General features: G+C 42.7%; 1 protein-coding gene across 1 annotated transcript; it reads right to left on the reverse strand.

The window, feature by feature from the left end:
* Positions 1–35314: 35314 nt before the first annotated feature.
* On the reverse strand, positions 35315–39754 carry ARL4A (ARF like GTPase 4A). Its single transcript, XM_074945837.1, has 2 exons — positions 39657–39754; positions 35315–39492 (listed from the first exon to the last, which is right to left on the reverse strand). Exon 2 carries the CDS (start codon positions 39392–39394, stop codon positions 38792–38794), a length of 603 nt encoding a protein of 200 aa, XP_074801938.1. The 5' UTR covers positions 39395–39492; positions 39657–39754; the 3' UTR covers positions 35315–38791.
* Positions 39755–60948: the final 21194 nt, after the last annotated feature.

Genomic DNA, 60948 nt, shown 5'->3' on the forward strand with positions numbered 1-60948 from the left:
TTTCATTACCAATTAGAAAGTAGGAAAAGTATGAGAAGATCAGACTAGGTTATGATGAGGATTTTAAATATCAAATCCTACATAATAAGGAACTGGGGTGGGGATGTGGCGAAGATGCTGATGAGCAAAGCAAAGAATTAAAAGGATCAGGTCTAAAGCTGAAAATGAACAAAGGAAAAATCTGCTTTTGCACTTGGAAATATTTTACTTTAATTCATAAAAGAAAAATGTTACGTTGGTCAAGCAGAAGAATGTTTAGGAAGCTTTGCATTTGAGGTTATAGAAAATTCAACTTCTGTCTTAGAGTTTTCCCCACAGTAAAACTACTGTTATGGAAACAAGTTTAAGAAGCTTTAGCTTACTAGAGACATCTCAGGCAGTAGGTCAGGCAGAACTGACTAAAGTTCTGTTTACAATAAGGTTTTTCAAACCCTTAGTTCCCAGTTGTTCCGTGTGCCCCCCTGGGAACTATTTATGTACTTATCCCATTTGAGCCTTTTCTACACCACAGATCACTACTACTGCCACTGATGGAGTTTCCCAGGCTTCAGATTCAACTGAGTAGAAGTGTGCAAAAATGGAACTGGAATGTTTTTTCCTCAACCCCACTGCTTAATGGAGTGCTTCTAGCAAAAATAAACCCTCCAGGACACAAAACCTAGATCAGAAACAGTCCCAGGCAGTTTATTCTGCACCACCTAGGCTCCTTATCGCTACCTTTTATAATGGATCTCTAAAACTGGGCCACGTCCATTACCTTCTAAAATGAATTCTATTGTTTCACAGTTGCCGTAGCTCTGTTTCAAGGTAGTAATGAGGCTCATATGGCTTCCAGACTATATTTCAAGCTGTGGAATGTATTGGAAGCAGACAAACACAGGGTAACTAGTTGGTGCAGAATGGAGCACTGATGGTGAATTCTTGGCCTGGAACGTTGTGCGTGCACACAGCTTTGACAGGCTGACTCACTATCCTAATTTCACTCCCTTTGCTTGCTAGAGCTAGCCTGGAGTCTGCCATTTATGAAGGAATAGCAGAAATCCTGTGCCAAGTATTGTGAGAAGTTAGCTACTCACATAATTTTGTCATTGTACAAACTTGTATCAGTTCTAGCTCTCAGACTATGAATTCTGTAATATAGTGCCAATCTAGTTACTCACCGTCTTCTCCGATGGACTCAACATTTACTGTGGTTTAGGCTTCCCTATTCATGTGGGACATGAGCACCACAGGTAAAAATGTGAGTTGAGCCAGTGAAAGTAAAAGAAAGTAAGGCTGTAAGAGCTCCACAGGCTTGTTTGCAAAGGGTTTCACAACTCAGACTTGCAGCTTGATTTGCTCAGGCTGGAAGGTTTGCCCTCAAACCTCTATGGGGAAGCCCCTACACAAGCAGCTCATTGTTAACCTTCTCCAAACTACCCCTAGCTGTCCTGTTCCTTGCAACAAGCTCCCCTGCCTCCCAGCCCATCCCTCTCCTTACTGTAGATATCTTCAGGGAAGCCCAGATGCCTGTTCTTTCTCCTGGAGTCAGGTGGCCCCATTCCCTGGCCTCCCTAGCAAACACTAGATACTACTTCTCTCACCTGGCTTTAAGGGGGTTATCAGGTATGAGCTACTGACCTGTAACCCTAAATGATCTCCCACAAGAATAGGATGCACCCACAGAGCAAGGGAAGAAGGGAAAAAAATCACAATCATTGCAGTAGCTCAGACACCTCCCAAGCTGTTTACAAGAATTGTTTTGTGGAAACAAACATCCTTCCCTCCCTACAAACCCCAGGACTCTTGATATACTGTTTATGCCTTCTGTGGAGAGGAGAACTGACAGTAAGCCAAGGGTCCTGGAGCTTAGCATGCTAAGGATTATGGAATGCCTCTCGGACTCAGCTGGCTGGCAATTGGAATTGGCATGTGTTCCCTAATCCAAATGCTTAAATGAGGTGCTGCTCACTGAACTCCCCCAGGGTCCCTCATGCACAGAAGATCTTTCAACTGGCAGCTGATCTGGAGGGCTTCCATCTGGTTTAAGAAGGGAATAGAAAAGGCCACTCCACCTCAGGTGAAAGTAGGGAGAGGCAACAGATGATATCTAAGGTAAAAAGAGATCCCAGGTCTTGCTAGGCAGAGAGATGGATCCTGAGGCTGAGTGAAGGTGCCCAGTTAGATAGAGGGAGAGGCGAGCATGGCAGGTGAGGACAAAAAGAAAAAAGAAAATCTATTGTGTTTTGTAAAAATACTGGTTTTCTAAAAATAAGATGAAGATCATCAGTTCATGGGGAGGAATGGCATGGTCCCTGCCATGAATGCCACTTTCTAATGACACAGAACTTCCTATTTCTAGAGAAAGAAGCATTCACATGAATTGTTCTCTATTTTGGTAACATTTCTATCCAGTATGATTGATTTTGAGAATGTATTTCATCGTTCCCACCCTCTTCATACATTTGTCTTAAATCTTTGATTTAAAAGTCCCTTAGAGGGTTTTTTTACTGCTCTTTCGGACCATATATTATTATTATATAAAAAAATCACATCTAATCAACCAAAGTGTCAAATTAGTCAATAGCTTGACAATTAACACCAGAAAGTCAAGGAAATTCAATGATTTCTGTCGAGCAAGCTTATAATCAAATGTGAACAGTTATTTACAAAATGTAAATGGGTATCAATTTGAAGTCTAGGCAATTAAAAAAAATCGATTAGAAGTATGCCTCCTGCCCGATAGTCCCGCCTCAAATTTTACGGTCACATTTTTCTATTTTATTATAGCTTTCCTCCCATGCTGCCCCTCTCACTTAGGAGAAGTTTCCTGTAAACATCTGCAAAGCTAACTTATGATCCTCCTTCAAATCCCTCCTTAGAGCTCTCCTTTGCTGCGATGCCTACAAAAACTTGACCATAGTACTTAGGCTGCAGGGGATCGCCGCCTACCATGCTGAGCAATATTGTCTCATTTTCCCCTTCTACTCCTCTGTCTTGCTGTCTGTTTTCATCTTTTATCTGGTGACTTCAATTGTAAGTGCTTTGGAGCACAGGCCTTTTTGTTCTGTTTGTACAGTGCCTAGCACAACTGGGTCCTGGTCCTATGGCTCATAGGCCCTATGGTAATAAATAATAATTCAAGCATATTTTATTATTTTCTTACCTGATGCTGTGCAAAAGACCCACAAACAAAAAGGAAGACTAATTTATTATACAGCAGGAAGTTAAGCACATAGAACTGTCAAATGCCCAAAGCAAAGAAACTGCAAATATTTTTCCCTAATCTTTCCATTGCAATAAACTTAGCTACAAAGTTCAGTGATGAAATTGACTCTCTCTAAGGAACAAAATATTTTTCAACCAAATTTACACTGATTGAAGGACATGAATGGAAAGTTTGTCTGTTACTATGAAGACAGGAATCACTCTGCAGCACCTGGAACGCATTCTGCGACTCACCTGCAGCATCTCTCATCCAGTGAGCTGGCTAGAGATAATAATATTTATAAAATGCAAAGAATGCACATGGCTGCTCTCCTGGATCCTTGCCAGTTAGTATATTAGTGATTCAGAGGGTGAATACCTTTGTGTTTGAACACTGCATGAATCAGAAAATCATTTCAGAACAGTTCAGAGATGTCATGGTCAGTCATGTCACCATGCATCACCTTGACATTTTACAGGATATGAATCATTGGGATCACAGCCTTGGGGCCATATATTTTCTTCACGATAAGTTATTTATGATAATGGCTGTTACAACCACAGTGCATAGTCCTAACACCTCTTTCTCCTATATACACTCACAAAACAAAGCACTGAGACTACTGTGCAGCTCCCCAGTCTAATATACTGACTGTGACACTCCAGATCCACGCAGGAAGTCATAGGTTGGGTCCCACGTCCAGTCCCTTGCTTTCTAGGCCAGCAAAGGATTTGAATGCTGCACAGACTCCGATCACCACCACCATATGATCATAAATTTCTAATTATACATTGGTTATTTCTGTTAAGTAGCTAATGGTGCCTCTAATTCCTAACCAGGACTTAAACTGAGTAGTCGCTTACATTGATTAACCCCTATAGTGAATATAGCTACATTACATTAGTCAGCTTCTGTGGGGGAGCAATCCTTGCTCTGCTCTCAAGTTACTGCATCCAGCCAAACAAGGAGTAGTGTTAACTGAGCCTAGATGTAGCCGCACTGGGTACATCCGTGCGGCGAGCAGCTGTCCACGGCAGCGAGTCTCAGACCCCAGGTCTGCAGACTCAGGCTCGCATCACGGCAGTAAAAATAGCTGTGTAGACTTTGAGGCTCGGGCGCTGAAGCCCCCCCACCCCAGGCTTTAGCACCCGAGCCCAAATGTCTACACAGTCATGGACACCGGGTATAATAGGCCAGCGGAAGCTCAGCCTCCCCTGATGCTGTCATGGCCGCTGGACCCCCAGGTGCAGGGTTTTGGGGTGGGGGGGGGAGTTTTTAATTTATCATGCCCATGCAGATCCAAGGCGACGGTATGTGCTGCCCCAGAACCTGCAGAGGGCATAGCAAAAGCTTCTTCTGGAGAAGAGAAACATATGTTTTTCTATGGGTGGCTTAGGGAGGAGAGGCGCGGCGCGGATGCAGCTGGCCCAGGACTCCGGGCAGTGGAGCTTGGGGCTTCAGTTGGCTGGGGGCCCTTCCGGCCAGGTGGGGGTCTCAGGGCTCTGGCCGAAGGTGCGGGGGGGGTGCACCATAGGTGGAAGGGGTGGAGCCAGGACTAGCCTCCCCAAAGGCTCCACCCGCCATCCATGTACATAGCTCTTTTTAGCGCTATACTGTGAGCTTGCATTTGAGACTTGCTGCCATTCACTCTGTAGATGCGCACTGAGGCCCCTCTTCAGGGAGAGAGGAACCACTGCAGGACCTGGGGTGGGCAGACTCGGTAGGAGAAATCCCACCAAAGAGATTTTGTTTAGGTTTTCAAGCGACAAAGGGGGCAGAAATACTCAGCTGTAGAAATGTCCATTCTCCGTATTCTTAGTGGATACAGAAAATCTCTTCAATATGTTATGAGCAACAGTTCCTTCTTCACTGGAAATCCTTCAGCATCTGTTTAAAGTGATCTGTGCTGTCAGAACATTTAATAGCTTCTAATCTAATATAGTGATCTCCTGAGCAATTGGCTGTGAGAATCCATGCCACTGTACTCATACACAGTTCGCATGTCAAAGGACAAAAATGACAATAGCGCCACTTTGAAAATGCCTCGTCCTGGCCAAAGTACAGAATTCATAAGCAGACAAAGTGGTCTATTTATCTTACACCAGGGTGTGGTCCGTGTGTGTTGTAAAACTCCAGATACAAAGGCCATTCACGTCCATCAGGAACTCCCCTGCACTGCACTGACTCAGCGGAAAGTGGTGGGAAAGGAAATGTGTTCTTACATTTCAAAACCCCACCAAAGCAACACACTCCCTAGTCAATGTTGTCATAGTGCAAGAGGAAAGGGGCTCCACCAGTTGAAAAAAGAAAAGAAAAAAAATTAGGAAGAGATTAAAGAGGGGAAAATAAGTCCATGGGAAAAACAATATACTGTACAATTGTTGAGAGTTTTCAGGCTCTATTTTTGACCTCTGCTTGCCCCTGGAACCGATTGTGATCTCACTTAAACTAGGGTAGTTCCATTGACTTCTGCCGAGTTAAGTGCCAATCATCCTCAGGCCTTGTCTATATGGGAAAATTCTCATTCTCCCTCCCACATGGTAATGAAACAGCTTTAACTAAACAGAAAGAGTATCCACACTGCTTTGTCTGAAGGAGCTTTAGTTATTTTTCTTGAGAATCATAGCATCGACCCAGAACCGTGCTTTTTGAAAATAAGCACACAGCATTCTGGGTAGGTATCCCAGGGTACAATATTCCACCACTAAGGTCAATGCATTATAGACTGTTTATCATAGTAGATTTCAGGATACCTACCAGAATTCTAGGACTAATGGTCAAACTTCCCCAATTCCTTCCATGCTATGCCATAATTGTCTGGTTTTTGCTAGCAGTGCTATTTCACTCTTTCAGTTTCAAACAAGTTTTGAAACTGCTGCCAGGCAGCACGGAAAAAGCACTGCTGAGCACCATCAGTAGTATAAGCAGGGTGCTCCAGCTGTATTGTCAATTAGGCAGGTGGGTGACTTTGGAAGAGATGGAAGATCACCATCAATAGCCACCATGCAGATGCTACTAGAAGAGGATAATGATACCAGCCACCCACGCCTTTTTTGCCTGCATCTGTTCCACTAGCAGATCTTGGCTTGCCAGTAATTAGTGGGAAGAGGATGCTGAATGGCTCCCCAGAGGGCAACAGAGTCCAGATCCCCCATTGTGACCGTGCAGAAAAACAGGTTTCAGAGTAGCAGCCGTGTTAGTCTGTATTCGCAAAAAGAAAAGGAGGACTTGTGGCACCTTAGAGACTAACCAATTTATCTGAGCATAAGCTTTCGTGAGCTACAGCTCACTTCATCAAATAAATTGGTTAGTCTCTAAGGTGCCACAAGTACTCCTTTTCTTTATGCAGAAACACAGGGTCTGGTGTCCAAAATGAACTCCGGGTCGGAGAACTTGCCATGAGCTGGGTGCAACTAGATTTGCTAAGGGTATGTGACATTTAAATTGGTCGGGGGGGGGGGGAAGAAGAGAGAAAAAATTTCTGGTGAAGATGGGCTTAGAAAGCAAACAGACACCCAGATCCTCCCACGCAGGCCACCCACCATCCTGTAAGAATTGGCTCAGAGCTGGGCCAGCAGAAAGAGACATGGCAGGGAGCAGAGGCAGCACCCCCAGCATAGATTCCAGACTATGCCCCTTAAGAGATCTTCTGACCCCTCTGGCTGTCACTGCACCCCTTGCCCCAGAAACACACCCTGCTGTCACTCTACCCAGCCCCAGGGAAACATCCCTCACCTCCACTGTCACTTCACCCCATCCCATCCCCAGAGAGTTCACCCCCACAAACCTCTGCTGTCATTTTGTCCCAGCGTCATCTCCCAACTCCATTGAGTCTCACTGCATCCTTAACTCGCTATTCCCAGAAAACACCCCCCCCCCCATCTCACTGAAGCCCCAGGCCCCTCCTACAAGTGCACAGGATGTATTTTAGAAATTTGCATAAGGCCCGTTGCCTCATTTAAACAGTAGCTCGTTAAGCCCCTTATGAACATTGATGGGATTATGCAATGTATGTCTAAAAATTGTGAGTTGTCTGTGTCCAGTGTATGAAAGTGTAACCTGAGATTAAGATCGGTCCCTCCCCTCCCCCACTTTTTTCAGGCCTCTTTAAGCACTGAGTGCAGGATAGCAGCAGGAGGGTATTGAAGGTGTAGTTAATCTGTGTGCACAGCTCAGTCCAAAATAGTTGTCATTTTGAAAGTGGATTAATTACAGTAGGATAAAACACAAGTTAAAAGCAAAAAGGTGTGTGTGGATGCAACGCAGTTGGTCCCAGATCCTCAAAGATTGATTTCCATGAGAGTTCAGTACCTAAATACCTTTAAGGAACTAGGCCGTTATCAAACACGCTCCCACACACGCCCCTCTCACATATACCCCCAATATATCCTGTGTAGACAAAGTCTCAGCTGAAGTCAGTGGAGTTATGTCAGTTTACACCCAGTTTCTGACTCACTGTGTTTAGGGTGGGCCTGAACTAGAGCCAACTCAACCCCTCAAGTTCGGGTGACCTTTTCATTACTGTCTGCCAGTTATGGTTCAACCATATTTAACATGGACTCCGCCACAATAGGCAGATTCTGCCACCCCTGGGTTGCTACCTAGTACGATGGCCCTCATTCGTGAAAAAAATTCATTGCAGCAGGTTGTGTCAGAGACTATAAAACATAAATCATTGCAAGCAGAATATTTTCCTCATTTCAGATGTTTGCAAAGCTGCTGTGGCGCTACAGCTCAACAGAACACGTTCCTTCTGGCGTTGGCATGTGGATTCCTAACAGCCTTGAATTTAGTTGCTACAGCTGCATTCAGACCGGTAGCTGTGTGCAATTTCTGCAATTATGAAGTAGTCTGCACCCCAAAATTAAATACAGCAAGAGATCAGACACCAAGGAACAGACTGAAAGTAAGGATTGCTCGGTCATACCTTACAATGGGGCTACTCGTGGAGTAAGATACCGGCCCCGGCAGTGGGAATTGTTTATTCCTACTGCGATCTGTTGTAGCGGATAGCACATCAGTTTAGCATTCAAGTTGCCAGCCCTAAAACATGCTCTGTGCACATGGACTCTCATGCCCCAAAAGCCCAAAATAAATGCCCCCAGGGTGATCCAGTGACAAGAAACCATGAGCTTGGCGGTTTTTTGTTTATTTAACAGGACTGGAGTCTGGTGAGACTGTCTGAGTCACATAAAGCCTTGTCTATAATAGAGCTACACTGATGTAACTGCACTGGTGCAGAGGCCTAATGTAGACCTGCTGGACTGACATAAGTTAGCTTGTTACCAGTGCAAGATTATGAGGAGAGGCCATATCTATACTATGGGGAACATAGCTATATCACCATAGTGATGCCAGCATTACCCTGTCATGTAGATGCAGCCTACAGTGATAGAAGGGGTTTTTCCATTGCTGTGGGAACACCACCTCCCTAAGCAATGGTAGTTAGGTCAATGGAAGCCTTCTTTTGTTGACCGAATTGTATCTATACTGAGGCTTAGGTCAGCACAGCTACAGTGCTCAGAGGTGTGGATTTTTACTGAGTGCCATAATTATGTTAGCCTAGTTTTAAGTGTCAACTAGGCCAGAGATTCTGTGCTGTGCCTCTTGGCGTAGGAGTACTTGGTTACAGGCTATATACTCTTGTGGGCTGGATTTTGCCACCTTTATTCACAGTGAATAGTATCTTTTCCACAAGCAGTTCTTTCGACTTCAGTGAGACTGCCTGGAAAGTAAGGCAATACTCAGAGCACAAGGAGCAGAATCAGGCCCTTTATGATTCACTATATGACAGGCTATGAGAAGGAAAAGCAACTAAACTGAAGAGAGGACTCATCTCTTGGCTAAACACTTCTCAGGTCTGTCGAAAACTGACCCTGATGTGGCCGGGAGGGCACCTGAAAGGAGCTATTGCCATATCAATCTGTCCATACCTTATCTAGACAGAAGACTTCAGTCTCCAGCTCTGCGAGTCACCTGAACTGTGGCAATACAAATACGCTAGTATAAAGCTAGGTCTACACTACAATCTATGCCAGCAAAACTTACCTCGCTCAGGGGGGTGAATAGTCCACCCCTGAGCAACACAGTTACACTGGCATAAGTGCTCCTGTGTGCAGCGCTATGTGGGCGAGAGAGCTCTCTCCCAGTGCCAAAGAGCTCATAAACATAGCTTAAGTGCACAGGATTTTTCAGACCAGCACAAAAATTTACACTTTTCCTAAACAAAACTTCCCAGTTAGTCAGAGCTATGTTAGGGAACAATTGTGAACATGCTGATGCATGCGAATCTGAGGATCAGGTCTTGCAGATCAGCCCAGCTAGAAAGTAGACTATAGCCTCAGAAACAAAAAACAATGGAGAAAGTTTCTTTGCCCCAAGGGCAAGGAGAATGTGTGTCTGGGATTTTCAGAAGCACTCAACTCCCATTGACCAGAATGGGAAAATCCCACCCCTTGTCAACTCAGACAGGATCAGTAAACAAGCCAAAGAGAGATTAGTAGACTTTTTTTTTTTAAATGTGCAGATTTTGTTCAGCATTTCTTTAAATGACTGAATGAACTTTCTAGCCTTTTTACATTCGCAATACAGTCAGCGTCTATAGGGGAAGCTATTGTCACCCTATTGACACAGCTTTACAAAAATCATCTACACACCTAACCACACAACAGCAGCAGGAAAGGTGTGAACTCCCTTTCCCCATTCCCATCAATAGGGTCACTTCAAAGACTTCCAGAGACCATTTAAATGCAAACAAGTCAGCCAAGAAACAAATACTTAAACAAACCCACTTGTTTTTATTCCCACCCTGTCCCCTACTTTTCCAGGGTGGTCCTCCCTTTGACCACCTGTTCTCAGAACAGTCCTTTCCTGTTTAGGCCAGAAAGGGACTGCACACTTATCCCAGTCTTCCCCCCTTCCCATATAGCAATCATAATTCACTAACTTCATTACCTCCAGGCCTGACATAAGGCAGGTGGCTGCTTATATCACCTCCCAGGGGATATTGTGGACCCTCTCAGGACTCCACACATGCCTTTCCAGAGCACAGTTACACTAGTGTAAAGCTAACAGAGCAGAGAATGATTTCCCTTGCCTACTTCCAATATCTATTTAGTAATGCCCATGCTGCTCCTCAGGAAGTTGTTTTTAGCACATTGGCAGTGCCCAGAGGGGTAGTAAGCTAGAGCTGTGACTAACTCACCCAGCCAGGTGAGCAGGGGTTCGTAATGTGCTTATTGCATGTGGTTTAAGAATTGCACAATGTGAGGGGGAGAGTGAATTCCAGAAAACACCCTGCCTACAGGCAGCCCCATTTCTAACTTGAGACCTCCAGCTGGCATCTCCACCAATATCAAACATAACATTGACAAGGACAGAGGGGTTCTCAGTCATATAGGGCTGGATATGTTAAAGCCAACACCTGGGATTCCTGCTGGAAGCCTACTGACAGCCAACATCAATCCCTGAGCTCTCCTGTAATATGCTGCCAGTGTTAAGAGGAGTCTCACACAAGGCCACTGGGATGGCCCACTACATGCTACACATCAGAGCCTTAGCAGCCAATTTTCACCAGTGCAGATGCAGTCAAATGGAGAAGTAGGAGCTCGTACTCCTCCCCTTCCTTGTGCTCTCTGCTGGGAGAGGGTATGTGACCCAATGCCCACAGAAGTCAGTGGGAGGCTTCTACAGGTCTGGGCAGGGGAGAGGGTTAAGTAACTCTGGGTTTGAGCCAAATGAATACAGTGCAGGTGAAGATATAGTTTTCCTTTCTGCTGCACTTCCCAGGTTTATACCGTAGTAGGTCTAACAGAGATTTTGCTTCTGCAGGTTTCCTCAGCTCTTTGACAAAGAAGCCAGTCTGTAGAACGTGGAGACACATTTCACACACACACAGACACTCAACCCCCCGCACCCTTTTCCTGCTTGAAAAGGTCTCTATACTTCAGAGAATAGCTCATTTTTTAAAGCCACTGACTAGAATGAGACTTGTTTTAAATTAATTGCAAGAGGGCATCCTCTGTTGTACTCTGCAAGACTACATTAAAAGCTTTAGGCCATTTCTTCAAGGGAGTTAATTAAGGCGAGATCACTCAGGAAAAAGAACTACAGGACAAAGTAATATCTTTACTAAGGTAGCTGGAACATTTAATTACTGTGTTACTGCAACAAAAGCATTATATCATATTGGTACATCATCATAGCTAAGGAAAAAGAGCTGCTTGTCAATTAGGGGACAACTGATGTCGGATCACATCCAAAAAACAATGGGCATATTAACTGAGAGTAGAGAAGTAGCAGACAATATGACTATCAAAGATTTGCCATGGTTTTCATTAAGTGGGGCGGCGGGGAGAGAGAATAAAAAGACTGTTGAGTCATGCAATCCAAACATTAGACTGCCTGCTGAGCTTTTGCAGCATCTTTCCATGGTCTTGTCCGAATAATGTTTGATGCATGGTGCCAGTCAGTGGCTCTGACCCTGCAAACAAATGCTGCACCCCTGTACAATCATGGAGCCTCATGGAAACCAATAGGAATCCATGCAGGCACAGAGGCAATATTTAGGCTTGATTTACAGTACAGAGTTAGGTTGAGGTAAATCCACTTGCATTGACCAAGTTGTGCACACATCTGCATTTATACTTGTCTCCTGCGACAGTGATGCAGTAACACCACCCTCCCCAAGAGGCATAGAGTCACCATCAACCTACTTAAGTCCATGCAGTGAGAGAATAGACACATCAGTTGGGTTGACCCTAACAGTCCTCCAGCAGCTATTCCACAGCACCCGTGTCCCCACCTCAGTAACTGCTCCATTCACAGTGTTGAGCTCCATTGCCCAGACATCACAGAGAGTGGAACCCCCTCCCCACCTCCACCCCCCTTACAACCTAGCCCCCACATGTTTTTGAAATGCCTTTTCCTGATTGCCCACCTCCCAGCTAACCTTTGTTGTGTGCATCCAACTGACTGCTCCATGAACCAGGCTGGCTCCATGCCCACAATGAACAATTGGACACTCCTGCCTCGAATAGGCAAGTAGCATTCGATTGCTTCAGCCTGTGCAGAGAAGAGGCTGTGCAAGCACAGCTAGGGACCAGCCGTAGAAACAGCAACATCTACAAGTAGATTGTACAATGTGGGAGGGGGAAAATTAGTAGCAGAGGGGCACGAGAGGGATCAGCAGCTGTGCCATGTGAAAGCAAAGGATGTACACCAGGAATTGCTCATACTGAGGGAGGGCAACAAGATATCTGTGCGGCCCTACAGACCTGCCACTTTTACAACAAACTGCATGCCATACTTGGTGGTGACCCCACCAGCACCCCACAGACAACTGTGGATACTTCAGAGGTGCCCAAGATGGAGACCCTCTGCTGTGAACAGCAAGGAGGATGGAGGAGATGCAACAGAGGACTCCAACCGTGCCATGAGTCAGGAACTCTTTGTAACTCTGCAAAAGTTGTCAGTCCTGCCAGGTGAGCACAGATGAGGAAAGGGTGGTTGGGTAATGTACATGCATTGTTTTTTGCTTTTCCTTTCCCCTCAAACCTCATCTGACTCTCTCCCACTGTTCCAATCCCACCATTTTAGCATTAAAAAAAAGAAATATCCTAGGATGCATCAGACCAGGTATTTCTAGCAGAGCTAGGGCAGTATTACTACCATGGTACAAGGTACTAGTGAGACCTATTCTGGAATACGGTGTGCAATTCTGGAGACTTGTGTGCGCCGTATTAGCAACGCATGTGAGAATTGTGCTGAGCTCTGCAGGCTCCTTGCTTCTGTCACAGAGATGGCAAACACCAAGAAGCACAGCACAGGATTGTGGGAGTTTGAAAAAGCATGGTGGAAAAGTTATCAGATGTGGAAAGTGGTATGGCTGGAACTGGAGCTCTAGCTCCCAGAAATCTCTGGGCAATTCGCTACTACCCAACAAAGCACTACAATAGGTGTCCCACAAGGCATTGAACCTGATGGTAGTGCAGGGCATACTGGGATACCTATCTGGGGTGCACAGATTGATGGTACACCCAGCACAAGCACTCCTGGTGAATATACGTAGCACAAGCTCAAGCAACCAAGTGTGCACACATCTGGTGATATACAAACTTTGGCAGCTGCAAGCCATTGTAACTTGTGCCGACCAAACTTTGTAGGATAGAGAGGGCCTTACTCCACTTTGTAAAGCATTTTAAGGATCAACTGATGGCTCTTATCTAATACTTTACAATCACCACCACCTATCTGCAGTATCAGGACCAGCAATGGTCCATATATTAAGGACCAAAGGAATCACTATAATCAATCTAGGTCTACACTAGAAGAGGCTTGATGGTATAGCTGTACTGGCAAATCTTCCTAGAGTAAATACAGCTTATACCAGCAGCAACAAAACCCAAAAAACAAAAAAACAAAAAAAAAAAAACCATGCATTTTTGCTAGTATAGTTTCTACTGGTTCAACAAGTGTTATAAGCTATACCAACACAGAGTGCTTCCAACAGTACAGAAATGTTGCAATAAAAAACAGTCTATCCCCAACATCATAGCTGTGCCAGCAAGAGTTGCTAGTGTAGAACTGTCTTAGGTGCATCTATACGTATTGTCTAACTGGTCTGCGTTAGGTCTTTCTAAAGGATAGCAGTTGCAATGCAGGACCAGTTGTCTGCGATGGAGTGGAGGGAGGAACAAATATTCCCAGTGGTAAACACAGTAATCCCTTAAAACTGATCTTGCTGCCAGATTGTAATCTTTTTCCTTTGTCACACTGAAGTTCTGACTGACAGTTAAATGAGTACAAACATTTAGTCTCAGCAGGACAATTCTGCACGAACATAGGAGACCAATGTATGTGTACATTACATAATGTACATAAGAAAGCTTCACTGAAACACCCATATGTACTCAGCTAAGCAATGTAACCATACAACCAGACAGCTACAACCCTTGTTCTTACCACTGCCAATCCCTGCTGCTCCTCATTGCCTCCCTCTCATTGTGCCCTGTCTACAAGGTAATCTGCCTCTCTGGAGCAGAGGCCACCTTTCACTGCCTTCAGTGAAGAACCAGCACACCACTGGGCATTATAAAGTAATCATGATAAATTTTACAGTAAACTGAAGAGCTCCTAGAAATACAGAACTTTTAGATCAGTCCTAGAGAGTGAGTAGTATTAAAACATTTTAAATGGGAATATCTAGGAGTATTATGGGGAAAGTGGCCACACATTAAATTAAAAGGTATATTTATAAAGGGTTACCAAATGATTAACCATTTACTAAGATGTACATTAAAGCGTTCTGAGTTATTTCAGAGTTCAAAAGGAACCATGCATATAATCACATCTCTAAGACATATGTTCATATCTCTAATGTGTGTACAGCATCTATCATTTATGTTAAGGGTACACTTCTAATCTATAAAGTGTGCCAGAAAAAACAGATAATACAATAGACTAAGTTAGAACAGAACTCTCAAGTGAGTTGCAAGATATCAGCCTGCCACAGCACAAGATGACCCACTAGGATAATAAAGATGATCCTTCCAATCTGGGTCATTCTTGTTTTCATCCAGTTCCCAGGAGGTTTGTTTTCATTTGTTCCAGGTCTTCCATTCACCTCACTATCCAAAAATTAAAAAAAAAAACCACACACACACCCTCCCCCCCACCAAAAAAACAGGCCAAGGAGGAATGCAAATTGCATTCCTCAACTGATAGTTTTTACTTCAAATTAAGTAATGTAATTGAATTTCATGCCCTATTGACTTATTATGAACAAACAATAGATTGAACAAAGTTACTGAAGAAAGTCATATAAAAACTTTGGTAACTTATTTAATAAATTGAAATACCAGTGTGCTAACTAGCTTCAGATACAAGCCCAACTTTCAGGGGGGGAAATGCTGGTTTACAATAGAGAGCCCTATCAATAAGTTTGTACTGTCACTAGAGTTTGAAAGCTCATTTCAATGCTGTCAATAGATTCTAATGTACAGATTGTAATTAGCATTAAAGGTGACCTGCAAAATAAAGACAGCTGGTCTTGTGTGGTTTGCTTCCTTATTCATTAAGAGGCCTGAAAGGGTTTGAGCTTTAAGTTGGCTTCTGCCTTTTTTTTTTTTTTTTTTTTTAATTTCAAAATTCGAGTCCTGTCTAGCCTAAGAGTCCATAATGGTGGATAAGTAGTAACATGACGTCAACACAAGAACCAAGAGTGAAAATTGAGTGGTAGGGAGTTTTCAGTCAGAATATAAAGCTTAATTTTGTTTGTTAGATAAGTCACTTAGAGTGGGATCCACAAATGTACTTAGGTCTCAGTCACATTTCGAGGCACCCCTGCGATCCACAAAATTGCTCAGGCACTGCCTAACCTTGTAGGCACCTGAAACAACGCAGCACCTCCATTCTTGCAGTAAAACTTCCCTAGGCACCTGTGCTTCTGCCTCTGAGCATGCACACTGGTAGCTCACCCTAGAGTTCAGGCACTTACTTTTAGGGCTGCCTATTTTGCTTGGACACATTCCTGCAGACTCCAGGACAATCTTGGAGCGTTGAGAACCCTACTTACCTCCCACCTAAGCCTCAGCGGGATTTACAAATCATGGGCAAGACAGGTGTTGGGTTGCCTAAATCACGTGTTGGACCCAATCTGGTAAGCATACTCAGAGGTCACCTAACTCCACCCAACAATTGCCAGGAGGCAGCAGACCTCCCTTCTAACCTTTAGGTCAATGCCTAGGGCACTCATCCATGATGGGGGAAGAGACCTAGTTCAAGGCTCCCCTCTGCCTGATGAGAAGGGAGTTGAACAGGGGCCTTCCCCACTCAGGTGAGTGCTTTGACTGCTAGGCTATGGAATATTCTGATGTCAGTTTCCCTCCGTCTCTCCCACTGAAATTGTTCCATTGTAATTAAATAACTGGTTAAATATTAATTGGGCCAAAGAGTGCGAGAATGACTGTAGCAGAGTGGTTAGAGCACTCACTTAAGAGGTGGCAGATCCCTGTTCAAGTCAAGTGTGCCAGAACCTTTGTAGAAGTGGCAGGGAAATTAAACTACTACTTAGTATCCTGCAGAGTACAACTAACAAATAACCAGAATACAAAATGTTATAAGGCATATTTTATATATATGGCATAATTACAGTAAGAACAAAATAAGAATTTTAGTTCTAAACAATCAGGACTGCATTTTATTTTTGCAGTTCTTTCATTTGTCATTTTACTGTGTATACTCCACTATTAATAGTGCACTATTATTAAACTGTAACTTGCACCATCACAATCAAATCATCCTTGTTTATATATAATGCATATTTTAACAATTGTAACGCTAAATTGTAAATGGCCTTGGAAAAAGGCAACAACCACCAACTTTGAAGGGAAGTAAACATGTCCCCATATAAAGCTACCATATAAAATTTGTTTTAAAATGTTTTATAAAAACCAAAATTTATATATTTTTAGACAATCTAACAAACACCATCCACAGGCTGTAGCAGATGGAAGCAATAGGATATCTATTGAGCAAAAAATGTAAACAATGCAATTTTTGATCATGTGATTATCTAGGAATGCATCCAATCCAGTCCCATAGTGCATCTTGACCTTTAGTAGTATGATCATGTTTTTCCCCACAGCGCATGTTTCTTTTGTTAAAAGTTGTGGGGCATGGTCCTACCCCCATACCCTCCATTTTCTAGTGCTAGTGGTTCAAGCCCTCTCATCAGGTGTGAGGGTGATGGAGGGTCTTAAACCAAAGGTCTGCCACATCCTGGGTGAGAGCTTTAAGCACCAAGCTAAAAGTTATAAGGGAGCTTCTCCTCTTCCTGCTCACCCCCACTGGCTGTTTTATGGAGTTAGGTGGCCTCAGAGCATGTCCGCCAGATCAGTCCCAATCCACAATTTTAGGCAGCCAGACACCTATCTTCCCTCAGTTCACGAATCATAAGCTGAGATAGGTGCCTCCCTGCAGCCCAGATTTAGGCTCCAAGTTCTAAGAGAGATACAGAGCTTAGCACACCCCTCTCATCAGCATCTCCCATTGACTATCTTAGGCAGCTCCCCACCTACCATGGTAGCTTTGTAGGTTGCTTTCTAAGGCACCTGTCTCTCCCCATTCATTGTACATGGAGCCTAAGCACCTAACTCAGGCTCTGTGGATCACACAGTGTTGTTCCTGTGATTTTCTAGGTGCCTAAAAGTTAGGCATTGTGACACTCAGGGAATCTGGGCCTTAATATTTAAATCAATGACTAATTATTATTTTGAAGAAAGGAAAAACTCAACAACCCCACCCCTACAATTAAGGTAGAAAAGCTAAAAATGTACATCTGAGCCATCACAAGCACTCCAGCAAACCCAGAAGAAATCAACATTGGCATTCCTGATATGTCTAAGGTAAACAAACTGAAAACTCTGCCTCCGTTACAGGGGAAAAAAAGGGAAAACAGATACCACATACTTGCAGGCCTTATACACTGTGGGATGAAGCTTTCCAGAACTTAAGACATTCCTCCAGTTACATCATCTTTGGTGAACGCTAGTAGATTTGGTTGCCAGCCTTCAAAAACAAAAACACTGAAATTTTCTATTGGGTTTCTGTACAAAATACCAAGCTGGGAGGGGTTTCAAGCACTTTGGAGAACAGGATTAGAATTCAAAATGATCTTGACAAACTGCAGAAGTGGTCTGAAATAAGTAGGATGAAATTCAATAGGGACAAATGCAAAGTACTACACTTAAGGAATAATCAGCTGCACAAATACAAAATGGGAAATGACTGCCTTGGAAGGATTACTGTTGAAGAGCATGAAGGGGTTATAGTGGATCACAAATTATGAGTCAACAAAGTAATATGTTGCAAAAAAAATAAAAAAATAAAAAATAAAACCACCACAAACATTCTGGGATGTTTTAGCAAGAGTGTTGTAAGCGAGACAAGAAGTAGTTCTTCCACTCTACTCAACACTGATAAGGCCTCAACTGGAGTATTGTATCTAGTTCTGGGAAAGATGTGGACAAATTGGAAAAAGTCCTGAGGAGAGCAATAGTGTGTCTAGAAAATGTGACCTATGAGGAAAGATTGGAAAATTGGGTTTGTTTCATCTGGAGAAGAAAAGACTGAGTGGGAACAGGATAATCTTGGTATATGAAAGTTGTTAGAAAAATGAGGGTGATAAATTGTTCTCCTTATCCACTGAGGACAGGATAAGAAGTAATGGGCTTACACTGTAGCCAGGGAGATTTAGGTTAGACATTAGGGAAAACTTCCTAACTGTAAGGGTAGTTAAGCACTGGAACAAGTTATCTAGGGAGATTGTGGAATCTGTCCCTGGAGTTTTCAAGAACAGGGCAGAAACATCTCTCAGGGGTGGTCTAGATCAGTGCTATTCAAAGTGGTGGTCCGCGGACTGACACCGGTCCATGAGCCATCGGCTGCCAGTCTGCGCGCACATTGGAAAAAAATTGCCTGTCCCCCCCGCCATCAGATAGCTTGAGAAGCACTGGTCTAGATAATACTTAGTCCTGTCTCATTGCAGGGGACTGGACTAGATCACCTACTGAGGTCCCTTCCAGTCCCACATTTCTAGGATTCCAAGATTGGAGTAGGTAGAGTAATTTTCAGTTCCTTGGCTGTGTTACCAACTCCTGCCCTCATTTCCCCACTTCCTAGTAACCTACACAGGACTCATGGTAGTGAAATACCAGCTATATTGTACTTGCTGTCCAGACTATGGTTATGCCTAAATCTATACTTCTTTAGACTGTGCCAGTGGTCCTTGGGGAACTGGCCATGGTTACCTCCAGAGCTAAGTCTGCAGTGAAGATTCTCTAATGAGCCCAGGCTTGCAAAATGAAAGGTTTCAGAAAAAGTGAAACCCCCTACATTCAAACTAGAAAAATACAATCCATACAGTCTATCATTGGTCTTACAGGAGCTTTGTTTTGGGGGATGAAGTATATACACATCAGATTCAGGAATTAAAGATCCCTTTATAAGAATTAGGATTCATTCTCGACCTTTCAGCAGTGAGGTGGCAGATGTCAAGTTTACAGTCATTAAAATCTTGTCCTCTGCTTTGGCTTTTGTTTCCCTAGAGTAATGCCCTGTGACCCCAGCAGTACCTCAATACTGACTGGAAGAGGGGCCCCCTGTACTGTAACTCACATCAGGCCTGACACACCCATTGCCCCAGCTCACTGTTGTCATAATATATATCACAAAAGTGTCACCAAGTATCATGTGTAAACTGGTGACACACTGATGATGTACGTACAGGTTGTGCATGAGTGCTGGAAATAGGTCAATGTTTTTTGGCGGCAGAATCAGGCATAAAATCAGCCTGCCCTAGACAAAGAAATGTGTACTACCCGTTTGACTGGTTCAGCTAGAGACAGAGGACAATGAAAGTACATTTACATCTAAAGTAAACAAAGCCATCAGGCTAAGCAAGCAGGGGTGATGACGCCAGCGGACAGAATCTACACCCTAGGAAGCCTTCCTGGGTCTTGAGGCAGAGACAATGGACTTTGAGTAACATAAGGGGAGAGAAAAACAAAAAACAAACCACACACCACATCCGAGTGATCCATCACTTAGGGCTTCTCCTGCTGACATAGCTTCTGCCACTCGCAGAGATGGTTTTATTATGCCGACAGGAGAGAGCTCTCCACTCGGCATAGAACATCTTCACCAGAAGCGCAGCAACGGTGCAGCTGTATTGGTATAGCTGAAGTGCTGTACATATAGGCATGAAAGTCACCAGTGTCCAGCCAGAAGTTCAGGCTTTGCCTAGTCTCTGGGCTCCTACCCTAGGAGGATAGGGGAAGGAAGTCACTCCCTATTGGCCCTGGGCAAACATGGAGGCTGAACAGTTCCTGAAAATTCTACATCAAGCTGTATTTACTTTTACAGTACAGGGGAGGTCCTGGGAATAAATGCTATGCAAGTTTCTCTGGAATTAGAGAGAAACATTTGTATTCAGATATAGGACATTTCCTGCATAGCAGCTGTTCAGATGCCCATTAATTTAAATGCCAAACTTTCCACCTCAGCCACAAGACTCATTGCGTAACATTGACACAGGCTTAAAGAGAAGCAGCATGCTGAGCAAGAAAGTCAAGCATCAGCATTTAATGTTAACAGAAGTGACCCTGCACTAGTCCATCAGAGGAAAGAAGGGAAATTGATTACACTATTTGACCTCCACTGTCATGCAGTGGCCTATGTCCAAGGCACTTTAATCACTTCCCCAGGAATGGCAATTCTACAAACACAAAATGCTTCACATGTGAATCCTCAGAGGTCAGACACAGCCTGCGGCCAGTCAAAAGGAGGAAGATGATGAGGATGACATTTCTCCACAAGCAGACCCACAGACAGCAACACTGATGATTTCTGAACCCCCAAGGACTTAACTACAGACCTTCCTGATGACAGGCCAATGAGATACAATAAGTGACTCTTTGGACACCATTATTTGAGCACTATTTGTTCTACTGTTCAGATATTTTAACCCCCCACCCCCACCCCTTTGTGTGTATATTCCTAGTTTAAAGTTGTCAGGACATCATAGAATAGTCAAATCATTTAACTGTTAACATTTTAAATGTGGAAAAGCTTATAGTCTAGTCAACAATCCATTTAGTTATAGGCCTGTCTGATCTGGACAAGATTCAAGGTCGATCCCATAGGGTGAAACTGCATAGCAGACAGAGTTAGAGAGGGCGAACCCTACAGAGTCTGTGGCCAGGGTTAAAAGAGAGTCTTCAAAACCCCACCAATGTTAGCATGGATTCAATTTAACCAGCATTCACAATGGTGGAAGCTTTAGCATAGGAAAGGCTCTGGGGGTTTCTGGCATTTTTGCCAAGATGTTAGACAGACATGAGTACCAGAGACCAGGTGGGTGCAAAAGAATCTTTTCCACACACATACATGCTTTTGAGAACCCAAATTTCTTGGCCCCTGACCAGAGCTTGGCAGGCTCTCTTCCCTTGGCCTGGCCATCCCTCCATCATAAAGGATGTACAGCAAGGCCAAAATTGAGTAGTGTTGTTGTGACCCTTCACATGAGGTCACAACCGCACTGACTCAGACCCAGCTGCCCCTCAGTGTCAGAAGGAAGGCTGGGCCAAATTTGAGCAGCGGTGCTAATCCATGCACCAGGTCACAGCGCTTCTCACGGTAGCTTGGGCCCCTGCCACTTTTGCAGACTTTCCAGAGCCACTGTAGCTAAATCAGTTTAACAGTAAAAAGACAAGTAGTGGCCAGAGCCTATTTACAGTAAGGATCCCACCAATTCAGTTGAACGCAGAGTAGGAATTTTCCTCAAGTGTAATCAAGGCTTGCATGTGCCCAGCATGTTAAATAAAGAATCCCCTCTGTACTTAAAGTTCCTTCTCTTTTATTGCAGACCTCTACTAAGCATTGCTGGAGGACACTAGATGCAAGCAGCTTGTGCAACAGCAAGTGTCAGGTACTAGAAGTTATTCCCCAACTGTGAAAAATAATGTGGTACTATTTCCTGCTTAATAACCACATGGCCTTTGATTTTAACAGTTTTTGTTCATGAGGTAAATTTTTAAGCCCAGAAGCAACCTGTTCAAGTTTTTGGTTTGCTTTAACTTGCCAACTATCCGCTAATGTTTAAATTTGTGTTCAAGAACAATTTCAAAAGAAACAAGAGTTTGCTTTCAGAGAATTATTTCTAACCTCTGCTATTACAGCTGTAGTACACCAGATTCTAGAGTACCTTTTTTTTTTTTTTTTTTAAGATCTGTGTTCACACTATTCTACATTTTAATTTATAACCACCATAGCATGCATAATGCCATGGCAGAGAGAAATAAGATTTCCAACACTGTAAAAAAAGTTATAACAGTATTTTAAAATGGGACCGATGCTTCCCAGAATCCTATTAGAACAATAGGAACTACCATAGCCTCTCTTAGGATGAGAAGGTGCTGAACAGATGGGCCAATCCTTGGGTCCAGGGCAAAGATGGTTTTTCAGAGGCATGTGCCGGCCCGACACACACCCTTTTAGTCAGTTGTGGTGCTGCATATACACTCTGCCTTAATTTCCCCAATTAAAGCTATCATGTATTATTAAAAAACTCACCACACACATCCCTCTCCCACTTATTAACTGATAGTTCCATACAAACACAAGGAATACCATCACCCAGGATTCTTAGCAGGGAGCAGATGCCATATGAGTTTCAATCCCACATCCAGGCCCTTTACCCACAATATACTCTCAACCTAAATTCCTTTCCTAGAGCCAGGGTCCCTGAAAAGCCTTCCAACCTACGGAAGCTCTTCTCCCAAGAGCACACAGCCCCTCCCCAGCTAAGCTTCCTGCAGCTATCTGGGAGATACCTCCCTAAATGCCTCTTACCATCCACCTCCTCTCCCTAAAAGCACTCTCCCACCACCACCACCTGGTGCCTTTTATCAGGTCCAGGTGTTCATTAGTCAGTTAGCTGCCAACCAGCCACCTAGGGAGTTAATTACATGCAGGTGGCCCAAGATGGGTTTCTCTAAGGCGAGTGAGTCTATCATAGATAGATGGGGCCCTGACTTCCCTTAAGAAGACCAGCAGTCCAGTGACATGGCTCTATACCACCATTGCACTTCCCCATTCTGCAGGTTGCCAAAGGCAGTTCAGCCCCCGTGAATGTTTGAGCAGCCTCAGGATTGCTCTAATTTATGCTTCACTAGCAATGCTTCCCATTGGAGCTGGGAATCACAAGTTGGTAGCCCCTTCTTAACATGCCCACTTTGCTTAGGAAGGGAGGGAGGCAAACTGGTAGAGGTAACATAGACAGCCATAGTGGTTCTGCACCAGCCATGGATTTCTTCATGCCAGACAAGTCCCCAACTACCCAGTTAGGACAGCTTAGGTGCCCCTTTGCACCACCAAAGTGTCACAAAGAGACTATAACATGGCCCAGAGTTTGGCCCATGCAATAGATACAGTAAACCAGCTATTTTCAGAGAATCAGATAACATGCATTTTGTAGGGACCTGTTCTAAGATGTGTATAAAAATATTTCCTTACTGGAACCAACTGCCATTAAATAATAGTGCTGGATCCCATAGCACAGGGAAACGGATCTTCACCAAGCACAACGCTGCCTCAGTTTCTCCACCACCCAACCTAGACAGACTGTCTTTCTGAGGCTAGTAAGTGAGACTGTCTTTTCAGGCTTTGTTGGGTTTAGCAGACAGAGTCACTAACCACACCTGCAGAAATATTCTTCCTTTCTAGAGATAAGCAAACAGCCCTTCTCCAAGACGCAAATGGTCCTTATTCTACTAATGCAGGATCTAAAGAGGCTTTCTTGATCATCCACTGAAAGCCCAGACATGGGCCCCTACAAACAACTGGTACCAACACCAGGCCTCCAGCCCTATACTGCATAGATGGCCTCCTCCTTCATTTATTAGCCCTCCCCAGATCGTCTATGTCCTGCCTTCTCTTAGACCATTTCTACAGACTCTCCCGAACTGAGTACTTCACATCTAACTGGCATGTTTTCCATCTGCCTTTCACAGGTCTCTCTCTAGGCTACACTCAGGCTGTTCTTGTATAGCTCTCCCATAATCACCTGACTCCCTGTTGCTCACAATAACTTTGGACTCTAAACCCCATGGATTGGGAGAAAACCAGGCACAGGTGTAGCTGGACCATCAAGCTGGACTCAATAACAGTATGCAAACAGGATTTAGATATTTACATTTTTTAAAATGGAACAAACCCTATTGATTTCAATAGAACCACACCCATTTATACCAGCTGAGAACCTGGCCCGTGGTCACTTCCCCAGATTTCTTACATTTCTAAATTTAGACACATTGTGACAAGTGAAGCTATTAAGTAGTGGGGAGAGGATGGAGTGAGGAGAGACAGTGTAATAACAGTGACTCAGGTTAAGCATTTTCATGATTCAGTTGCTTTTTAAAAATAATATAATATTGTGGCTATTGTCTCATTTCTGGTGGGTACTGCAGTGGTGATAAGTTTTGATTAGGGATTTCAACGACAAAAGAACAATGGTTCAGTAGACCGAATTCGAAGAGATAAGGTAGGGGAGGTAATATCATTTATTGGACCAATTTCTGTTGGTGAGAGAGACAAGCTTTTAAACTTACAAACAGATCTGAAGAAGAGTGTAGTGTCAGCTTAAAAGTTTGTCTCCTTCACCAACAGAAGATGGTCCTGTGAAGGATATTACCTCACCCATCTTGTTTCTCTAATATCCTGGGAGTAACATGGCTACAACAACACAGCAAACAGAATCCAAAGGGTACCCTGGGCCAGACTGAAAGCCCAAGGAAGTCAATGGACATGTCTGTTGGCAGGTGGTGGCATAGAAAATATAATTGTGCTAATCCCACAGGAAACGGGATAGGCTGTTTTAAGGTAGGAGAAAAGAGATGATGTGGAATGTTTGCTGTACAGTCTATATACTGAGTATAAAATGGGGTAGGCTAGGTGAGTGTGGAAGAGGAGCCCAACAAAACACATCCCTTCTCTTATAGTGTGTCTGTGACACTGCATCCCGTATTCTTCATAGTGACATTATTACAATATGATTATAGCATAATTATGATGCATTTTATGCAAGTCATATGAGGTATCATTGGAAAAGTTATAATTTGCTGAATATGATTATCCTGTTTGTATGCATGAATCATTTTTGTATCTGCAGTTATGAATATTGATTATGTATCTGTATTTCAAATGTAGTTACACTGGGGTAATGCGCACTAGACAAGATACTTTCAGTCTAGATTGTGGGTGGGAAAGGGCCTATTCAGGGCAATGGGCTGTTAGGAAAAAACAATAGGCTTTAGGAGAAACTCATCTCCCACTTGGGGAGCCTTTGTGAAACTGCTACAGACAGCCTCCAAGTAATGGGTGCTACGACTCGACAAGGACATGTGACCAAACCACATGTCTCTGGACTCCATCTTGGGATATCAGTATTTTTCCACAGATTGGTCTAGGAACCAAGCTTTGGGAACAAAATGGTTCCTGCCATATGTAAAAGATATATAAGGCAGTGAGTAACATCATCTGTGGTTCTTTACTCCCCACATAAGGACTGAGTGGCCTTACATAAGGGTGTGGCCCTACTTGTATGAAGTCTGGTGAAAGTGCAGGCTGCAGGGCTTTGCAGTTTGCCACAGCAGTACAGTGGTACCCCGGTTCCAGGTGGCACCTATCCCACAAAGAAATACAATGGCTTCCTTGTGCAGTCATGTATGGAGGGTTAAAGTGATTGGAAAGTGGGGGAGAAATGCTAGTGAATCAGAACAGGAAGGTTCCAATTCCTTGTGCACAGGTGTAAACGAGTACACAAGGTGCAAGGCAGAGTAAAGACAGGCCCATAATAGTCAGTCATTAATGCAGATTTCCATGTTACATGCACCTTCAAAGGGAAAAAAAATATTTTGTTCCTGGGGAACACATACTAACCAAAAAATTTTTCACCCAACGTCAAGGTTATGTTGACTAGTGCTGAGCAAACCTCAAAAGGTCTATGTTTCCACTGGTTTTAGAGTCTTCTTCAAATTTCTTTGCTTTAAAAATCAGGTTGGGAATCTCAACAGTGTCAGCTTTCTCACACAGTAGATGAATCGTTTCCATTTGTTTTATATTTTGCATCAGTATGTCGAGTAAAATAGGAAGGGAGTCATCAGCAGTCCTGCCGTAATGAATGAGGATATGTTTATACTCAAAATGCTACAGTAGCAAAGCTGCACCTGCACCACAATAGCATTTCAGTGTAGACACTGACTACTGCGACAGGAGGGGTTCTCTTATCACTGCAGTTAATCAACCTCCCCAAGAGGCAGTAGGGCAGTAGACAGAATAATTCTTCCATCAACCTAACATTGTCTTCGCTGGGGATTAGGCCAGCATGGCTAAATCTCTCAGGAGTGTGAAAAATCCTCATCCCTGAGAGATGTAGCTATGCTGATGTAAGTTTTCAGTGTAGATCTGCCCTGAAAGTACTTTCAGGAATAAGGCTACAAGCTGACCCACCCTGAAAATGAGTGATTTGCAAACATTAGCAACTGCTATTTCAAACTTAAAAAAACATTTCCCAAGGGTTTCCACTAGGAACCATGTCTCATATGTTTTCATTTTAATAAACAACGCTACTGTTAAGCTTTTAGGAGTACAACAAGCATTAAAAAACAGTCTGCTTCTTTTTTCATGTATTTACATTCCTATCAAATACATTTAATTAAAAGAAATTGTGGAAAAGCTCAAAACTAGCCTGCAAGCAGAGAACCTCTGTGCCAAGTTTCAAGGCAAGTGTGAAATTCCATGGTTTATTAGGTTATTAAGCTTCTGGAACAAGCATTTATATTTATAAGAGAAGTGTTGACAAAACCCTAACTCTGAACAATGGCAATACCGCCATCATAATTTAGAGTTAAACTAGAACTGCTTGGTTGATGTGTAGTGTGAACAAGGTAAATACCAAATCCGGATAACCTTTGTCCTATTGATAATAAAGTGAAGGTAATCTGAAACACAGCACATTATTTCAAATGTTTTTTGTTTCAGTCAGTCAGACATTTGCAATTCACATTAAATGGTTTAAAATATGAATATATGAATATTTTCAAATACATTAGTAACAGTAAAATATAATAATATAAATAATATTTTAGTAGAGGAGCAATTCTTGAAGGAACCCTATTATGGTGTATATGTATGTGTATGGTATGTTTACATGTATATAAAATCAAATGTGTAAGGATGCATATTTCTGAAAACAATACACTACTTGTGAATGTTTAGCAGTTGCAAGTGCCTTTATGGGGATTATCTGCCCTAGTTCCTGCTCTTATTTTTGGAAAGCAATCAGCTCTTCTTGAGAATTTAGCACCATGCTGAGCCACCCTGGGGCTTTCCATGGCCCAGCCCTTCACTTTTCATTATCATCTGTTAACAGCTACATCCTGTGCAGCCTGCTTCATCATAGCCAAAAGAGAGAGAACAGGGGCCCTCTGAATCCTCAGGTTTGAAAGTACTGCACAACACTCTATTCTCCTGTACTGTATAAAATGAGCCACTCATTTAAAACAAACTGTGAGCAATTTTTGTCATTAGTTGCTTCAAACAAAACTTTGAGTAGATGCTGTTCTAACACAAGAACTTTGCTGATCACCAGTACCCAGAAATATTCATTTTCTAGGGCTAGAAGATCTTATATTCATTCCAATTTGCTTTAAATCCAAAACTATGCATAGTGACAAGCATATTTTAACTGCTATCAATGAACATCTGCGGCCTAATTCTAGATGGAATTAGAAGCAGACTGTCATCATTCTGAATGTGTGATTATTATTCACTGACAAAATTTAAGTATATCAGCATCGCCAACTTTCACAATATTTGGTGTATTTCTTGAAGCCCCAGTTCCTGGAGTCAGGTGATGACATGATAAGCTCAGCTTTCATTTAAAAAATAAAAGAGAGAGTAAGTTTCTAGTCTTCATGGTTGCGGAGAACATATGAGGCCGAAAGGTTCAAAAAACAGAAAGCAAATAAAAAGAATCCAAAATGTATTATTTTTTAAATCTCATGCTTTTTAAGCCAATTACTTGCTTGTGGGGGCCCTGACTCATGTGGTTGATTTTGAATGCTTGTGATTGGCAATATAGAAACAAACTAAAAGGTCAAGCCAGCTAGTAACCAGAATTATTATTAAATAATTTCTTCTACTTTGGATTTCGATAGCATCTTTCATGTAGGGATCTCAAAGCACTTTTCAAACATGAATTTAAGCTTAACAGCATGCTGTGAGTAAAGTATTTCAATGATACTCATTTTACAGGTGGGTCAAGTGTGGCATGGAGGTTGAATCTGGTTTGCCCAGGGTGATATAGCAGGTCAGTGGCAGACCAAGAATAAAATTCAAGTTTTGACTTCTAGTCCTCTGCTCAATAGGGAAGGAGGAGAAGATTGCTTTTGTTTTTTTAATTACTACAGCACACTAGGAGCCTTGTCTATACTGAGCCTTTTCTTCAAATCTCCTATCATTGCTGTGGTAACAATGGGAGCTATATTGTGTCCAAAAGGTCTAATGTGATCCTGGGATGCATAAACAGGGGAATCTCGAGTAGGAGTAGAGAGGTTATTTTACTTTATATTTGGCATTGGTATGACCACTGCTGGAATACTGTGTCTAGTTCTGGTATCCATAATTCAAGAAGGATGCAGATAAACTGGAGTGGGTTCAAAGAAGAACCACAAGAGTGACTAAAGGATTAGAGAAAATGACTTATAGTGATGGATTTAAGGAGCTCAATCATTTACCTTAACAAAGAAAGGTTAAGGGGTGACTTGATTATAGTCTTTAAGTACATACATGGAGAACAAATATTTAATACCAGGTTTGTCAATCTAACACAGAAAAGAATAACACGATCCCATGGCTGGATCAGACAGATTAAAATTCAGACTGGAAATAAGGTGCAAATTTTTAACAGTGAGAGTAATTAACCATTTGAACAATTTAGGAAGGATAGTCGTGGAAACGCCATTTCCCGCAGACCCATTGGCCTGGAATGATGAACCACAGCCAGTGGGAGCTGCGATCGGCCGAACCTCCAGATGCTGCAGGTAAACAAACCATCCTGGCCCATCAGCGGATTTCCCTTATGGGCTGTGTGCCAAAGGTTGACGATCCCTGGACTAGACCTCCTTGTAGCAGGATTATGTGATACAAAGATATAAATGCTGGTGACTGGACTACATTAGTGCTCTCACCATTGTTACTGTATGTGGAGCTGCATTGGTGCTGTAGTAATCAAGAGAGAATTTCACAATTCACTGTAGGCACAGCCTGCAGGCCCAGAGTAACTGTGTTGATTTCAGTGAGGCTACATCAGATATGATTTTGGCCCAATAAGTCTACTTTCCATAACAACTAAAAGGTAGTAGATCAATAATTCTGCTGTGCTTAAACTCCAGCTCATTTATAAAGATACAGTATATTTAATACAGTGAGGGATATGTATCTCTGTCTGTCCAAAACACAGAAGAAATATATTTTATAAGCCAATCAGAATGCAGCTTTTTAGTAATATCATTTATCATGTAATATTATAAAATCTACATTCAATATTTTGGGTTTTAGATGTGAAATTATTATAACATAATCTTGTTAATCTCCTGCTTTGAAACTATAATATCTCAGTACTTATGTAGCTGCAGAAGACTATTAATTTATGCCAGTTTTATACTCCCTGATGACCTTTATTAATTATACCTGTACCATTGATTTCAAGTTTTAAAAATATTTCCCAGAAATGTTTCAGTGTTTATTTTTAACATTTCAGGTCACGAAAATAAATTCAATATAAAATACTAAAAACAAAACAACTGGTTACAATTAGTGCCTATTTACATTTTATTCACAATTATGAGGGGAAACACTGAGAAGAACATTGTATTAGCTGAGACATTCATTATATTCTCCAATGTTTTCTACAGAATCAACGATTTCATTGAAAAACAAAGAATCCTGCACTAGAAATATTTCCCATCATTGCTAATACAAATTGATAGTGCTTTAAATAATCTGAAAAAAGTGTGGGGGTGGAGGAGGAAGGGTCTATCTATCATAATCTGCCAGTAGAAGCTTTGCAAAGACAGTGCTTTAAACGCAGCACTCAGTGACCTGGCTTTTTTTTCTTTTTAATTTTGCCAGGTCTGTGATACTCCTCCACTCTAAGAACTGCAAGCTCAGTATGCTATTAGCACATTGGGAGACCTCACAGTCAATGTGTTTTCGGGTGCTGCAGGTATTTTAAACACCAGTCAATGTTATAAATACCAGCAGCCTCTGTAGACTAGGGCTTGCCATGTTGTTAACACTGGTAACTACACTGTTAACAGAGTTCAACTGATGATAGTAACAGAGAGATATTTTTACAAAATGTCCCTATTGTAGACAAGGCCAAAATGTTTGGTTTTCCCCCTTCTCTCACATTAAGCCAGCTTTGCAAAAGACTGTCTCCAGCTAAATAACAGGTTTCAGAGTAGCAGCCGTGTTAGTCTGCATCCGCAAAAAGAAAAGGAGTACTTGGGGCACCTTAGAGACTAACAAATCTTTATTTATGCTCAAATAAATTTGTTAGTCTCTAAGGTGCCACAAGTACGCCTTTTCTTTTTCCAGCTAAATAGTAACAGCAGCAAAGGTGGAAACTGTCCTCTGCCTGACCCCGTTGACTTGTGAACTCTCTTCACCTCAGCCCCATTCACCAGAACGTCAAAGCCTATTAAAGTTTGCAAAAAGCAAAGGAGTACTTGTGGCACCTTAGAGACTAACAAATTTATTTGAGCATAAGCTTTCGTGAGCTACAGCTCACGTTGGCAGCCAAAGGGGAATGGGGGGAAAGAGGTGAAAATGATGTGGTACCACAAGAATAAAGCTACCTGGATATATATATGAATATGACTCAAAAAACAAGTGATCAAAATTAATTTTATAGTTACTAAAAACTAAATTTAGGAATTTGATGTCAAAAAATTGACAAAACATACTATAATTGGGCTCTAATTACACTACACAGAATTGTGTGGCAGCTACATTTTAGTAGCTGATTCAAAGGTTTAAAAAACTGAACTCAACAAATGAGGAAAAAGCATCGTGGTTAGTGCCTCAGGAAGGATTCGTTTAAATGGGCAGAAGCTTCTGCAGGTTCTAGAGGTCCCAAGAAGTTGGGGCATTCTTAGATCAAGCACGTAAGACTGATCATATCAGGGCACTGGTTCCACAGGTTGGCGAAATGATGACAAATGCCTGGCATCTGCACATGCTGCTTTTTCGTGGTTGAAAAATCACATTAACCAGATTGTTAAACCACCATCTGCTCAGCACAAAGGAAGGTGTTGTAGTGCTGTCATCTACTTCATCAGCTGATGGTGAAGAGATAGAAACTGCTCCTTTCCCAATGGTTATTCTGTGACAATGGATAAAAAAGAAAGCTACCGAGGGGCAGAGTTGAATGGATTTCTCCCTCCCATGCCAAAGTGTATGCTGCAGGACAGTAACACATCAATTGTTCCAGCTATATATAGTTTCTATCCCTCTTTACTGGAACTCTGGGTACAACATGACAGGATATATATGGACAAAAGTTCAAATCCTATTACTCCTAGAATTTAAAAAAGACAAGTAACACCATTCTAGAACATTTATCAACACAATACACACTGTATTCTATGGTAGAGAATAGTTTGTCCTGTCAATCCACACTCAATACAATATTTAAAGGTACGATAAAAGATTTGTACCTGTTGCAGAGTAATTAACTCACTGAGTTTTTTCTTTAAGCTCTGGCATCTGGTTTCTCCCTGACTAAACCTGCCTTTAGCTACCAAGGATCCTTTTTATCTTTCATTTTAAAATATACATTTTTGTTTGATTGGATTGATGGGGTATTTTTATACTTGATGCAAAGATTTTAAGGGCTCTGCCTTCAGTATACAACATAAAATAGATAATAGTCAATGTACTTATAGAAACAGTGGAATTGCCAGACCAGATGATTTAGTCCAGTGGGTCTCAAACTTTTTTACTGGCGACCCCTTTCACACAGCAAGACTCTGAGTGCGACCCCCCTAATAAATTAAACACACTTTTAAATATATTTAACACCATTATAAATGCTGGAGGCAAACGGGGTTTGGGGTGGAGGTTGACAGCTTGCAAACCCCCATGCAAAAATCTCATGACCCCCAGTTTGAGAACCCCTCATTTAGTCCAATATCCTTTTTCCAGCAGCCATCTGTATATATGCTTCAAAAGAAGGTGCAGGAAACCTGATAAACAACTAAAGAACAGTCTCCCTGTAAGGGAAGTTTCTTCCTGATCACAGACAGTTAATGCTTGGTTTATATCCTGAAGTTGAGGGTTTATATCCCGAAGTTGAGGGTTTATATCCCTTATCAATTTTCTTATCTTTTGATACTGTGATAATTGTTCATATATAATTTTACATGAGGTAAGGTTCTGTAAAATAGAATGACATTGCTGGGTTTCCTACCCCTTATTTCACCCAATCTCCAATTTACTTCTAGGTATTATTTTTTATGGTTGTTTTTCAGCCAGGTCCTTAAAAATTGCTCGAAGGCCAAGTATTTCTCTTTTTAGCTTGCATCTGCTTTAGATAGAAGATGGAGGGCTTGTCTACGCTACAGACTTGGCAGCACAGCTGCAGTGCTGCACCTGTGCCACTGTAGTGCAATAGTGAGATGCATGCCACAGTGACAAAAAGGGGTTTTTCCATCACTGTAGTTAATCCAGCCTCTCTGCCACTACCTAATCTGTCTACAGCTGAATTGTTAATTGCCTGGAGAGGCTCCTGTTTCCCTATACTTTTACTTCCTCCCACTCTCAGAGGTGAAGCTTAAGGGTGGGATCCACCAAGGGACTGATATTGCCATGCTGAGCAGCATGGCACCTAACTTTTAGGTGACTAGAAAAATCACAGGAATGACACCACAATCCACAAAGCTGAATAAAGTGCTTAGGTTCCCTGTACAACGAATGTGATCCACAAAAGCCAGCTAGTGGCAGGAGCCACTTAAACTAGCCAATGGACATGCTGGCCAGACAGGTGTGTGCTAAGCCTCACCCCCCTCGCAAAGATAGATAGGCACCTAAATGTGGGCTGCAGGGAGGCCCAGAGCTCTGTTTAGCAATCCACAAGTAGGATCCCCTGTCCTGGAGTCAGGCAGCTTAAGTGCCTAAGCTCTTTCTTGTGTGCATCTGCCTTGCCTTGCCCTGACCCACACAAAATAGCCAGAGGAGGTAGTGATAGTGCCACCACTGCCACCTTATAACTTTTAGCTCAGTGGTTAGAGCACTCATGGGGACATGGGAGACCAAGGTTCAATTCCCTCTAGCAGCAGAGACAAAAGAATTTGAACAGGAGTCTCCATCAAACTTTAACCACGGAGGTACTTTAATCACTGCAGTGTTGAATATTCTGATAGGGACCCCCTCAATATCTCCTGGTGAAGCTGTACCTCTTCTAATGAAGAATGAAAGAGTAACTGGGGCATGGGAAATAGACGTGGGGTCTCCCACCTCCCAGGTGGGTACCCTAACCATTGGACCACAGAATAATTTCCAGCTCAATGACAATTTAAGCATTTAGGCACAGTAAAACTACCCAGGAGCCTGAGAGTGTGAGAACAATTCTGTAGTTCAGTGGTTAGGGAAAGCACCTAGGAGGTGGTAGACCCCATATCCAGTCCTCCTGCATCAATCACTCTTTAATTATTAGATCAACTTCAAGAGGAGAGACTGAGGAAGCCCTACATTAGCGTATCACCTAGACAAGTGGATAAAGCTCTCTTCTGAGAGGTCAGAGACCCCTATTCAAATTCTCTCCCCCTCTGGAGAGGGGTGGAGGGAATTGAACCTGGGTCTCCCACATCCCAGGTGAGTTACAAGGTAGGCAGTGACAATTTCTCCTCCTCTGGCCAGACTTTGAATGGGAGCCAAACCGGTAGGCAGACTGAGCACACCAACTGGTTTGGACTCCAGCCACAATTTAGGTGGCTTCCCCTGGTTTGTGAATCACTTTGGGGATTAAACAGGAAGATGCAGGGAGAGGGCCGGGGTGGAAGATACCTAGTGTGAGGCAGTGCATGTGCCCAGAGGCTAAAACATAGGGACCTCTGAAATTTAGGCAGGAAGTGAGCTTAGACACCAAGAGGGCTCAGCAGCAGTTTTGTGGATCATAGTGGGGGAGAAGACTTGGTGCTTAAATCTTGGGTTTAGGCTCCTAGGTACATTTGTGGGTCCCACTGTGAGTCTTGATTTGTTACAAGTCTTTGATTTATATCAGTACAGAGATAAAACCTGTAAACACACTTCTTATATTACAATACTAAATACAAATACCAGGGACAGAAATATAAGAAGTGTGTGTAGTCTTTTAGACATTGTATGTGGACAGCAGTAAATATATATAGCTATCGTCCAGTTGATACAAAGATTTTATTTTACTAAGGCGAGGGGAGATGGGAACTGATTGAGGTTACCAAACTGCACCCTTTCTTAAAGTGTTTCAGAGTGGTAGCCGTGTTAGTCTGTCTCAGCAAAAAGAATGAGTACTTGTAGCATCTTACAGACTAACAAATTTATTTGGGCATAAGCTTTTTTGGGCTAAAACCTACTTAATCGGATGCATGCAGTGAAAAATACAGCAGGAAGATTGTATGTGCACATGTGTGTGCACACGATCACACACACACAGAGAACATGAAAAAATGGGTGTTTCCATAACAACTCTATGGCAACACCCATTTTTTCCATGTTCTCTGTATATCTATCTTCCTACTATATTTTCCACTGCATGGATCCGCTGAAGTGGGTTTTAGCCCACAAAAGCTTATGCCTAAATAAATTTGTTAGTCTGTAACGTGCCACAAATACTCCTCATTCTTTCTTAAGTGTTGTTTTGTTGACATGTACAGTGGTTAAGATTCAGAGTACTGAAAAACTGAATAGCTAATACGTGTTCAATGCACTGCTCAGCTTAATGCAAGGCCAGGACCTGCACTGTATCACAGATCAACATGATTTGCTAGCTAAAACAGATAAAGTTTAATTCGTATACTTCTAAGAAAAATAATGTAAAGTGATCAAGCTTGTATAATCCAACTGAAGCAACCCCACATTTTTAAAGATAAAACCTGAGAAATGAACAGTTTCCTTGAGTGGGTCTCAAAGTGTTTGTTTTCTGTGTTTCTCACAGAGTAATTGTTGATTTAAGTATAATTATCCTAAGAGAGTCACATAATGTAGGCAAAGTTACTGATGTAACTAATTCTCTTTGACACAGCTGCTCCGAGCTGTTTCACATTTCTAGGTATTTCTTAAAGTATGTTTAAAATGTCCTTATATGAAATAGCTACTACTTTATAAACTGGTTTAATAAAGGTAAGTTACATCAACAAAAAGACATTTACCAAACCTTTAGTTTCCGTAACAGTGGAGTAACTTGAACATAGAATTTAAACAAAAGTTTGTTTTGACTTTAGTTTATTTCAAATAAAGACTTCCTTACACATCCCAATTTCAGCTTACTGTAGAGATCATAGCTCTGGGTTGAAGCTTTCTTATGTCAAGTGATAACATTGCTCCCAGTCAACATTATGTAATACAACATTATAATAAGGGGCTAGTGATTTGTACATGAACAAGGCTACTTTAAGAACAGCAGGATCTCCTGCAGAAAGTATCTTACTGGACTCATTATGAGGCTCAAGATACAGTGTGCAACCATGTTCATATCCCACTGCTTCCAACTGTTCTTCGTAAGTTACCAAGGAGTGGGGAGCCAACAGGGAGTGCATTAACACTAGTGTTTCTTGATACAGTTAAGGGAAATAGAGTTGATCTTTCAAGCTGATGTACACTTAACCTCCCATTGACAGCATCATATAGTATCCTTCAGACAATATTTAGAACAGGTTGGGTAGATAGGAAAGAAGAGTGTTTACATGGCTTTGGGCCAAGAAACACAATCAGTTCCCCACAAAATTTACTTTACCAACTATTAAGCTCTCAGATGAAGCAGACCATGTTCCATAGCATGCAACCCTTACTCATGAGCCATAAAAAAGACAGGCATTTCAATGCCTCCTTGTACAATAGTAGTGTACAACCTGCTAATTAGGGCATGGAGAGGGGGAGGGGAATGGAGATTAGAGAGTATAAGCCAAACTGGCCTCAGCCCTTTGGGGATAAAAGGTACCACATAAAGATGTAGAATCAGTTTTGTTGGGCAATGATCCACTATATATGGAACATCCAAAAACTTCAAAGGTGAGAGGTTTTTTTTATTTTTTTAGAGCTATTATGTGCTTCCAATTGTACAACTGTACCCACCTAATTTTGAAAAAAAAAAGTAGCCCTACATATTTCTCTGTCAAAACTGAATGCTCTTGAAATTAGTATAGTGTGCACAAGTGTTTGACAGCAATTATGGAGTACTGCCATTGAGATTTCCAAGTCACTGCAAGGGATTTACTCACATTCTCCATTAAAATCAAGAAGCGGTGTGACTGAATCCTCTGCACTGCTTTGAAGATTTCAACCTACTTGTTTTCAATGAAAAAGTAACCTTATATAGGTATGAGAAATGCAACATATTTCATCTACATAGTCAAAAAAAACCAAACCCTTTCTAGCATAAGAAGTGCTAAACCAAGTAAAAATTTTAGTCGCAGCTGATTGAAGGATTTAATACTACCATTGTAGTCTGTTAATACTGTATATGATATCAGAACTTTGAGAATTTGAGAACTGCACCAGCAAATATGTATGTAACATCTAAATCTGTTCATGAGAAGGGAAGGTTTACAATACACACGACGACTGCACAAGGAGAGAAGTGGCTATAACTAGAAGCGGCTATAGCTAGAAGCAAACAGCGTTCTATTACAAACATATAGAACATAATACAAGTATGCCATTGATATTAAGTCTTTAATGAGATACCTGTGATTTATAACATTGTCACATTTACGAATCTCACATTTATAAGAGTTTGATTTCCATGCAGATAGTTCTACTGCTATTGAGAGCGAGATTTGCACATAGAGGCCAACAAGAACACTTCACTGCAACTCAAGGAAGTCAAACACCTTCTCCCTGCAGACTTGTTTTGAGTTGTGTTTATTGAGGTTTAAGAAGTTATCCACATTTCTATAAATATAGACATTACTGAGTAAGTGACTTTCCATGTCACTAGTGCAGGTACATATATAACCAACATACAAAAGCTCCACTGGAAGCTACTTCAATTCTTTCAAAAGGATCAGGGTGTCATTTAAAAAAAAACAAAACAAAAACAAAAAAAAACCCTCAAAAAACCAGCTGTCACTTTCAATTATTGAAAACACTAAAGTGCATTTTTGGTTACCTTCTGGACAAACAGCTGCTGGCTATGAAGTTTGATTTTAAACAGATATCAATACCTTACACTGATTGACATTCAGCTGTTATCCTCTTAATACATGGCTGTAGGTAAGAATGCATTAACTTTGCTGGTTGAGTGAGTAAGACCAAATGATTCTTGCATTGTTCCTTTAAGACTGATATTTCTAATGGAAGTTTCAAGATAGTCTAACATTCTGTTTTACAGCACCACTAAAGTTAATCTTAAAATTCAGGCTCTAGTTTAGCCCTTTTCAATTGTTAATCAAGATGTCTAGACAGCTGTTTGAAGTTCTGTACCAGTAAGAAAAACTATTCTCCCTTCTCATTAGACACTGTCCTGCCCAGTTAATACTGTTTGCGCACTTTGTAAACAAGAACAGCTTAAAGCATAATTAGAGCAGAACACAGGCCATCTTTAAACTGATGTTTTCCCAGTGTCAAGTGTTTCAAGTGTATAAAGCTTCTTTACATTCCTAACCACAAGCACTACAAAAACTGTAATAAAAAAGACTATATAGAAAGTGACCTAGCAGTATAACCAACCAACCCGGGCATTTTTGCAGATACAAAAAGTGTGCTCTGTTGTCTTTAGCTCTCTTTATATTTCACTATGATCAAGTTTTATTGCCATCATCATCTAAAGAGCCCAGAATGCTGCACTGCTTAAAATCTTGCGAGACCTAAATCGCTGTATGCATCTCCTTTATTGCAACAGCAAATTTACTTTTGTGTTGATAATCTGGGGATGTCACAGTAACTTAATTTTTTGAACATCAAACAAGATTTCTGGAACAAGTCTCCAAATGACATGAGTACGTTCTAAACAGAGTTTGCGCAGTATAACAATGCATAGCTATTTCTAAGAAGACTACACACCAAATCATGTTACGTGTTGGGAAAACTGATCCATGCTCTTGCATGTTGTGCATTTGTCTAACTAGTCTTATTTCCTCTATCAGTTGAAGAATCCACAGCACAGAAGTTTCAAGTATTAGAACTAAAAAAGTGATTCAACTTCAAAAGTTGAATTAAAAACATACCATATAGCCAAACTCTCTCATGGAAATCATTACCAAACAAGATAAAAAAAAACCCCAAGGCTCGCAGCCTTGTGAAATAATGGATTGCTAATTCCATACACGTTGTTGAAATCAATATTTTTAAAGCTATATATATTCACCTAAAACACTCCACTTACGAGCATTAGAAGTTTAAAAACACTGAATGCCTTCAATGGAAATTGCTTGTAAAAATGCACCCTCGAATATATGAATACAAACACCAAGCAAAAAAACTCATTTTATTTGGCTATTTAGATATCCAGGTCACATTTACCCACCCATCTGTTTCCTGATAGCTTTATATTACTTTATAGGGCATCCAAAATAATACAGTGCCAGAAACCTTGGAAAAACTACTTTGTTTTTGCTTTTCAAAAGGTTCTGTGTCTGCACAACTTCCACAAGGCTAAGTTGTGCAACTGATTGTTTAACATAACTAGGCTTTAACAGCATCCAAGCAAGCAGGTCAGACTTTGGAAGCTGTTATGGCAAATTCTGACCACGGAACTACTCTAAGACAGAAGCGTGGAAACAGAACTCATCTCTTCTTTTTCTGCTGTCTCAACATTTTTCTTCGCTTAATTATCATATCGTGTAGTTTTTCAAGTCCCTCTTTGAGTCCATCCCCTATGATTGCACACGTAGGCTGCAGATGCCAGGGAGTAGAAGAGCTCAGCTCGCTCATTGCTAACATCTTCTCGATTTCTGAGAGAGAGAGGGAATTCCTCAGGTCCTGTTTGTTAGCCACTATAAGGACAGGCACGCCCTGATTTTCAGATATCCTAGTAATTTTATGAAGTTCTGTCTTGGCTTCCTCCATCCTTTCGATGTCGACAGAGTCCACCACAAATACGATGCCATCCGTGCACCTGGTGTAGGACTTCCACAGGGGCCTCAGCTTCTCCTGGCCTCCCACGTCCCAGAAGTGGAAGGTGACCGTTTTCGAGCTGCCCAGCGTCACTTTGATTTTCTCCGTGTTAAACCCCTTGGTAGGCACAGTGTTGACGAACTCGTTGAACTGCAGCCTGTAGAGCACGGTGGTCTTGCCGGCCGAGTCGAGCCCCAGGATCACGATGTGGAAGCACTGGAAAGAGGGCAGGCTGGAGAGGATCGGCGTCTGGTCCGAGAGCCCATTCCCCATCGCCGGCGGCGGGGGGACAGCGAGCCGCCGCCGACACAGGCACCGCCGGGCTCCCCTCGGCCGCCGAGCCGCCCTCAGACCCGCGCCGCGCTCAGACCCTGCCAACGACAAGAGAGGCGTTAGCCCCGCTGGGTGGCTGACCGGCCGCCCCGCCCCAGGCTCGAGGGGAGCCGGGGACCTAGGTCCGCGCTCCACCCCACCACATGCCCCCCGGGCCCGCCCGCGCACGTCCCCCGGCTGGCGAAGCTAGCGCAGCCCGCACCTCACGCCGCTGGCAGCCCCATGTCTGCCCGAGCGCCCAGCATCGCCGCAGCTCCCGACCGCCGCCTCCTCAGCGTCTGCCGGAGCCTGAAGCAGCGCCGCCGCCTCCCTGCACAGACCGAACCGCGCCCCCTGCCCGCAGCGCGCCGCTCATTGGCGGCCCGGGGCTGCGGGGTGGGGAGTAAAGCGAGGGCCGCCTCCCATTGGAGCAGGTATCCGCCACTCTCCAGGGGCCGCCGCAGCGCGTTCCCGCCCTCCCGGGTTTACACGCGGGGGTAAAGGGCGGGGGCAGAGGAAGGGTCTGTACGTTATGCCCTAAAGGCAGAGCGCTCAGTGCACACTACGTCCCCACGTCCGTCACCGCGGGGCTCCAACTTAGCCACGCCCCCAACGCGCCCTCCTCGTGGGCGGGGGATGGAGCAACGCCCCTCCCTGCTGCATAGCCCGGCACGTGCCCCCGCAGCAGAGCTCCGCCCGCGTCTCAGGAACCCTGGATCTTCGTCCAGTCGGCAACGCCTGACCGAGGGCGTGGGGCGCGGGGGGGGGGGGAGCTGCACCTTTAAGTCGTAGAGACCCAGCGCCCCGTTGCCAGCATCTGCACCGAACACGGGGGGCGGTTAACCTCCTCCCCTGGGACCCTGCCCCGTGGCCCCTCACGCGCCATCCCCGGCTCCCTCGCCTTCAGGGAGAAGCGCGGAAACTCACCTCTGACCCACCACTCCCGAGGGAGGCAGGGCGGGGTTTGAGGCTTCCCGCGCGCTCGCACACCCGTAGCGTCATCGCCAATAGCCTCCCCCGTTGGCCCCGCGCACATCCGTCTCCTAGCAACCCGCTTCAAACGGCAGTGGCGGGGTCTGGTCCCCCTTGCGCCAACTCTTCCCTTCACCCCCGTGGTGCTTGGGTCACGCTCTCTGCGCGAGCGCGGACGCCCCCCCCCCCGCCCGCTCTGGGGACGCGCCACAGCGAGCGCCCGCCCAGCGACCGGGTCCCGCAGTAGGGAGTCCGTGGTGTGCGCTGTTTGCGCTTCACGCCCGCCCGGGCCGCGGGGTCCGGAGTCTGCACAGAAGCTGCGGGCAGCGCCGGGCCGGGTGTACCCGGAGTCCAGGCTCAGAAGCGAGGCTCCGCTGGTAGCGCCTTGCCACCAGTGTGGGTGCTGGGCTCCCTCTGCTCCCCCCAGAGGCGACCGGGGGGAGGGGGTGGCACATGGCGTCGCCTGTCCCCCGCCTCCCCATTTCTGCTGGGGTGGGACTTGGGGCTGAGCAAGGCTGAGGGGGACGTGCGTGGAACAGGCCCCCCCTTCCTGCCCGAGGAGGCGTGGGGAAGCCTGATTTAGATTTTTCTAGGATCCTTGTTCCTCCTTTCTACCTCTTTCTCCACCATTTTCGTAACTTGTGTATCATCTGTGAGCACCTTAATTCATTTAACTGTCCACATAAAAAAACCATTCATATCAAATCTTTATTTTTTCTTAATAAGATTATCATCGTCCATCTCGTTTTCCACTTTTTTTTATTCTAGTTTCACTGTTTTTTGACCTTACAATTTAACCATTTTATTATAATGGACAAAAAAAAATGATAAAAAAACAAAATAAACCGCTAGGCATTGTTCCGTAATTTTGAAATCCACCAGATTATTTTTATGAACTGAGTGGGTTCAATTATTTAGAATTGAAAAGGAGTGAAATTAATGCATTTATTTGGATAACTTTTTTGAGAGGGTCTCTTTTTATTTTTATTCCATGTTCCAGATAGATCACTATGAAGAGAAGATTTGAAAATGGTGCAAGTAAGAGAGAGTGAAAACGACTGCGTGAAGCAGCAGTTAAGAGCTCAAAGCCAATAACTTCATTTCTCAAACCTCTGGAAAACACAGTTTACCCAACAAACAATGGTACAGATACTGAAAACTCCGCCACTGCAACAGGTGATATTTCAATGCCAATAGCTGAACATGAGGATAGTAGTCAAGAAGGAGATGTGCCAATAGTAACAGATGCAGCAGAAGGTCCTCTGTACCATCAAGAAACTCAACAGGAATATGTAGATCTTACTCAGCAAGAGCAATTCATGAGTACTACAGGTTTGGCTGTGACTGACACTGGAATTATTGACAAGAGTAATGCTGCCCACATGCAATCTTTTCTTCAAATTGGTGGTTTTGAAATTCCAAGTAACATTCCACGAGATGCTGATAATCATGCTTTCCCTACTTGTCTGCTGACAAAAACTCTTCCAAATGGTGAGCCCTGCACAAGAGACTGGTTTTGTTGTAGGATGGAAAAACAAACAAACAATCTCTGTACTAATGAAGTGGGTTTTAATCTACGAAAGCTTATGCCCAAATAAATTTGTTAGTCTCTAAGGTGCCACAAGGACTCCTCGTTGTTTTTGCTGATGCAGATTAACACGGCTACCACTCTGGAATCTCTGTACTGTGTACCCTGCTTCATTTTGAACAAAAGTGCTGCAAATGCATCAGTTCTCTCTGATCAATCAGGATGGAGCATCAACAGAGGTTGGAGGAAGCTGAAAGACCGAATACCATCACATGAGAGTTCAGTGTCACACAAAGAAAATTATGGAAATCAGCCCGTAGGGCAGCATCAGCTGAAAGTTCATTGAGAATTTACTCTTGACTGAACTCCACAGAAACTAATAACTGAAAAAAGTTTCTTGAGCGCATGCTGAATGTCATCCTTTTTCTTTCTGAGTGGGGATTGGCTTTCTTTGGTTCCAGTCAACGCATTGGTGATTGTGCAAATGGAAACTTTCTAGGCATAGTTGAGCTCCTCAGCAAATATGACCCACTTTTGTCAGAGCATGTTAAACGTATTCGAGAATCACAAGAGAGTCAAAAGCACATGCAAGTCCATTATCTACTTTCCACATGCATTCAAAATGAGTTTATTGAGCTATGTGGATCATTCATACAAACAATTCTTGATGAGATTTGAAATGCCAAGTATTTTTCAATCATTGTGAATGCCACTCCAGATTGTTCTCACAAGGAACAGACTACTATGGTTATTCGCTATGTTAAGAGTGTAGACAGCTCAAAATTTTCAAATGAAGAAAGGTTTATTTTGTTTGATAATTTCACAAGAAAAACTGGAAAAGAACTTGCTGCTCGAGTACTTGCAAATTCTAGAAGGTTTTAAGTTAGATTTTCAAGTCTGCATTGGTCAAGCCTATGACAATGGATCTAATATGGATGGGAAGTACAAAAGTGTACAAAAAGTTCTGCTTGAGCATAAGTGAAACTATTTTCTCCAGCTGTGGAAACTATTTTCTCCATACACTAAACCTTGTAGGTGTTGACTGTGCTGAATCAAGCAAGGAGGCAATGACTTACTTTGGAACTGTTCAGCAAACGTACAATCTCTTCAGTTCATAAAGGTGGGAAATTCTGAAGCAATATCTTCCTGTTTCACTGCATGGGATGTCCAAAACTGCATGGATTGATGGTGTTCAACCATTGCGCAGCACTTGAATTCAGTGAGAAAGGCTTTAAATGAGCTTGAATCTCTCAATCTCACTGCACAGGCTCAAACTGAACTTCAGTCCGTTCAGGACCACATGTCCAAATTTGAATGCATTCTGATGTCATCTTTGTGGATGAAGCTACTTACAAAGATCCACCAAACTAATCTGGTAATTGAAGCACACAGAGCTACACTTGATGTTGAGAGGGATAATATTGAAAGTCTTATCAATGGTATTCAGCAGATTTGTGAACAAAGGGATGCAATCCAGACGGAGTCCAAATTAGTAGCACAGAATGTTGGCATTTCATCTGAGTTGCCCACCTATCGCAACTTACCTACTGAATCTGATGCCGAGCAGCATTATAGGGTTAATGTCTTCCTTGTCATCATTGACTCTATTCAGTCAGGTCTTACATGTTGATTTGAGTCACTGTGACTAATTTGTACCCTTTTGGGGTTTCTTTGGCAGTTCAACAGACCTGAGTAATGAAGATTTCTGAAGCTAAATAATTTCAGCAACAGTACAACAAAGAAATCTCAAAAGATCTCAGTGACGAGGTCATCTTTCTCAAACAAATATATTCCATGAACTTTAAATTAGATTGCAAGCCAAAGGAATTGCTTCAAGTAATACACGCACTTGGACTCTCTGGGGTGTTCCTAATATCACAATTGCATTGCTTATTTTTGTCAGTTTGCCTACATCAGTGGCTTCAGGTGAACGCTCCTTCAATGCATTGAAGCAGGTAAAGAACTATCACTGTTCAACTATGGGACAAAAGTGTTTGAATGGACTCACCATGCTTAATATCAACTGTTACATTGCACGAAAGCTAGATTTTTCCTCAATAATTAGTGCATTTGCTAAATAAAAAAAATATTCAAATGATGTCTCACTCTTTTTTTGGTGCCTTATTTTGTTTTCATGTGTTGTCATTTTTTATTTTTATTATGGCGAGGGGCCTCAAAAGCTGGAAATGGCCCAGGCCTCTCTGGATCTCTGATAGGGCCTGATTGGGAGGTGGGTGGGAAGGCAGAGGTGGCCTGGGGGAGGGGGTAAGCCTGGGGAGGCAGTAGGGGCCAGGATGCTAAAACACAAGTTCACCCAGGGTACCATTTTCCCTAAGGTCAGTCCTGGGTATGGGAGGCACATCCTAGGTATGGGAAGCACAGGGGAAGTGGGAAAGGCACCATCACCTGTGTTGGATCATATTAAAGAAGTTCTGTATTAAAATCACAAATGAGTTTGATTCCCCATAGTTTAAATTCCAGGGTATTACTAATTAAGAGGTCTCTTGGTTTTTGGTACTGTTTCTCTCCCTCTATGTGTGAAACTTGCAAGCTGCTAATTGTGTTAGTACATTCTAAGACAGAATCTGTTCTCAAAGCAATTCACAGAGAGAGAGACTCGAAGCAATACTCTAACAACAGAAACAGCACCCAGAGACTCCCCGCCCTTTTGTTGTTTTAACAATTGTGATTAAAATAGAGATAGAGGATGTATGTGGATGGATGCTTGGTGTGGATAATAACTGAATGATCAGGGAGGTGCCAGCTTAAGAATCCAGTGTCCATCGGCTGAAGAAGGCGTCAAGTGGAAATAACCAGAGGACCCCCGGAGGGCAGACTGGAATCCACCCAACAGCCTCAAGAATGGGAGAACCAAAGAACAAGGTAACATCTGGCAGCACGGAGCCGTCAGGAATGTGCTATCTGCTGATTGATTCAGCAACAGCATGATGAAGCAATTCCCATAGACTGGCATAGGAAGAAATTCCTATAAAAATAAACTCTAAAAAGTGAGAACTTTGGGGTCTGATTCTGCAAACCAACTTCCAGGAGCATCAGATGAGCATCTGACAAGGCCCTGCTCCCTCCTCATGTCCAGGCCACCTGGCCAGTGGCTTGGCACGAGCAACTCTAAGGCTGGTAACTATGATAACAGCCTTGCAGAACCTGTGTGTGTGTGTGTGTGTATGAATGAATGTGTGAATAAATATGAGATTGAATGGAATGTTATAGCTATAACTGCTTACTATGATAACAACCTTGCAGAACCTCTGTGTGTGTGTGTGTGTGTGTGTGCGTGTGCGCGCACGCATGAATGAATGTGTGAATAAATATGAGATTGAATGGAATGTTATAGCTGTAACTAACTGCTTACTATGATTCTTTCTGTATTCACAATAAATGTGGTACTTTGCCTTTTTCCCTTTAATAAGATCCTGCTGGTTTTTAATTTATTGGTACAACACCTGGTGCTCTTGCTGAGCCCCAGAAGGAGGTGCCCAGAGCAGGGAAGAGAGACCAGGCTGGCAGCACAACTTCACCAGAGGGGGCGCAGGGAGCCCGCTGAGTCTCATCCCTTCATCACCCACAGTTGTAGTTACCAATGCTTGGCAGTAGGTATCTGGAGCCTTTTCTGGCCCACACTGTGCTCTCAGTGGGGGAGGCAATGGGAGAAGTAAGTGGGGAAGGAGCTGTGAGGAACGTGGGGGCAGGGCCAGCCTTACTGGTGGATGACCATCATGGTCAGGAGGGCACTGTGGTCAAGAGAGTTGCTGGAGGGTGCCATGGCAGTTACCAGGAAGTTGATCGTTGATATGGGGGAGTGGGGGGCAGAGGAGGATTGCCATTGTCAGTTATGGTGATGATGACTTTGAACACCTGCCCCAGGTCTTCAGACAGGTACTCCCTGAGCACAATCTCATCTGTCTTCTTGTTGGCTAAGAGCTCTGACTGCTGCCGTGGCTTCTCTATGAAGGAGAAGATGAGCTCTCCATTGACCCCCATTGTCTGTATCTCTGGCTTATATCTGAGCCAACAGGGAATTGGGGGTGCCTTGCTGGAGACTCCGATCTCCACGTACCTGTTGGTGAGCACTGGATGGGTGATTATTGGGGTGTTGTCATTTTGGTCCACCATTGTGACCTTGATAAGGGCGCTGCTGGAGTGTTGAGGGGAGCCCGTATCACTTGCCTGGATCCTCAGGTCCAGCTACTTGAGGATCTCATAGTTGAATGTCCGGAGGGTGTACATGGCCCTGGTGGCTGGATCTACAGAGACACAGGTGGAAATGGGGTGTCCATGTTCTGTGTCTCTACTACATACTTAATCTCCAAGAAAGGGCGCCAAAATACAAGTTCACTCAGGGTTCCATTTTCCCTTAGGCCAGACCTGAGCGGGGGCAAAGTGATGCTGTCTTCAAGCGGGTGTGGGGGGTGGGAAATGTATTTCAAAACTTTCAAACCTTAACAACATAACTACCAGGTGTCTTTGACCCTTCACCTTAATTGTTATCACATGACTTCCACTTTTTCAATCAGCGTGGCATTCACAAATGTGTTCATTAGACCTTGGAATTTTTTTACACTTTTGACGTACTTTTCTGAAAAGTGGTTTGAGGTCAGTCTACATTTAACTTGAGTTAATTTAAAAATGTACCTGTTGTTAGCTTTGTAGAATGGCGAAAAGACAGTTAAGTTTGGACGTTTTCTTCACAAAGAAAGGTAAATCACCACCACCAAGTACATCAGAAACTGAACCTGACTCTTCTGGAGTTCAGAATTATGAGAGTTACACTGATACTTTGGATTCCAATTCAAATGCTCTTACAGAGGCTAGTGCAGCTTTCAATAAAAGAGACCCTTGCTTTGGACCGGATGCAGCTTTAGAATATATTGAAGAAGGCCCATAATCAGCCAATAATTGATTTTACGGCCAATGCCAGTCGGAATAAAACCAGAAGATTCAGGCAAGAGTGGTATAATGAGTATAAATGGCTTGAATACAGTGTCTGATGACAAAGCTTTCTGTTTTTATTGTCGAGCATTTGGCAATGGGCAAAACAGTGAACTGGCATTTCAAATTACTGGTTTTAAAACATGGAAGAAAGAAAATGAAAGATTTTGTGAACATTCAAAGTGTGAATCTGATCTAGAAGCTGTTGCTAAATGGAAGGATAGGCTGCAATCCTGTAAAACATGGAGCGTTGCATCCTAGCTTGGCAGTCCAAAGGAAAAAAAAGCAGTGGAGGACAACCAAGCATATTTAGAAACTGTAACAGTACTTTATTGTGTGCTCGCCAGGGTATACCTTTGAGGGGACATGATGAGGAACTGGATTCCACAAATCAAGGCAATTTGCAAGACTTGATTAAACTGCTTAGTAACTGATTCAACAAATGATGGCTAACCAACAGAAGTACCTCACCTACCTACACAGTTTGTGTCAAATGAAATAATTGAGATTATGGCTTCACAAGTGCTAGATTCAATCATAACTGAAGTCAAAGAAGCTGGAGTGTTTTCCATCATTGTAGATGAAACTGGATCTGTCAAAACATGAACAAGTTGCTCTCCTAGTGGGTTACATAAACCAGTCATTTGAAATAAAAGAGCGGTTTATTGGCTTCTACGAGACACTGCAAGCGGATGGTGCTTCACTAGCCACCCTGATCAAAAGTACACTATCAGTCTTGGGACTTGATATTTCAGATCTAAGAGGTCAATGCTATAATGGAGCCACCAGCATGGGAAGATTCTATAAAGGTGTGGCTGCACAGATACTTAACAAAAATCCTCTGGCTTACTATGTTCTCTGCTCCGCCCATATATTTAATCTGTATATAGTGGACATGGTTTCCTGCATTCCAGTTGTCCAGAACACTTTCGGAATTCTCCACGCTCTACAAACTTCCATTGAAGTAAACTCAAAGGGACATGCTGTCTTTGAAAAAATGTCAGAAAATATTTTTTCTGGGGGGGGGGCCCCCATCTACTCTTAAATCACTCAGTGACACTCGTTGCAACTGTCATGTTGAGACTATCATCAGCTGTTTTGGAAATTTTTGATGAAATGGTTGAAGCCCTGAATGAAATCCCAGGTAGGAGTTCGACAGCTGAAGTTTATCTACTTCTCAGAAATGTACAAGACTTCACTTCTCTGTACTGCATGTTTTTTACGTGGAAAGTGCTAATGGAAACAACCACTTGGTGATGGTTTTGTATCCCAAACTTTAATGTTAATGAACTGTGGCAGGAAAACGGTTATCATGGCCCTGGTGTGCCTCACAAAGGGTTATTTCCACAAAACTGGGAAGAGGGGAAAAGTCCTCTTTTGAGAAGCCTGAGGACTATTATAGGAGAGAAATATTATACAGAACTCTGGATCCCTTATTAAGGAGCAAGAAGATCGCTTTTCCAAGAATGACCTGTTCATTTTCAAGACGTTATGGAAGTATGGAAAGTAAAGTATGGAAAGAAATGTAATTCTGCAAACACCATTACTTCACCCCAAACAACGTTTTTATTAAAATACAGATGATTTTCAATCAAAACTTCACTTGGTTTGGTTGTAATAATAAAGCTGCATGTAGTTGTGTCGGGATTATATTCATTCACAAGATTAATTCTGACATTTTATCTTAAGGTATTTTTTAAAGAATCTCAAGTGTCAGAGCCACCCCCATACGAATTGGCCTTAACGCTTAACCATATATTAAGGCAACTTTCTTGTTAAGATTTTTAATGCATGTGTGAATCATATGACCAGTTTTCTCATGTGTAGCTCTCTTTTTAGAAGTCTCCATTTGCTATTATAGTATTGTAAAATGTATGTCTAGAAATCAAAACTCCTTTGTCTCTTGAGTTTCTGCCGTGAACCTTGCTGCATACCACCAGAACTTTCAATTGTGCCCCCCACTATCAGCAATTATGGGTCTGCCTCTGCCCAAGAAGGAGTAGGACGCTTCTCCAGGCACCCAAGGCAAGAGTCACCTTGGTGCCATCTATCTTCAGCACAGGACTCCTGCCTGTGCCTGCTGGGTGTTAGCTTCCTGACATGACCTGCCTGTCAGCCACTCAATCCTTCTCCTTTGGGCTACACCAGCCCTGCAGGTTGACAGTAGATGCCCCCTAAATCGCAACTCCCTTCAAAGTGTCCTCATGTGGTGTCCAGCCCGTGATCTCTGGATACCCACAGAAATCCCAGATACTCTGTTCCCAAAGGACCAGTGTACTCCATTTTACCAGTTTTACCTTAGATCACTGCACCTGTGTCACACCTAGCCCTTGAGTTCAATTATAGTGAAACAGGAAATTTTAACAATAGAGATGGAAATCAAAACAAGCATGAGTAATAGAAACAAATGGTTACCTACAAAATAAAATGCAAACTAGGGTCTACACTTATCAATAGTCACCTTTCCTAGCTAATAAAGTAGATTCTCACCCCAAAGTTCAGTCTTTTGCAGTGTTCACTAGCCCAAAGGAATTGGACCCAATCTTTCATGAAGCACCCTCTCATCAAGGTACCTCTTCAATAAATGGATACAGCATGTCTTTCTCCACCCTGCGATATACTGAATCAGTTTTTTTTAAACTTTATTCACAGAAAGGACAATCCCCTTGCTGACACATCGGTCCTTTTCACTTCCAAGTGGGTTTCATTAGTTATGAGTCTTTGATGGTTTTCCATAGACTTTTCCTGGTTGGTGCAAAGGTGAACAGTCAACCAATGTGATGCTGGCAAACCAGGTGCCAGCTCATACTGAAGCCCCAGGCCAATTCACATTTGTATTAGTATAGATCAACGTGATTTGTTAAATGTATAAAGCGTGTATTTGGTGTTTAAACTTCATGAAAACTAATGGGATGTTACTTGCCTTGTGTTCACTTATCTGTATCCTGTAAAAATGTAGTAGCAAACATTTACATTGTGTATAACCCTGTATCTAAATAATCCATCAAATGAGAATGAAGCCTTGTGGAATGCAGATGAAGAACTCTAACAGGAAAGAGCTAATTTCAAAGCAAGTGGTCATTTTGTATGACGGGAGGTCAAAGACTCAAAATGCATTCCTCACTTTGTTGTCAAAGGAAAAGACCATGTGGGTAATGACACTGTCAGATTGTTTTCTGTGAGAAGAAGCTATAAGTATGGATTCTAAGAAAGATCTCCATCTCTGGACTGTTTGGATTCTAACAGGGTAGAATAACTGAACAAGAAGATTGACTCTGGGAATCTCCATCTGGGAGCCTTGAAAAGACTTTTTTGGGAAACCGGCAGTTTATTACATCACTGCCACCATTTGGAATTACAAACTGTGACTCACCTGTGCATATATTTTACCCGCTTTAACATCTCAAGAACTCATTTCCTTTTCTTAGCTAATAAACCTTTAGTTAGTTTACTATAGAATTGGCTACTAGTGTTGTCCTTGGTGTAAGATCTAAAGTACCAGTTGATCTGCGGTAAGTGACTGGTCTCTTGAGGCTGGGAGAAACCTAAATGTGATATGATTTTTGGTTTGTGTCCTTTTGTCATAAAGAACAATTTTTGCGGGTGGCAAGATAGACTGGAGAGTCTAAGGGGATTGTCTGTGACTCCATGGTGAGACTGGTATAGTGATCCAAGAGTTCACATTTGTCACTGGCTTGGTGAAATCTAATTATAGAACACACCACCAGTTTGGGGTATCTGCCTTGAGATAGGCACTCATAATTGTGAGCTACTCCAGACAGCATGACAACCAATACATTACATAATCAGCTAGCCAGGGAGGGATGATAATTCCCTCCCACTTGAAAAGGCCATCACCCAGACATATATTATTCCCTGGTGACTCATTTTCACGCTAAGACCATATGGACATGATTTCCAGTTTAGTTACATTATTCCTTAAATATCACCCATACACACATCACAATGATTACAAGTATCAATATGTTACAAGCTTTCAGCAGAGACCCCTCATACAACCTATATAAATACCAAGAAAGTGATGTATTAGGTGTTGTGAGTTTGTCAGGTCTAAGACAGAAGCTGCTTGTAAAGAACAGTGAACCCTTTACCAATTGGCACCAATGGGCCTTCATGTCATAGGGGGCCAAATAGTCCAGGTGGCATTTTGGAAAAGAGAGATTAGAAAAGCTGATTATACATGCATGTTTCAAACAATACTCTGGAACTGATGCTTCTAGCCTGCTCCCTGGCATCTTTATTGTTCCAGTAGGAGCTGCTGTTCACACTGCAAGGATACGCTACATTCTGTTTAAGATTTATTAACATTTAAACTTATTCTGAGCACAATAAGCTAAGTGAAAGACTTTTGTTTATTAAATGCTATATTAGTAAATCTATGAACATTACTGGACTATATCCTTTTGTTCTGTTTGTACAGCACCTAGCACAATGGAGTCCTGGTCCATGATGGGGGCTCCTAGCCACTGTGGTAATACAAACAATTAATAATAGGAGTTGAGAGACCTAGGGCTTGATTCCTTTCGCATGTCCACTACATTTACAGCCATGTAAGTCCAATAGGCTTGATTCTCATTTACACTAAGGCCCCTTTATACCACTCTTGTAGTGTAAAGTGGCCTGTCTATGCCCACATTAAGGCATATTTTGGAACAGTATAAAAAGGGCTTTACTGTAAATGAGAATCAGGCTCATTGACTCCCAATTTAGGCCCTGATTCAGGAAACCATCCCTACTGAGAAATGCTGCTAAGCATGTGCTTAACTTAACACATACTTTAGAACCAAAATTGAGCATATGCTTAAGTGCTTAACTCAATTAAGTCCTTACATAGGTATAGGGAAAGAATCAGGGCCTTGGGTCACTGACCTGCTGTGTTTCGATGAAAGACAAAGGGTGTCATGCTCAAAATCTTTTGGTTCCCAGAGCACTTCCCAGCAGTCAAACCAGGGAATTTAAAAGAAAAGGCAGTTTTGACAAATTTCTGGCAATTATAATTCATTTTTTCCTTTCAAAGCCTACACTTTATATTTTAGAAATTGAAATGGCAAAATACAATGTGTAAAATAAAATGTAATTGTGTGGTAAAAATACATTGTAGTAGCAGCAGAAATTGAAATTCACCATGTGTTGTAATTGAGTCTTCATGTTATTAAAGTGTTAAGGCCCTAATCTTGCTTCCACTAAAAGTGGCAAAACTCCCATTCACTCATATCTGAGTTTGATTCTGCAGTGCTTTGCATGTTATGTAGTTATTTAGGTCCGGATCTTACCAGTGACTCCATCTGGACAGAGTGAGCTGCTTGTGTGTAGTCAATCACAGGATAGGGGCCTTCCCTCTCTACAAAATAGGTGTAAAATGCTCCCCCAGTATAAGGGAGTGGATAATTCTGATTTTGTAGTATTTTACACTCACTTTGCACAGGTATAAATGACAAAACAGTGTTCAAGGCAATAGTAAGTCATGCCTAGTGGTAGCAGGATTGGACCCTAAAGCCATCATCTACATTACAGAGTTAAGTCGACTCAAGTTACACTATCATAAACCACTATAATTACATTGCTTGTGCATGTTCACACAACGCTCCTGGTGTCAGCAGAGCATGTCTACAGTTGGTGCTGTAGCATCAAGAGAGCAGTGCACCATGGATAGCTATCTTCCTGTGCAACTTGCCACTTCAGCCACTGGGAGTTCTGGGAATGGATTACAGTGCATGCTGGGTACAGGCTCACTGTTCCATGATGCAGTTCTCTGTCCCATTGTTCCATGGGCTTCCAACTACATTTCGTGCCATTTTTCCAACAGCCCCTGTAAACTGTGCGCCCACCATCTCTGTCTGAAAGCGTGGATCCTGCACCGCTCTCCAGTTTTGTGATAAGCGTTATGAACACAATGCAGTGATCATGCAGTATTTCATGTGCTTTGAATCTGAAAATGAATCTGTAGTGCCTGTCCTGCTGTGTGCCATGGAAAGAAACAATTCCAGATTGCTTTTGGCATTCACAGAGCAGCTGCACATGGTAGACTGTCGCTACTGGGCTTGGGAAACGCACTGAGTGGTGGGATTGCATCAATATGCAGGTATGGGATGATGAACAGTGGCTGCAGAACTTTTGGATGCGCAAAACCACCTTCATAGAACTGTGTACAGAGCTCACCCCTGCCCTGTGGTGCAAGGACACGAAAATGAGAGTTGCCCTCTCAGTGGAGAAGCATGTGGCAATTGCTGTGTGGAAGCTGCCAATTCCAGACTACTAGTGGTCAGTTGCGAATCAGTTTGGAGTTGGGAAGTCCACTGTGGGGGTACGGTCATGCAATTCAGGGTCATTAATTGCATCATGCTATGAAGGGCTGTGACTCTGAGCAATGTGCAGGAAACAGTGGATATGCTTTGCTCCAGCACATTCTTCATGCTTACCTCAGAGCCTTGTCCTGGTAGAGTCCCAGCAGCCAGCCCGGAGAACGATCCACTCTCCTTCAACTCTAGCAAGGAACAGATCTCAGTCTAGCCTTGCAGCTCTTCTTATACTAGCCTGTTGGGCCCTGATTGGTTGCTTCTCCGACATTCTCTAGGCAGCTTGGAGGACCTCTCTACTGCCCTTTTCTGCGGTAGGGTGTGGCAGGGCCACAAGGCCTCCAACAGCGGGCATCAGGGCCTAGTCCACCCTGTCACAGCGACATTTATATTTTTTCTGAACTGCTGTGTTGAGCTAGACATGTTTCTGCTGGGAACATAATGCCCCTCAATTTTACCATGCTGAAATCCTTTCAGTTACTGGCCTGGAATTTATACCAGTTTGAAGCTTGATTGCATGCCAGAGTTATACTAAACCTCTTAAAAATTTCTATCAAGCTGAGGTTTCATTTTAAGCTATGGTCTCTTTACAGTGCATCTTTTGAACATCAGTAATAAATAATTCTAAAACGGAGGTAATAGGGTAATTTTCACTTAAGAAAGGCAGCCCATAACATTTAAAATCTCCTCTGTGTGAGTAATTTTTTGTGTTCCTCACTTTGTCACATATAGCATGTCCCACACTGGACCTCAGCAGGTTGAGGTATGGACATAAGAGGTGCTAGTCCTTGCAAAAAGCTAACTTCACCATATATAACTCAGACAGTATTTCACATTTGTATGACATTCTGTAGTGCATACAGAGTGACATTGCTGAGCTAATATTATCTCCTCACCAAGGAGACAAAAACTTTTCTTGTATAGTATAGTCCTGACCATTTTAATTACAAACCCAGCTGACAATGCTTATTATGCATTTTAATCTGTTAACTTTGTTAAATAACCGCTCTGTTGTACTTTATTGCTTATTATGAGGCAGCTACTCCTTGAGCGAATTATGAGACTCAAAATATTTAATTCCTCTAAATGAAATTATCTTGGAATAATCATATGATTATCCAGTCTATACAAGCAATTCCTAACATACTGGAGATATGATACCACATATCATTATCCACATCTTTTAAATCATTTCTGATTTCATACAAAGAAATTTAAAAAGTGTCAAAGTAATTTAGAAATATAAAAAGAATGGTAAAAGTTACAACAAACTTTTTAAAGATTCCAACCCCCCTATTCTCTTTCCAGGAGGTATAAGTTAGCAGTTTCTAAGCAAATAGTTCTTACTCAGGCCCCAGTTTAGCAAAGAACTGAAGTACATGCTTATGTTTAAGCATGTGTATAAGTGGATGCTTAAGCACGCAACATTGCTTTGCTGAATGGGGCCCATAGGAAACAGCTAAAGGAATATACAAATTGATGATCTCAGATCATGTTCTCAAATTTGTACTTATCATTAAAATTAGCCATTGTACCAGAGAACTGGAATGAGCAAAACATTGTTCCCAACTTAAAAAAATGTGAATCTGAAAATTGTATTTTAGTTCTGGGAAAACTAGTTGAAAAACTAGTAAAGATTTACTGTAGGTGTCAAGAATCCAGGCCTTCTGCAAAGCCAGTCCCCAGGCAACCTATCATGTGCAGATGGCCAGTTGTAGGCTGCTTGATTGGTCATATTGCCTGATTGGTTGGAAGAGTCAGAAGATTGGCTCTTAAGCCCAGCAGCAGCAGCAGTTCCGTGGCTAAGCTCTACTATGTTTTTTCAAGAATACAGAGCAGGGTAAGAGAGTAGAGTGGCATGAATGTTTGAGGAACATAGTAGGTGGTGGTTATAAACTCAGTAGGTGAATCTGCTTCACCATAAACAAAAAGAAGTTTGGTGGCTGCTCAAAGCATTCACCCATGGCTGTGATATCTCCTGTGCCTGCAAGGCCCCAGCTCTGCTCCTGCCTTGTCTCACTTCAGATAACCTGGATCTGACCCTTGGCTCAGATTCAAGACTTCCTACTTCCTTGAATCTGGCGTCTGACTCTGGTTTTGATTCCTTGTTACCGACTCCTGTTGTAATCACTAGACCTGACTCCCGCTCTGATACTAGGCACAACAGCCAACATCCTGGTACTGTGAAAGTAGGTAAAATAGGACAGGGAATAAACCAGCATGGCTCTTGTAAATGTAAATCATATGCTTTTACTTATAGAGAATTATAAAAATCAATAAAATACTTAATAAAGAGGTAAATGTGGATATAGTTTATTTAGACTTCCAACTTGCTGTCAATAAAGTCTCCTACTAAAGACTAATCTGGAAATTTGCTAACAAAATTCTGAGATGTAAAGTCCTATGATGCATTAAAAAACTTTTAAATCCAGATTGCTCCCTTCCATAGAGCAGGAATGGATTAGAAGGGCAGAAAAAAATCCGTGCAAGATTCTGCCTATACTTTCCTGCCAAGCATGTTGTGGCATAGTACCATCTTGTGGCCACTGCATATATCTAGCAGGAAGTGCAAAGAAAGGAGGAAGTTAGCTGGGGAGAGACAAGAAGACTTGCAATGTTTAGAGATTCACTGAATAAGACACTGAATCTGGTTTAATCCATGATGTGGTGGATATATTTCACTGAAACCTGAGACTCTGCTTCTTGAAGAATACGCCCCCTTACGGGGGAGAGGCTTGGGACCCTCCAGAGTGAGTATAGGGTAGTGCCCATGGATCCCTTTGACCCACTTGTCCCCAATCTCCAGAGGCAGGAGTTGTGCGCCTTTAGTCTTGTACGCTTAGAAGGCTTCTGAATTAGTTGTGACCTCTTTGGGAAAATGACATAGGCATCATTGTGGACAACAGCTGAACAAAGACTCCTGCTCTATATGCAGTGTCAACTGTTAAAGTAAGTTGTTAGGCTGTAATAACAACTTTGTGTAAATCAGTCAGAAGTGCTCACCTTGAACATGGTCTTCAGTTGTTCATCTCATCTGAAAATAAAAGAGTAGAAATAGAAAAGATTATATAAAGATTGCATTATATGAGTATATCATTTTATTGGGAGATATGTTTATATTCCCATAAATCATCTGAAAATCTCAACCTTTCTGCTCCAATGTACAATGCTGTAGGTAATATACTGGTAATGCAACAGCTTCTTGAGCTTGGTATTCAACTGGAATTGAATAGCTGGTAGAAATTATTGCAGAGGCACTGAAGTGGAATAAGAATAGTTTATTACAGTGGTTCTCAAACTAGTGGCCCATGGACAACTAATGGTCTGTAGAACCCTTCCTGATGGTATACAGAATAACAATACTGAGACTCAAGAAGTGAAGTAGAAGTTTAGGAATTGGGTTGATGAAAGGATCTCTCTTATGCTGTGGTCTACTGACGGGGAAAGAAAAAGAACTACTCACTTGCTAGATACACTGTTTTTTCAGTATTAATGTTAAAAAGGTGGAATCAGTGTACTCTAGCTCAAGCGCAGTTGTAATTTTTTGAATATGCCAATTAATGGGTTAGCTTCTTGAAGATAAAAACCTCACAGCAAACACTATATCATATAAATGAATGTGTTGTTTCAAGAACAATACATAACCAAAAACGACGAAAGCTATTCTCCCTCCCTGCACAAACCTGAGTCATCAGACTTTGCACAGGGCTTTTTCCACAGGGGTTGGAGAAATGGAAACTTTCCCCTAGGCCATGCTCCGAAACTACTGTAGTGCCCCTAAAAGTGAATGTGGTGGATTCACATAGTTGCAGATCAACTAGCTGCATCCTGCCCAACACCCGCTACCCTCTTAACCAAAGCTCCTTGTGATGGGGTGTCCACCCCACATAAGGCAAAGCAGGCAAATTAGGTTAATTAATCTGATAGGCTGCATCTGGGGAAGAGCCAGGGACTGAAAGGTTGATTGATGATGGAGCCCATGAGAACGAACAGGCAGGGCTAGTATAAAGCCAGGAAGCTTGCAGCAGAAGGGGGCAGCAGTGAGGGATCCTGTGGCCATTCGCTAGATATTATGGAAGGAAGGAAACTCGGGGGGAAAGTAGAAACCCCAGGGAATCTAGGCCCTGAATGAAGGGTTAATCCAGAAGGGTGGTGGAGCAAAAGCCTGAGAGATGAAAAGGCTCTGGAAAATGACAACAAGGTGGGACACTGCAAGTCTTGGGCTGCTGATTAGAGGGTTCCGGAGCTGAAACCCAGAATAGAGTGTGGGCTGGGCTCCCCTACTACCCACAGGGGAAGTGGCACAGTGAGAAAGAAGACTGCCATTTCGGATAGAGAGCCTTTGATAAGCCCTGGAAGGGGAAAACACACATTGACCTGGCGAGAGGGCCAAGCCATGAAGAGAGAGCACCCTGAGTTGCAGAGAGAGAGGTAGCAAGGGTGCAAGAATGAGTGACAGAAGGGTACATTAGACCTGGAAGGAGCTGATCCCCAGAGCAGCCAGGAGGAGGCGCCCTAGCAGTGAGTTAACCACTTATACTCCCCTCCACTGCTGTGTGATTTAGGAGCACAGCTCTGGTGTACCTGTATAAGCTCTCCAAGACCTATTCCCCTGTGCAGCACATTTGTTCCATTGCCTTTCAGACTGTAGGCACTTGCAGAGAGTGGTAGACTTTATTTGGGCTTATGTAAATACATGTTGTATTCACGCCAGAAGCTGCGACTGGATGACATCAATCATTTGATAATTGCCCTGTTCTGTTCATTCTCTCTGGATAATCTGGCACTGGCTGCTGTTGGAAGACAGGTTACTAGGCTAGATGGACTAGTGGTCTGACTCAGTATGGCCGTTCTTATATTCTTATTCCCAAAAAATAACACCAGTGTAAAATTAAGCAGAATTACACAACAAAAGGCCCAATTAGTTTCCATTGTAGTCAATGGCAAAATTCCCACTGGCTTTAATGGGTGCAGCATTCAGGCCATTATAGCATGTTTCTTTGTTTGAACAGAAGGGTGTTAGGATCCAATTAAAAAAAAATGAATTGCTCTCTTGCTTCATAGATAGTATTACCAATGCGCTTCAGTTACTATAAAACATACCTGCCTTAGTCAGTCTGGGTTGGATTTTCCTCATGCCTAAATAATCTTGATTGGCTGCGCTTGATTGTCACTTGGAGCCCAAGAGGTTTTTCTATTACCAGTGTCAGAGGTTCACGAATTTGCTTAAGCTGCTTTGTGAGGAATTTCATTCATGGAGGCACATGCTGCTTGCATATGCCCTTGACATTTGTCACAGTTTCTAGGACTTCAGACAAAATAAATTTGGCATCATTATCATCATGTATATTAGTTATTACAGTGGTGCCTAGAGGCCCTAATCAAGGATCAGAGTTTTATTGTGCTAGGTGCTGTACAAACACATAAAAAGACATTCCTTGTGTCAGGGAGCTCACAGTCTAGAATTAAGATAAAACAAGTGAAAGAAACAGACAAAAGGGAAGAGAGGAGGATGGCAGGACAAGATAACAGTGGGATGCATGCGTTATGCATGATAAAAAGTGATCTCAGCACACCACCTGCCTTAGCATTAGAAGAGTTTTGCAGGCCTTGGAAGATCTTGGGCCTGATACTGCTTCCTTTGAAGCTAATGGGAAAAATTCCAATTTACTTCAATAAGTGCAGAATCAGACCGATTGTTCATTAAGGGTAAAATGCATAGATAACTGAAGACAGACTTGGCAGCAAATCATTAACATGCCAAGCAGAAATTCTTCTGTTATACTGCAAGACTTCAGTTCTTGAGTTCACAACAGTGAACCCACTTGGAGGGATTTGTAAGTGGGTATATGCACAAAACATTATTTTCTTTCAGCTCACAGATGACATGATTTTAAAAAACACATTTATACATTGCAGTTTCATGTTATCAGGGAAGAGGACTAAAAGATGATTAATCTAGTGACTCTATCAATCATCAGCTCTTGCCACTGAAGTTGTAAATCCAAGTTTTGGCAAGTGTTTCCATAAAAGCAAAACCAGTCTGAATGTGTTGATGCCTTATGTTGATGTCTGATCTAGTCAGCTGATAGAAAGATACAGATATTCTCCTGGGGTTTTGATGTTGATGCCTGTGATGATTCACCTTGCTGATGGTGGCTTGCATTTCTGATCCTCCCTCAACCCCCCACTTTAAAAAAAAAAAAAAAAGAGAGAGAAACAATAGTGGCAGAGACCTGATGGAGGCAGCAATTGTTTGGATGGGCCAAACACACAGCTGTGATTTTTTGAACATTTTAAAAATAAAGCTGGCTGACATTTTAAGCCTGTCACCAGCTTTAACAGAAAAAAGCGACATATGAGTGAAATTTACTTTTTATTTTTTTAACTGAGGGTCAGTACAGGAAGATTGTGCTGATTTTGGTGGTATGTGTCAACACCATCACAGTAGGGGTCATTTTAAACACAATTCTAAAGGGGATACAAATATGAAAAACATAATCAAAAACATAGAAGCGGATTCTCAGCTGGTGTAAATCAGTATAACTAAATGAGCTATGCACACTTACTGAGGTTCTGGCCTGTTAGGCTCACACGCGATGGACTGTGAGTAGGTTCCTTGTTGCCTAGTCAGATTGCAGTATTGGTATCAAGTTAGTGTTTATCTTCCCAGGAAAGCTTTTTCAGTATTACTAGCTTTTCCATATAAACTGCCTTGTGGCCACACACAAAAATTCCTTTACCTGGTATCTTATCCCACTTTAATTAATCTGCTTTGAAAGTGATAGGGCTCTTTTCTGGAATGAGTTATGCTTCTAAAAGGTTTGTGTGCATGCATCCCCATTTCAAATTATCTATACTGCGTCAGGCAGTCCCTTCTGCTACCCCATACTGCATTGCTTCACACCTGCATGAGCCTCCCTGGTTATCAGTGTGCTCTCTACTGCTCTAGGGATGTCACTTGCTTGTTTAAGTGTTGGCACACACTCATGTGCGTCCCTTTGCCATTCCAGCTCGTGGCAAATTCACGTACCTGGAGTCCATTGTAGCAGCCAGGCCCTGTGCTCCTGTCACCCTATCTGGAACTGGACTTTGTTGCACTCTGGGGAGAGGAAAATGTCCAGTCCCGTCGTAACAGGAGTCACTGGAATTTGAAAATATATTAGCCGCTATCGCAGTAAATGAAGAAGAAGGGGCCATCTGAGGACTTGAACAAGTGCTACTCAAAAGCCAAGGAGCAAAGGCAGAATTACCAAATCCCCCCCCCGCCCCCCCGCCCAAAAAACCCCTCTGTTCCCAGTACACATACTCACAATAGGGACCTGGCCTGGCTTTCTGCCAGGGAGACCATCATGGAACCCCAGTATCTGCAGGTCAATTTGTCCATGGCATCGAAAGGCAGCCATTCAACCAGGGACCCAAGCGAGGAGGCGATTTCCCTGGACAGCCGAGGTCTCTTCCATGTGCCCAGCATCGAGCCAGTGATCCTTTGCCAACTCATCCAAAGCCACTGGTCAGCATGATTGCCAATACATCTGGAGCACCCTGTTCATAGTAATAGACAGGACTGTGGCGCTCAGCAGTGCTTTCTCCAAACTGCCTGATGGCCATTTGAAAATGACACTTACCCACTAAACCCAGATGAGTTTTGAGATGTCAGGAAAGGAATCATTAGAGTTTGTCCCAAAATACCTACCAGAACCTACTGGAATCCTACAATGCCCTGCGAGAAAAATCCCAGATTGCAC

Source organism: Natator depressus, chromosome 2, assembly GCF_965152275.1.
Source record: "Natator depressus isolate rNatDep1 chromosome 2, rNatDep2.hap1, whole genome shotgun sequence".
Lineage (NCBI taxonomy): Eukaryota > Metazoa > Chordata > Testudines > Cheloniidae > Natator > Natator depressus.

What these genes read in the sequence shown, in the direction of transcription:
- ARL4A (XM_074945837.1), bottom strand. Translation starts at nt 39,394, where the DNA reads ATGGGGAATGGGCTCTCGGACCAGACGCCGATCCTCTCCAGCCTGCCC.